The 72089-nt window shown below is 38.0% G+C and overlaps 2 protein-coding genes across 2 annotated transcripts in view; both read left to right on the top strand.

Moving 5' to 3' along the window:
• LOC139717680 (ectonucleotide pyrophosphatase/phosphodiesterase family member 7-like) overlaps positions 1-3643 on the top strand; it is a 5134-nt gene extending 1491 nt beyond the window's left edge. Inside the window, exons 3-6 of the mRNA XM_071629185.1 lie at positions 1-89; positions 600-740; positions 1587-1718; positions 3260-3643. The exon at positions 1-89 is cut by the window's left edge and continues 284 nt beyond it. Coding sequence (XP_071485286.1) covers positions 1-89; positions 600-740; positions 1587-1718; positions 3260-3436 — 539 coding nt within the window. The 3' untranslated portion in view covers positions 3437-3643. The remainder of the gene's footprint in view (positions 90-599; positions 741-1586; positions 1719-3259) is intronic.
• A 22253-nt stretch (positions 3644-25896) lies between these two features.
• LOC139718354 (uncharacterized) lies at positions 25897-56399 on the top strand. The gene is made up of 7 exons (XM_071629830.1): positions 25897-26014; positions 45086-45316; positions 46942-47028; positions 47623-47907; positions 50417-50647; positions 53364-53448; positions 54821-56399. The coding sequence occupies exons 1-7, from the start codon at positions 25897-25899 to the stop codon at positions 56397-56399; spliced, it is 2616 nt and encodes an 871-aa protein (XP_071485931.1).
• Positions 56400-72089: the final 15690 nt, after the last annotated feature.

Consider the following 72089-nt stretch of genomic DNA (forward strand, 5'->3'; position numbering starts at 1 on the left):
ACTACATTGACCCGGTCGATGTCGCGTTCAGTGTCGCAGACTATGGGCCGTGCTTTCAGCTGAACTCAGTCGATGGCAAATTAGAAGAGGTGGATGAGATTTGTGATTTTTGTGCCTGTGTATCTGTGACGTTATGCTTATGTTTTATCTTTTTTATTTCCGATATGTGTAGAATTAACTTTGGCAAACTGGAGATATGACTAGTTTGTCAGAAACTCGAAATAAAGATACAGTACTATACTTGTCATGAAGAAGCATCATGACATTCAATAATAATAATTTTTACATAATCGTTATAGGTTGGTAAAACAGCACACCTTCTTGATCTTTGCACTCTGTTTTGTGGAGGTTCCATCATACTGTCTTTAGTATTATACTAAAATCCAGTATTTCTTAGATTGACCACATTGATGTCCTTTATGTTTGCCATTTTATATTGTGCGTCCTAGCTGGATTTATGCATCATTTTTCTTTATTATTTGGGATACATTCTCATTGAGGAATATGGAAAAATTCAAATCCTTTTTTTTTAATGTATAACTATATGAGTTTTTTTTTTCATCTATCTTTATCGATTCCCTTCTGTCCTTCGATCTCAGGTGTACAGTTCCTTGAAGAACGCCCATCCGGCCCTGACTGTCTTCAAGAAGGAGGAGATGCCGGAGCGATATCACTATGGCAACAACGAACGCGTTCTCGACATATTTGGGTGTGTCGATCCAGGGTGGCATTTGCATACAGTGAGTATATACCTTGATTGGAAAACCGAGAGGCAAGGTGACTGTGGAAGGTAGGCACTTCCTGTAGTCACACTTTGATTCATTTGTCTGTTCTGCCTGTCTGTCTGTTTGTCTGTTTGTCTGTTTGTCTGTCTGTGTGTCTGTGTGTGTCTGTCTATCTCTCCCTCTGTCTGCCTGTCTCCCTCTAACTCTCACAGCCACGGAATGATTTTTACGCAGTTTTCCCTCGAAAATATTGTGATGGTCAGAGAGAGTGATCGTGTGTACCAAGAATGATGACAAATGGGCATTGATGTTCTGAACCCATGTCATAAAAGATGTTAGGATAGGATCTCTTGCTGGAATGACAACTTTCCATAGCAACAGCCAGTCATGAAGCTGGATTCTTATCATTACTATGACAATTTCTATTCCACCGATACAATGCAAGATTTGCTATCATATCGACTTTTTCTATGAAATGGGACCCTGGAGATGACCATTCCTATGCCGACTCGTATCTTTGACATAGTGTAATCTAAATATGTTTTGTTTTCTTATTATCATATTGCATATCATTTTGTATCAGGAGGAAAAGTACAAACAACCAAGCAAAAACAAACAACCCACACAACAACAAACAAATAAAACCATACATGCGAAATAAGGCTTAATGAATAAAACCAATGAGATTAAGATATTCATATGGCACCGGAATAATGTGATACCAGCGTGTGGTCATTGTTTATTTTGCCCTCTAATATTATTTTTTACCAATTATTACCCGGATGACTATGATATGCTGCATTTGGGTTCATACCCGTAGATTACAATTTTAATATTTCCACAATGTCGTTGCTCTCGAAGACGATCGGCGTCAACGACTCGTTCCTAATCTCCGACCACGGCTACGACAACCAGTGGATGGTGATGAAGTCGTCCTTCTACGCTCAGGGTCCCAGCTTCAAGACGAACTACCGTGGGCGTCCGATAGAGTCGGTAAGTTGTCTGGTTATCATTGTGACATTGTCTGCAAAATGAAGAAACGTGGTTTACGCTGAGCAATTCATAGTTATGGCCCTTATTTTATTGACCAGAGGCTACGTTAAAGGAAAAATTGCAAGATCTCTCTTCAGTCTCTATGACAGGAGAGATAAAAATAAAGAAATACAATGCTAAACAAAGGCAAGATTTGTCTCTGTGGAATTTCTCCAATAAGATAATGACATGGTATTAATCATACAGAGTAGCCTCTTCACTGTTTATGCTGCTCTTCCAGAGAGCTCTGCCATTATTATCGCACTAGTGTTGCCGTGAGGTACTCATTTTTACATTAGTGTAGGGAAGGACCTTATGGGTAAAAACATGTCCACTGTTGCTGCAGTAGAATCAGAACCTTCGTTTCGAAAGCAAGAGTTGTATTTATTATACGTGTACCAGGGTACCCTCATTGAGACCCTTGAAAGACCTTTGAGAGGCCGAAGAGTCAAGTCTCTGTAAAATCTAAAGAGACCTATTATGAGCCGCTTAGGCAATAGCAGAGCGTTAAAGAGAAAAGTGAGAAAAGCCAACATGACTACTGTCCAATTTAGGTTCGTCTGTTACTCTTTCGGCGATTATCCTCATTAATAAAAAACAAAACAAATAATAATAATGATAATAATAATAATAACAATAATAATAATAATAATAACAATAATAATAATAATAATAATAATAATAATAATAATAATACTTTGTGTATGCAGTTGTGCTTCTGTTCTTTCCTTGTCTTTTTTGTTCTCCTTTTTTGAAGGAATGTGCATCAGTTTTTTATAATTCAGTATGTTATACTGTAATTAGCTATTATTAATAAGGGGACTGCAAATTACAAGCCTACATTTACAGCAGTCCCCTCCATTTCCAGCAAAGCTTGTTCATATATGTACTACAAATTCCACAGTATAATAATGTTCCCTTTATTGAGTGAACAGTATTTTTTTTTTGTCCCTCACTGGTTTTTCAAATATTTTCAGTAGTCTGTGAAATATTAGTGAGTATAATGGTAGAATCTGATCATGAGCATTATGGTATCTTACTAACTTTATCTCTACCGTAGATGGCGTAAATCAGGTATGACCAAATTCACGTTGAGAAGGGAAACGCGTATCTAATAGATATTTCGCATTCTAAAATTTTGACTGAGGCTGAATCCAGCAACAACTTTTAATCGTAAGCATGGAGAATGGGGGCATATTCCTTCACGTATTTTTGTCTTGTCTTGTTTTGTTTGTTTGTTTGTTTGTTTGTTTGTTTGTTTGTTTGTTTGTGTGTGTGTGTGTGTTTTTTTTTTTTGGGGGGGGGGGAGGGTTCATACTGAGAAGTTGATGCCTCTAAAAAAAGAATAGAAAAGAGACCCATCACCCACAACAACGACGATACCTCTCGCCCCATTGAAAATGAAAGGCTTTTATTCTGTAAATGTCTTCATGATGTTCAGTGATTTTAATGATAACGTACGAAACACTCTTTTTTTTGTACATCAAAAACACAAAATGAAGGTCGATCTCTACGCCATGATGTGTGAGATCCTTTCGCTGGATCCAGCTCCTAACAACGGATCACGCGCACGCTATGGTCAGATGCTCGCCACAGGCTCAGCGAATCCAGCCGTACATGGGTCTCTCTCCGCTGGACTATTGATGTTCTTAGCCTTTTTCTCTCAACATTTTATGTAGAACCAAAGTCATAACCATTGTCTTTCATTCAGAAGTGTCTACCTTCGTTTATAAGACTTTCGATTTTCACAATGCAACGGTAGCAGAGATGTAAGAATAGGACCACTTATGTTCGAGTACTTTGTAAGTACTATACTGTATTTGATTTAGGTGGCTGAATCATACAAGTCTTCAGGCAGCACCTCCATTTATCACAACCTTCTAAGAACAAGGCGTATTTGTATGTTATTATATTACGTAAAATGTACATATAGTTCATTGTTCGTAATATACATGCGCATTGTTTACGTTATGAATGAATGAATAAATGAATGAATTCATTACTTAATTCATTCATTCATTCAAAAAGTGGGTAACAACCACATACATAGTATATTTCTCTGATTGTAAGTCAACCTCTCACCTGGATGAACAATGACAGCGTTGAACGGAAAGAAGAGTAGTGCTTGTTTGGTGAGAATTCGCTGTCGTAGTTGAGATGTTGTTCCATTATTTTGGGATCAGGAACATGCATATCCCATTGAGAAAGCATCGTACTGCCAAATTAACCTAAAAAGACTGGGCTATTTTGGTAGCTCGAAAGACTGGGGGGGGGGGGGGGGGGGGGAAGGGGCCTCAAGGCCCCCCCCCCCCCCAAGATCTCGGCCGTGGATCGCGCGATCGCCGCGGAACTTTGCACGATGGTAGTGTGCGATGTAATCTACAAGATCGTGTTTTTAAATTTTAGAAAATAGTCTTCTTTTATCTTATTTTGATTAATTATGATAATTTATGCGAGAAATCATAATCTTTCATCTAAATCAGTAAATAAAGCTCCAAAAGTGCTCATTTTTGGTATAATTATTCTTTGTGGCATTCTTAGCAAATGTACTTCAAAAAAAATTCGGTATCAAAATTAATTTCTTATTTATTTTATTGTTTCATGGAATTTCTTATGTATTTCCTTGTTTTTTCGACCTTTTGTTTTTGTTGTTTTTTGTAACAAAATTTGTCACAGACACTTTTTGAAGCATAATTCTCCTAAAACAAACTAATTTTAGCCATTGAGAGTAAAAATAAGCATATTTATATGAACCATGTGAAAAAACTCAATTTGCATTGACTTTGTACACAAAATCACATTTTTTAGCCATTTTTGGCCTTACGTGCATGTACAAAAAGTCATGTAACTTCAGAACCGTACCCCCAGGCGTCACAAATTTGGTGTCAAAATGTGCGGGAAACTCAAAAGAAAAAAGTCATGGAGCATCGCGGCGAGAGCATTGCGTGTTGCAGAGTAATCGTGCGAAATGTCGAGGGGGGGGGGGGCTCCGAGGGCCCCCCCCCCCCCCCCCGTGCAGTTAGGGTTAAATGGTGCATGATCACGTTGACAATGTAAGTGCTGAAATAGATCCGAACTGTGTGAAAATGCATAAAAAGATTGTTATTGTTCTTAGAGCATCTTAGTAACCCCTCTCCTCTCCCCTTATTAGCTGCTCGAAACGTTTTTGAGAAGTTGGCCGTTTCGTATCACCCTCTTCGCCAATATTAGCTTCAAAACGAATCAACTCCTACGCTTTTGCATGTCTCCCGATTATTGTTCATATTTTCCTTTTGTTTTAGAGATAGTTGAATTGAAATGAACATACCCCTATGTAGAATCGAAAGCTCAAGACTCATTTGACTCATTTTTACTCCATTGGCTCGCTTATATTAGATAAGCAGTTCTCAGCAGTTTTATTTATGTGTTTAATTGAAATATTACATAATGTCGGTTTTTAAATGTATTTATACTTGTTGCTTTTCGATTCTTGTCAAAAGAAATAAAATGAGCATCGTTTGATCCACTGTTCGGACCTGTCAAAGGAGTCATCTCACTACATCGTCTGAATCCACACAGCTCTTGATTAATAATGCAAAAAAGACTAAAAAAGGGAAAATTAAGAAAGAAATTGCATACTTTCATCGCAAAAACTAAGACCACCATCAGATAGAATAAAACAAAACCTAAAAGTGATACCTTGCTTGTAACATGACAAGGAATATTCTTGCAGTTATGATGAAGAATATCCACCATTATCTTTTCTTTGATTTTAAACGTTTAATGCCACGTATTTCAACTTAACAAGAATAGACTTAAAATGTTTTGCACAGAAACTAGAGAATCTGTTAGTCTGCAGTGACTCAGTGCAAAGGATACAGGCCAAGGTATCTTGAGTGTGCTAAGCAGATACTGGTTCGAATTTACTTGAAGCTGCAGTTGTGTTGATGGACAAGGCACTTTATACTCGTTTTCTGGGCCTCAGAGTGAACTTAAATGTCCTATATGGTAGTTTGCTCATGCACAGGAAAGCCTCTTTTTTTTTGGCCACGTAGATTAAATCGTAACACGATGAACACACATCGAAAAGCAACGTGACGATCTTAAACATCTTCGATAATTTTCCGTCTGGCGTAAAACACTTATTTTTATACCAATTTAATGACGAATGTGAAACACACTATCAATAATTATAAATCACCCCCCATAAAAAGAAAAAGAAAAAGGAAGAAGTCACAAAATAATGTGTTAGTAAAAAAAAAATTAAAGAAAGGATCGAGGACACTGTTGGGGAAAGGTCGGAGGTAGGCTGCAAACATATAGGTCATTAACACTCTGAGCCAGGAGCCAGGAGGCGTATAAAAAGTTTGACATTAACATCAATGGTCAGGTTCTTCTTTCCAGAAAATGGCGGGCTCAAGAATAGAATCTACCCACACGTCTGTGTATAGTTCCTCTGACATATAGAAGATGCATGGGCGCACATCTATGAACTGAGTTCAGCGAAAAGAGCAATGATTTTAGTAGTAGGCGTATTATAGTGGCTATATCCTTCTAATTTCCTACCATCGTCATTTGATGATTCTGGTCCTGACAGATAAGGGTGCAAACCGGAGCCAAGAAAGAAAGAAAATAAGAACAAGGCGGGAACAGAATAGAAAGATAGATTATCAAACAGAGAAATAGAGAGGAGACGATAGATAGAGATAGAGATAGATAGATAGATAGATAGATAGATATAGATAGATAGATAGATAGACAGATAGATAGATGGATAGATAGACAGATAGATATATAGATAGATAGCTAGATAGATATAGATAGATGGATAGATAGATAGATAGATGGATAGATAGATAGATAGATCGATAGAAAGAGATGGTAGACAGAGAGAGAAAATTGAGGCATTAATTGACACACTATACATGCAGATTGGTAGTAGTCGATATTAGTCAAATAGTAACACTAATTAAGGAATTCCATTCAAAAGAAAAAAAAGAGCCCGACTCAACTCGTTCGATCTTAATCCATCACAAGATAAAGCCGCCTCTACCTCCCTAATAACTATCTTCGATGAGAAAGAGAGAGAGAAAAAAAAATGAGGACCAGGAGAAGTTAGGGAGATGATCTCAAAGAGTTACAATTTTCTTCTGAAATGGCTCTGAAGCTTGTTCTATCCATCAAATTGCCGGAAAAAAGAATTGAGGGCAGGGTGTGATCATTCTTTACCGTCCTAAAGAACCTTACTTGAGAGAGATCCTTCAAAATTCGTAAAGGCGGGGAAGAGATATCTATCAAAAATCATTTAGTCGGGAAAGGCATCTCAGTGGTACATTTCCCACATGATTGCAAACGGAAGGTGAAGGGGTTCAGGTCTTTAGGCGCGAAGATTCGGCTGTCGAACAGGACTCAAGAGTTAAACGAACGGAAGTTTACCCCTCGTACCCTGCATGCCACTGCAGTGTCGTCTTAATTGTTTCTGACGAAGAGTTTATGAGAGGAGCCATAGGCATATTTCGATGGGTTTCCTTTCTCTACTTTGGTCTCCTCCCCCTCCGTTCTCAATGACATAAGAAGATTTTGTAGGAGTTACGTTATTACCCGTCCCTGGGAAACTGAATTGAAACTAGGGCTTAAGCTCAAACTATCTGTTTGGTCGGGCAATGTATTCGTGAAATCACGTTCTTGTAGTAACTTTCACACACACATCACATGAAATGCCATCTCTGTATGAAAATTACGTATATATGTATATATATATATATATATATATATATATATATATATATATATATATATGTATATATATTGATGTATCTGGCTCAAGCATTTTGCCAGAAAATGTGTGTTTTGCGTGTTTTCTCGATTTTGTTACTGTATCGACCACGAAACGTATAAGCCAAAGAGACACTGTGATTCCTGTGGACATACAGTTTTCGAAAAAAAGGGACCATTGCTCTCGAAGCTAAAGCAAACAGAAATACTGAAGTACTCTCGGCTCTGTTTGCAATTTTACAGACCAGAGTCATGTTCATATGTGAAGTATGCAAATGCATGAACCTGTATTTCTTTATCATTTTTTTTTGTAAGTTGTTGTTGAATAAACCACATTCTTCACCAAACATTAATTCATAATCCGACGCACGTCATTTACGTATAAAGCATGAAAAGATTGTTAAAATTTACAAGTATATGATGAATAAAGAAGTATGAAGAATAGTAACAATGATAACAATAAAAAAGATAACGACAGTGATATATATACAATATATATCATTGACTATCTTTTATTCATTTATCTATCTATCTATCCATCTATCTATCTATTTGATTATCTATTATTAGATATATAAATAGATTATTCTTTTGACAAACTTAGTGAATTCAGCCCAATTCCAGAAGTTTCAAGTAATGTCGTCGTTTAAAAATACAAAATGGTCTTGAACCACGCACATAGTGTGTCGTTCTTCCATATCCCACAATTATAGCAGTGTTATAGTACGAATGCTGTGCTTGCTTTGAAAAAGTGATTATTATACAGTCGACGTGTAGTCAGTTGTCAGGATGAAGAGAGAAGGAGAGAGGGAGAAAGTGGGATTTAAAAAAAAAAGATGAAAGGAAGTGGGAGAGGGGAGAGAGGGAGAGAGGAGGGGGAAGGGAGAGAAATAGACACTCAAGCCTTGCATGGCCTCCAAAGTGCCGTATGTCGGTTATCTCCACGCTCTTGAAGACATGCCGTTTGCGCTTGTTGGACGAACTTCAAACTTGTTATACCCTCGACGAAGAGAACGATCAAAGAGCTTTCCGTGAGGACATCGGCCCTTTGACGGACAGATCTCTCCTCACATACAGCTCTCATAATTATCAGGCCTTGACCAACCTCTTTCTCAAAAATAGACGGCGCTAATTCATTCCACAAGCTCGGCATCGGGAATGACAGGTTGTTGTCGAGCAATGTCGAGTAGTACAGTGTCCAGAAGTTGCGAAATGGAATTACCAATTACCAATACACAAACGGAAAAATTACACTTTCATACCCAAGGGCATGCGCGCGCGCACACACACACACACACACACACACACTTTTGTTTTGTGATATTCTTTTTTTGAATTTCATTCAATATCAGGTCCATGTTAACAACGGAATTAATGTGAACAACAACAGAAAAAACATAACATTAAGCAGATGTACTCTTCTCTCTTGTGCTGCTACATCATTGTTTTTTCCAACATACAGTACAATATAGTTTGGAGTTTTTGTTCAAATCATACCATGTTTATATGAGAGAAATGACAAGAGATTCTGCATAATTCTCAGAAAAAGCTATCTTGATTAACCTAATCAAGCCCATCCATATCTGCCTCATTACACACACACACACACACACACACACAAAAGACTTGTGCTGCTAAATCATACGCACACACACACACACACCCACACCCCCACACACATACTTACATACTTGAAGCTCTACTTAGAAAATGCAAGAAATTTAGATGAAATGAAATGAGAGAAGTAAAGCGTGAATCTCAGATAATCTTTTCTTCTTGGGAAGCACCTTATCAAGTTCTTTTCATGTTTAAAGTTGATTATGATTACCCCTTACTAAATTTTATAATCTTGATATATATCATGGCAATAATTATTCTACCATTTCAGGGCACTGTAAGAAATTATATACGCGCCGAAAATCTATTGAAATAAAGATGGAAAGTTCAGGGGCCATTCAAACAGCCCTCAGACGTTCGAAATCTAGCAACTGCTCACTGTGCTGGTTATACATATTCACATAGTCTTTTGCTATACTATATTGTTCGTTGTCGCCAACCGCAGTACAGCTGGTGGCTGTGAAATATCTCCTGGATGTAGCAAAGCTCTATCCATCGTCTGTCATCATCCCTGTTACGGAAACATGTCGAAGCGCTGACCGGAAAGTATCAAATTTGAAACGGACGAGCCTGAGCTGAGCGAGACCATGGCGAGCTGTACAAACTATTACTGAAGGGGAAAGTCTTTCAAAAATGAACATTTATCAGGAGGAAATCAGTAAACCCATGAGACTGATATTTGTTCTAAAATTTCCAATATACCCAAGATATGAAAAGGAGAGAAATGATGCAATTAAAGTAGAAAGTTCCGTATGTGGTAGAAAGAAAAAAAATTGCTATAAAAAGCGGTTGCTCCTATAGTCACTGCTCGGTGAAAATATGGGCAAGTTGAAATTGTCCTTTTTTTTTCGTTGTCCTCCTTCGAGGGACTTTATTTTATTTCAGATATCTAAAAAAAGTACTCATATCATCACTTGAATTTCGATTCCTCTGGTGAAAGTAAACTTCAAATATATTCAAGATACTTTATGAATGTGACATTACCTCAACATATTAATTTCTGCATCCACAGTTAATCAAATATGATTTTTATGATTCAACTTCTGCGCTAATTCATAAATTTGCCTTTTCGTGAAATCAAATAGTTTTTTTTTTAACCAAAAATTTCAAATTCATAATGAGGTCTGTTCTAAAATCTGTCAATAATGCATATACATTCGTTGCTTTTGTTGTATAATTGCTAAGTATAATACAAACGAAAAATCGTATATTGGGCAAAAACTAATATTAAATTCAACAATATCAAAGATTTATCTCTTACATTAAATCCTGTTAATATCATTCGCTCATTCCTAATGATATCAATATGAAAATAAGCGAATACAAAAATTTTTCCCAATATTTTCACTAAATTTTCTTTAAATGGTGAGATTCTATGTAATAACTTAAAACTATATTGCTTTATTTTATTATAAAACAATTTTCCAAACTTGAAATCAAACAACACCTTCCAATCAAATTCTGGAGGTATGTGTAATATTTTTGTTTAAAAGTATATCACACTTATCTCAGATTTCTTTTCATCCAGCAGAAACGAATAAAACTGGTTTGTTTATAAAGCTATCAATTAAATCATATCCCCAGTATTTATCTGAAACAATTCTTTATTGAACAAAACATCTCGGGTACATTGCCTTTTACACAAATAATCAAACCACACCTGTGGCAATGTTTTTTTTTTTAATTCTTTCATATTGAAAGAACATTAATAAAGAATTCAAATTCATTATTTCATACATTTGTTCATGATTTTTCCATGATTCATTTTCTATCAACTGTTTAACAAAAATGATACCTTTTTCAACCCAATCTTTATTAGATGAAATTTCATTGATATACTTGATGTTCGTATTATTCCAAATGATTTCATTTGATATATCATTTACCTGCAATATATTTGTATAACGTGTTTTTGCCCATGTAGAAAGAAGATCAAAATAAAGTAAAGGTAATTTATGTCTTTTATTTTGACTTGATTTATTTCTACTTAATTCCGTTACATCCGATATGACTGCGTACAAGTCATTTATGACATATGTATATCGACACATAGATTTTAGTACAAAACAAAACAAATACAAACAGCTTAGGGAACTTAAACAGAAGGGTCTCCAAAATAAGCCGAGACTTGACGGTATGGAGACCCTATACTTAGCTACTCTGGATAGAATAAGGGATAGAGAGAGAGAGAGAGAGAGAGAGAGGGAAGGGTAGGGGGAAAAGGGACAATTACAGAGTGTATGTGTACCACTCCAACTACTTTACAATAATAGATAATGATAATAAATGAGTCTGCTATTAGAGTTAACACGTTCAGTTACCTTTGCCGTAATGACCGAATATGCACCATGAAAATAGTAATGAATGAATACAAAGCATTCTACATGAAATAACAAATCATATCGTGGTTGAATGTGCACAGTAATGGTAAGGTTGTTGTTGTTGTTGTTGTTCATTTTTCCATCTGTGAAGATGGCTGGATAGCCCATATTCAGCTACACTAAGCTGGTCTTCCATGGGGTCCAGTTGGATGTGGGGTGGGGACCACTTCACCGGGTTAAACACCCTGCTCTTTGCGATGAATGAATGAAGCGGGATCTTTTACGTGCATGAGCTGTGACTCTCTCATACACGGGACCTCCATTTTATGTCCTATCCGAGGGACAGAGTGTTTTGCCTCTTGGTAGAGGGGACGGTATGTTTACACACAACATTGCTCAGTCCAGACTCGGGTTCGAACCCGGGCCGCGTGATCGTGAGGCAGACGCGCTACCGACTGAGCCCAACTCACCGCAAGGCACGTGGTATACATTCATACATATACATGCTCATATACATGATATTAGTATACATATATACCTATTTTACACAATAACTTATTTTACACAATAACATCATATCTGCAGCTAAACAATTGTAATGTAAACATAAATAAACCCCTCCAATTTTATTTAACCAAAATTTACATACATATTTCCAAGATTTATCACTAGCATCTAATAATTTAGGCAACCAAGAAAACCTATGTGACTTCATTTTTGCATCTAAATCAATCATTCCTAAACCACCTTGTAAAACACCATTCATTACATTACAATTTTATAACAAGTTGAAAGATAAATCAATTGAGATACAAGTAAAGATTTAATGATAACTACTTTCCCATAATACCTTGAATTTCTCATCCTCCACATTCTTATTATTCGCTTAATTTTCTCAATTTTTACCAACCAATTTAAACGATTAAATTCATTTTCTGTCTGACACAAAACAACACCAAGATATGTAACCGGCTCTTCTGTCTATTCTAAATTTTCTTAAAAATTTACTTCAGTAATATAAATATTCAATGGTAATATTTTTGTTTCTTGACAATTCAACTGTAACTGAGCATATTCACCAAAAATTAACACCTCTTGCAATGCAATATTACCTGACTCTACCGAGTCAACAATTAATGTAGCATCGTCAGCTAACTGAAATACGTATATCATAAATATTGTGGGGCGGGTCGTCATAAACTGGTATACTAATGCCGTGGATATTCATGTTAGACCGTATACGTGTTGCCATTACCTCAACTACTAAAACAAATAATATCGTTGATAGGGGGCAACCCTGTCTAATACCCCTTTTAATCTTGAATACATTTGTAACCCATCCATTATTAATAATCTTTGCCATTACATCCGTAAATAAACATCTATCCATTTAGTAAATGATTCCTTAAAATTAAATCTTCTTAAAACCTGCAAAAGAAACTTAAGACTCACACAATCAAACGCTTTTTGAAAATCCGGAAAGATAAGTATACCTTCCTTTTTGAATACATGACAATAATCAATAATATCTTGAATCAATCTCAAATTATCTACAGCTGAACGCCCTTTTATATAATCAGTCTGACCACAAGAATCTTATGAATCACTCTTTGTAATTGCTGAGACATGATTATCATATAATCTGTGTTTGATAATGATATCGGTCTCCAATTATCTAATATTCGTTTATCTCCCTTTTTGTATATAAGTGTGAGAACCCCTTGCTTTTTACTTTCAGATAACTCACTTTTAACATAAGCTTCGTTTAAACTCTCAACCAATAAATCGTTTATATCCATCCTAACCCATCACACCCGGATGCCTTGTTATTTGTCATAGACATAACGGCTTTTATAACATTCCTTTTCTGTAATCATTCCTTCACAACTATTTGCATCCAATCCATCTAACTCACGTAACCTTATTCCTTTCAAATAATTATCTTATTCATCATCTTCAGCAATATTTTTTTTACCATCTTCAATAACAAAATCAATTTCTTTTTTAACTCTATTCATTTTTTCTCGCTTTAAAAAAAAAAAATTTGATTGACTTCTCCCCAAACTCCATCCACTTTTCTCTTGCTCTTACATATACACCTCTACATTACATTGTGCGTATATATCTCATCTAATTCTTTCTGAACATTTTTCATTTCTTGAATATCTTCAATGTTTCCATTTTTATCTACCATTTCACTTAAATCTGAAAATTTCTTTTGTAACTGTTTAATTCTCTCATTCTGCAAATTTTGTTTACATTTTGAATATCTAGGCCTAATTGTCAATTCTCTAACTTTGATTTTGAATATTTCCCATCTCAACTGTGAATTTGCATTACAATACTCCGTATTAACTTTTGTAATCAAATTCTTAATATGATATTTAAACTTTTCATCCAATTACAAAGCATCATTTATTTTCCAATAACCTTTACCCCGAGGGGTACTTCAGACTCTCAACTTGAGAGATACTGCGTTGTGATCGCATTTCAGTGCTGGACGAATATCCGTACTAAGCACAAAATCACATCATATGGAAGAAGACACCAGCCAATAATCAAGGCGAGAATAAATACCTAAAGAAACTTGACGCCAGGTAAATTGTTTGTTTATTTTTTGTGAGGATACATCTTTCTCCAAACATCTGTAAATTTGTTTGTTTGAATAGATTTTTGAAAGGGTTGTAGAAGCTTGCGTTTTTGAGAAACGCCCCTAGTATCTATTTGAGGGTTTCGCGGTGTATTCCAATCTCCTCCACAAATGATCAAATCATTAACTTTCTTAATCTTATCGACCCATACCAATACATTTCTATAGTATATTTGTTTATCTCGTGGTTTTGAAAGAGCATATATATTTACGAGTAAAAAGAAACATTTTTGATAACCTAGCCGGAGAGCAATAAATCTTCCGTCACCTTTATAATAAGTATCTATAACTTCTACAGATAAGTTCTTACGTAATAAAATCGAAACACCTCTGGCATGATTTGAACCATTACAGAAAAATATTCGTACACTCCACTCTTTAACCATTTGTTTTTCTATGTCTTTAGTCCAATATGTCTCCTGGAGACATGCAATATCAGTTTTCTGTGCTAAATTTTAAAAATTGTCCGTATCTTTCTTATTTCAGGTCTATTTTTGATGGATGTCGTCAACACTCGTATTCAGAAATCCACATCAGATATCAGGTATATATTACACCTAAGTCGCGTTTCCATTCAGTATTATGGATATCTGTCTGCGCAAAGCAGATAAAGTAAATACATGTAGTTGTTGTTCTGCTATGTGCATAATACCCTCTAATAAATATACATTATTTATTATGTATATAGCATGCACAATTACATGTATAAATTATCCTCATATACATATGCATATTATTCAAATTTATGTGTATAGACATAATAAGTGCTATAGTTTATTTTGATATTTACCTATAAACATTTATCTATGTGCAGTACGTGATATCATAAATACGTGATAAAAAGAGAGAGAGATACGGGGAGAGAGGGGGAGAGAGAGGGAGGGAGAGAGAGAGAGAGAAAGGGAGGGAGGGAGAAAGATAAAGAAAGAGAGGGAGAGAGGGGGAGGGAGGGAGGGAGAGAGAGAGTGACTTTTGTCCCGGAAACTGTTGCAATATACAACATATATACGACATCATATTATCCTAATATTGCACGAGCCGATCCAGTGATTTCTGAAATTTGATGATAAGATTCTATATGCCATATAGCAGGGCATCATAATGCTTCGATAATAAGTTAGCCAGGGTAGTTTCGCATGACTCATCCTATATCATGCCGTCGGATCGAGTGCAATTTTTTCGACTTTCTTGCCTTTCCGTTCTTACCGAGATTTTCTGAAGAGAAAGTCAAAGGGTTAAAGTGGGCGCTGTTATGTGTGGGCAGAATATTCGATCTGTTCTCTTTGATTAGCGTTATAGCATGAGGCAGCGTAGAGACTTGACGGAATCACCGTTAAAGCTTAATCTGCAGGTTCATCCGTGCAGGCACGGTCAAATTTTCCGGTGTTGATGTTGAGGTCAACGTTCCCAGGTATATACGCAAAACACTGAATGGGGTGCCAGCCCTCCCTCTTATCATAGCATAATGAAACAAAAATTGCTGCGTACTAGCCGCTGCAAAGTATATTTTAAATGTATTTCATGTTAGAACAAACGAAAATTAGGGTGCTAGGTAAATTACAGGACAAATACAGCTCTACTGCTTTGCTGTGTAGAGCTTTCAGATTCAGCATGACCGAATTTTATTCAAAAATCATCGTGAATAATCTTGCTTCCAGAAATTAAAACGTCATGATGAGAGAGTTATACATTTTGAGGGTAATATTCTGAATTAGGGAAAGTACCTCTCACATTAAAATGTGCATGCGAAGAAAAAAAATGTAATTGCCCTCCGTCTGGTTTCATATACGACACTTATTCTGAAGGTATATGTAGGTACACATATCTGGGACTGTGTACACGGTGAAACTATACGCTAACTTATATACCAACTCCCCTGGATTCTTGATATACTTTGAGCAGTCAGATATTATTATCAGATAATCTGCATATTATTCGTAACTGATATGTAGCTTCTAACATCTCGTAATATTTTTGTTATTAGAACGGTTGCGTCTGTTAACGATCCAAACGACACATTTAATCAGGCATCACATTGGTCCGATTTGTTGGGCTAAAGTGCGATTATCGCTTGGATTTTAGGGGGCTTCCCTCGAATTAGTTACGAATGGGGTGTTGAGTGGGTGATCGTCGCTAGTTACTGGCTTACGAAAAGCAGTGTCACATGATCTCGATATCAACTCCTCCACACACATATATACACGCACACACACACCCACCCACACACACACACCCTTACACGCACACATATACACACAAACACACGCACACATATACACACAAACACACGCACGTCAACAGTCTTTCCGTTCCCTAGACATCGTGCTCTTTCAGGAGCAGATAGCGAGAAGTATATCACATCCTATCACCGTGACCCCTAGAGTTGCACCTGCATCCAGTTTATATAGACTTGTTAATCTCTGCCGGCAGCTTGTTTTTGCTATGACGCTCTTTTAGATCTTGCACATTATCATGTTTTCTGACAAATATTTAAAAAAAAATGCCACTCTTTTGTGCAAAATTTCCAAGAACTCTGTCGATTAACTTACGAATCACAATTTCAGATAAGAAATGCTTAATGACGATGTTTATTTGCATCGTCAGTTTGTATGTCATTTCAAAGTAGTTTATACAATGCATTCATGCTTTTCGAAAAAAAAAAGATATATACACAATACACACACGCAGTTTTAATTAATTTATCATCAGTTATTTTAGTTTTATCCTATTTAGCAATAGCATACAGCTCATTATGCTAACCTTACACAGCACTCGATTTCTGATACCGAGGTATAATTCTATAAAGCTGACATCTTTCATGTGATTGTTAAGGACAAAATGAAATAGATAAACAATATTTTTCCAGGAAAGCACTGGGAGCGCAGCAAACTAGTGAATATATCCGAGATATCGACAAGACCGTGATTTCTTTTTTTGTAAAGTTAAGTTTCGAAAGTAAGTCGTCTACTTCAATATTCTTAAAACGTCTGAAAATCTGACATCGAAAGGCAGCTTTTTTTCACTCTATGATTATGATTAATTTAGTCTGTGAGGCTGAGAATACCTAGAGTCTAAGCACCGCCCCTATTTTGAATCGATATTACATTTTATAGTCTATTACAAAGCAATGCATCGTTTTAAAAGAGGACAAAATCTTCCGGAAGTTCCCATTATTATTTACGCACGAAGGAACTGTCGAGGAGCGTATCTCAGGAACGATGCCGTGAAAACCTGAATCGTTATAAAGGCCACAGGAGTAGCGTGCATGAGCACACTATGTAAGAGTCATGTTCGGTCCCTTAAGAAAGCGGTTCAACTGATACAAGGGCTTGTTAAAGACTTTCTAATAATAGCAACTTCAAAAATCATAAAAGCCTCCGCAGCAACAAGCAGAGCTCCGGAAAATTGCTTGGTTGTTGCTATGGTACTAGATGTCATTGTCAGTAGCCTTCACGGTATTCAAGGTAGGACTGAACGGAACACTTACCTTATAGCATTGCCGTTATACGTTGCTTCAATCACATGCAAAAGTAACCAGACCTTGTAATTTCATTGGCCAAAAGCCAGATCCTTGCTAAGTGTGTTTTCTGAGACAATCAAAAATATCCCAAGACTCAAAAATCTCAAAACTCAAACATGTTCTACCCATTCCTCGTTGCCCCCTCTCTTTCTCTCACCCCTCTTCACTCCATCTTCTATAGTCGCCCCCCTCCCTTCGCTTCCCGCCTCGATCTCCATTCTCCTCTCCTCTTTTTTTAAATTCTTTTTACATCACTATCTGTCTTTCTCTACACGTCGCCTGTATCTCGGACACTTCCTAAATAGGTATTTTATTCGAGCAGTTGATATTTTGACAATTCAAAAAGTTCCTTCCTCTTGGCACAAAAACAGTTCGTTAGCTGTAAATACTGACGGTCCTACGGCAAGTCCTCTTCAAATTGAGCAGTGGATGTCCGACAAATAAATTAAAAAAGAACCGCTAACGACTGTTTCCTACCGTAATAGTTTGAAAAAGTCCCTCAAGCACCATGACACGTTAAAAAGGGACTGAATTGAGTGTATAGGCAAACTTCTCCATCAATGCTATTTATGCTGTATTATGATCAACCACACAAATGAAAACCGTACAAAATTATTGTCATGTAAATGAACACAAATTGACCATTATTCCATATTCCACTGCGTACATACTCTTTACTACGTCGTTCCAATAATACTCTCCCATCGTGCTATGTGTGGGTACATCACCTGACGCGAAAGCCACTTTTTTGACAGTTTGAAAGTTCTTTGCAGCTACCAATTCTACCAAGTGTGTCTTAAATAGGCGACATTATCGTGAAATTTCATTTGTAGATCGACATTGACTCATGATGGGTGTAACTGTTGTCGACTTTTCACATTTTATCGAACTTCTCTTCTCGTCGTACTTCCTCGTATCTTTTTTAAACCTGGAGGGGATAACATGATTGGCAATGAATCTCTTTCCGAAGACATTCAAAGCCGCAGACGATTTCCAGAAATAGGTGTGGTGGGCATGATCTAGCGACCGAAGGGCCGACTCCATTCGCTCATTTCAGTTACTTCTTCAGTTAGTGAAAGTTGAATGTAGTCAGTGGGGGATCCAGAGGGGGACGCAACCGGCGCCCCCCCCCCTTTATTTTTTGTTAAAAACAAGAGAACAAAAAATGAAATGAAACCCGGAAGTGGCACCAGAATATTAGTTGCGCCCCCCCCCCCCTCCCCTTTACAGAATTCCTGGATCCGCCCCTGGTAGTGACTATAATCATGATTTGTGTAAAACCTTCATTTCAATTTTGATCAAAATGATGAGTTGAAGGAGATGAGTATACGGCTTGCCAAATTCAAGACGCAAAATGAAAAAAAAATAAAGACATAATTATTGAGTTATACACCGAGACAGACAGACAGACAGACAGACAGACAGACAAGACAGACAGACAGACACATACGTGTACACACACATACACAATTTTTAATGATATTCTTTATTTGAATTTCATTCAGTATCAGCCTCTTTTTCACAATAATATCAATTCACAGACACACACATGCACAACACACACACACACACACACACACACACACACCGAACAATATAAGGTGTGCGCACAAATGTCTAATCCCTACAGCAAGGAAAAAAGAAAACAGCAACACCATAATGGACACATGTCAAACACAGTAACAATGGAAAAAATGAATTGACCAAATAATAATATAAGAAAAGATAAACCAATGAAAGAGCACTCTGAACCCCCTTTTGCTCCTCCAATTCTCAATTCCGGCTTTCACCCACAGGTTTCTTGCAGTTGATGCATTTTCTTGTTGAGTCTTTATCCTTCTCTCTCTCTCTCTCTCTCTCCCTTTCTCTCTGTGTCTCTCTGTCTCTCCTTCTCACTCCCACCCCATCCCCCCTCTCTCTCCTTCTTGCGACATCTTCCGGACCTTTCGAGTCCTTGTCTTAAACTGTAACGGTGTCCTCCACGACTCCGTACCCGGGACTGTGGGGGAGCTAAAAATGGCAGCGGCCCCAGGCCTGATCCCTAAGGAGCACATCAAGAGCAACAGACTGAGAGCGAGAAAGTTTGTGCACAAGGTCAACATCCGGGCCAGAGAAGACAAGCGCACTATACCAAGGGTTTAAACTCTGTCAAAGGCTTCTGTTCATACACTATTATGATGCTGTTGTTAATGATATGATATTCCAATGCTAAGGTCCTGGAGGGGTTAATACCTATAAGAGGAGGAACTTCAACGACCAACGACCAAAGATGACTGAGAGGTTTTTTAAAAGCGGTTATCAATTTGAAGAACAGTCTATGTGTTATATTTGGTCTGAAACCTCCTCGTAATGAGGCGTGAAACAGGAAGACACCAATAAGAAGTAGCTCTAAAGTAATTGTTGATACGCGGTCATTCATTAAAGTTTCTCTCGCTATACTCTAGATTGGATCAAAAAGAAGGCGTGTTTTTTTTCCCCCCTTGAGACACCATTGTGTTCAAACGAGAGTCGCTGATGATTTTTGTGTGTATGTGCAAATTGGGAAGTTTCTGCTGAATCTGCGATGTAAATGATGCCATACATATAAAAACTTTCATTTTTTTGTGTGATTATCTACTCTAGAAATTACTCGGCGGAAATCTGTAAACTTAAGATGAGTTATTTTCACTGCCTTCGTCATTTAATGGAAAAATCAACGTTTTGTTTTCTATGAGATCGAGCACATCGTTGCCATAAATGGCCATTTGCAGATGAAACAAAAACCCAGCATTAGTGCTTTGAAATAGTTCTAAAATGTGAGTTAGGGATAAAAACAACCACTGTCAAAATTTGAATCCATGTAATGGATGTTAAGTATTTTTAAATACACAAAATGTGAACAATAGTTATAATAAATATGTTTCCAGACTACACCGTCTACAGTTATGGTTTAATTAGAAAAATACTGATATCTCCTTACATTTTAGGCTTTATTGTGAAAGTTGTATATGGTAGGGTGATTTGTGATACAACAAACCTACACATATGCATCAAATGTGATATCTTGAACATTTTTGTTATAATTACTGCTCCCAAAGTTTAACAGGGCCTTTAATCTTCAAGATATATTTGGTAGTAGATTTGAAAAAAAAAATTACAAGAATGAATCAAAATAAAAGGAAAGCTTGGATCATTGTTCACGTGACATTTATTAAAAGCAGTTACAAATACATTTTTGATTATGATTTACATTATATAAGCAGGGAGATGGGAGTTCCCGCTTCGCTGATATAAGCATGAAGTAGTTGAACATTATTCATTGAAGCGATGTTGGCCTGATTCTTTTATAACTAGTAAGTTCTCTAGATTTCTCTATTAATTTTTATTATTGAACTACCCAATGCAAATCCCAATCCCACCCTTCCTAAAAGTAATTTTATTGATGGTATAAACATTGCTGAGAAACATTCAACCTAGTTTCTAGGAGTGACCCTAGATAGCAATTTAACTTGGAATACTCATGTGCAGAATATTACTACAGCAATATCTAAAACAATTGGTGTTTTAAGGAGAATAAAGTATTTGATTAATGATCAAACTTTAATAATGTTATATAACACTTTATTTTTACCATATGTAATGTATTGCAATATTGTATGGGGCAACTGTAGCAAAACTAAATTAAATACAATTTTTATTCTTCAGAAAAAGGCTCTTCGTATATGCACACACTCAAATTTCTTGGCTCACACCGATCCTATATTTCATCGCCTAAAACCTTTAAAAGTCCATGACATACATATATATCTAACTGCTATATTTATGTATAAACACACTCGAAGTTTATTACCATTTTTTCATAACGCCTTAGTAACCAATGACCATATTCATTCATACCCAACCCGTCGTTCCCATGATTTTCATTTAAGTAATCCAAAGCTTTTACTTGCTCAAAAATCGATTAGACATCACGGTCCGGATACATGGAACACTCTTCCTGAGGAGTTGAAACAGTGTGCCCCCTTGTTTTCATTTAAAGCAAACTTAAAGAAGCATATTTTATTACAGTATACTTCAAATACAGATTAAAAACAAATAATTCATATGATTAATGTTGGTTCCCCAAATAGCAGCATCGCATACTGTTCCCTCTTCCAGCAAACCAATTCGATTTATACATTCCAGCATATCTGCCCTTCTGCACTTTCTAGCACTTGCACGGACATCCACCACCAGCACGTTTATTTTCCCCTGCTATCTTCGCAGCAGAATTTGTATTGTATTTTATTATTACGAAACTAGTATACGTCCCTACTTTTTCCTCTGGCCGGCCATCTTTTCAAGCTATGCTTACAATTGCGGCCCTCTGCATAATCGCTCCATAATTATAATTGTTGTAATCCCCGCTGCATAGACATGCATACTGTATATTGTATCATTAATTACCTTTTATATCTTTGTTCACGCAAGTCAAACGACTCTGTTTTGAATTTATTTTGTATATTTCCCACATGTTTTCCTTTCCTTCTCTATTCTTCCCTGCTCCTTTTTCCTCGTTCTTCGTTGTCCAGTATCTGTCTGAGTGCATTTCCTCAAATTCTGTTGTTTCTGTGTATTGTGTTATTGTTGTTGTTGTTGTCGTCGTTATGGTTTTTTTTTTTTGTGGCCGAGTGCATATCTTCCTTTCCGTTCAATTTTCCTGGCACACCTGGCCCCATAGTGTCTGTGCCACAAATGTGATATGTTATATAGTTTATACGTTTGCATCCTAAAATCCTAGTAAGTATTGTTCATAGTATCAACATCATTATATCAATGAGTAAAATGTACAATAGTATATAGAAGAATTTAAAATGAATATGTCTTATTGGTATAACAAATTGGTGCTGTTGTTGTTGCTTTTTTAGTGGAACACTGTTTTCCATCATTGTGATTATTTACTATTTTTGTTGCCATGACAAAGTGCATTGTTTCTTTTTTTACGACATCATTCGTGCATAATTTATATTGTATTGAAAAAAAAAATCCTTTATCGGACGAGTGTAAGAGAAATGAAAAAAAAAATTTGTATCACTTTGGATTATGTCAACTTTTTCTTTTCTTTTCTTTGTGATGATGGAAATAAATAAAGTATTGAACTAAATAAAATAAAGTATTGAACATGTTCATGATTATGTGCCTTATGTACATTGATATGCTGATTGATTTATTGATTTGCAGAAAATAAAGTATCTATTAAACAAACAAACAAAACAATGCATGTTGACTTTTGTTGATTCATGATACCCTCAGTATCACTTATGAGGCCAAAGGAATATTTAAATTCATGTATGTGCCATATATTTCATAGCGTGTTTTTTTTTTCACTATATCTCTTAAGATTACTTGGATACTCCGGAAAAAAACCAGTCTAAACTAAGACTTATATCAATTACATCATCTGTCAATCATAATTATTAGTAACTTGGCATCTTTTTATCGCAACACAGGCATACATTCCAATGTGTGACTCACCGGGTTTGTTTCATGGTGCGCCGTGATCTGTATTGAGCAACAGTTGTCTAGAAAAAGAGATAATATCTTTTATGATATTTTAAGCAAAGTGATTTCGGAACTACCTTGTCCTCGAGCACGGCGCTTACACTTTTATAAAAGTCAGCGAAAGTATAGCATGTATACCTTCCTTGCCAGTTTCCCAACAACTGATCAAGGACGCCACGCGCGAGGGGACGCCTCGCACCTTGAATGACAGATTTGCGAAAAAACTAGGGAAATAACTCATTCGCGTATTTGTGGCTATGGAATGAGGGGCCATGCGAGTGAGAGGTGGGGTGGGGGGGGGGGGTGGGTGAACGTTGTTGTATCTTGAGGAAGTGGTTACGGGGAGCATGCCTTAAAGGAGACCTCCGGATGATTTTTAGATTTTTACTTTTGAACAACTATAAATTAGTTATACCGAGGACACAGTTTCAGAATTTGTGATAATTGGGATGAAGAATAAGAATATTTTAAAAATTTAGAACAAATTGCTATGAACAAGGATGATGACATGGCAGAGTCACCATAAGAATGCATGAGTTGGGGCTCAAGGAAGCAGAACAAAAGAAGAAGGCATGCATAGATTATACACAGGTGAACTCATTTCTGAAATATGTGAATCTCCTATGTCATCATCCTTGTTCAGTGTAATTTGTTTAAGGTTTTTCAAAGTATTGTTTCTCTGCTCAAGAACCACAATAAATTCCACAAATCTATACATGGAATTGTTGATCTATGTACTATATTATGATATGAAATTATGAAAATCGTGTGGAATGTCCCTTTAACGTTGCTCAGCAGCAGCTGTTAGTAAAGTGTCTGGTATCAAACATGACACTAACCAATAGCATAGGATACCACAGCAAATGTAGCATATACAGAACTATGGGTATATAGCATCGCTTAGCAGATCAATTGCAGACTGATATTGCTGCGGGGCCGCGGATGGAGAGGGTGGGGGCTTTTAGATGGAGAACGATCGAAATTAAATAATTAAAAGATCACGACGAAATAATTTCATGCCCCTCGGAGGGTTTCTTCTCATTCTTTTCATTTGAAGTAGGGGGAGGGTGAAGGGGTGGTTAACCATAGTTCCTTGACCCCCCTCCCCCATCGGTCCGCAGCCCCCCTTCCCCCCCCCCCCCCCACATGCATTAATAGTAAACGTTCCGCGACCCTTCTGCCATACCATAGTCAGCAACTAGACCTAGACCTTCAGGGAAATGCGTGTAAAATAACGGATGAACAATTTGGTAAGCTGGCTTGTAACTACGAAAACTATGAAAAGAGAGTATAATATCTAGATAATTAATCTTACAGATAATATCATGATATACCCCAAAATTAAACATGACACTGAAGATGTCATCAAAAGGGAACAGTTGGTCAGACCCTCTGGTTGTTAAACCCCTTTGACCACTCTATTGTCAGATCTTCACTTGTGATTTTGAATGAGGAGAGGCAAGTATAAGAAGGGAGAAAGTGAGAGAGATGAGAAAGATAGAGGGCGCGGGAGGAGATGAAGAGGGGTGAGGGGAAAGGGGGTAAGATGTGAGGGGAGGGAATGAGATGAGCGCGGCCCAATTAGGGTTACTTCCTTGTGAATCAACAGTCTGTAACGAGATGCCCAAAATGAGCACCATGTAGCCTTTATGCAAGCATGGATAATTGACTTTTAAAAAGCATCGATGCTACATGTACGCTCCACACACAATCAGTTTTGCCCTTCTTAGTAAGTCTGTAATCTTTTGCTAGCTCATAAGTCCATATAACGAATTTGTGAAGACAGCCTCCCTGCCATTCTCCTTGATTTATTTACTCCTAGGCAATGCCGATGAGTTTATTGGTGGCGGGAAATTATTTGATAGTTCGTTACAGTTTGTTGACGCTCTGTATAACATTAACGAGGAGCAAACCGTTGCAGTCTTGCATGCTTTGCGTTTGGTTTGCTCGGTTCTTCCTTATCTGAGCGGAAAAATTCGCCCAGAAACTTAGTACTTCCTGCAAATAAAGTTCGCTGGATCCAACAAGGGAACTAGTTAAACATGCCGCATTATCCGCTCCCTGACTCGGTCATCCAGAAACCCAGTTGAGAACACGTTTTACGGCGCACGCAATTGGATTTGAGATCGATCACGCATGCGATCAGTAATATCGCTCCCTCTGGGATTCAGTACTCTATCGGTTGTCTGCTTCTCCGCGATACGATAAGCGGTGACTCAACGACCAAATGCGCTGTGGTCTCCCCTTGATTATAGAAACGGTAGCTCACTCTCAAACTTTTCCTCACCCGTGGTGGACGCACACCACAATATTCTATGCCAACATTTTGCGAAAGTCGGAATAATAGTCGTAACCTATACTCGGACGATACTCCGGATCGTGTGATGCTATTTTTCATTTCTTGTCTCGCAGGTCTTTGGACGAAGCCAGCTTTTCTTTGATCGTTGGTGCTACATCGATTTCATCAAATAGTGAACACTACATTATTTCCGACAAAAGCTGATGACGTACAGACAGTAACGTACACCACAATCTTATTTCAGACAGAGGGTTCAAGTTCTTGTCATCCATGTTATTGAAAACAATAATAATTGTTGCAATTTTAATCAACACCATTGTATATTGAACTGAAATTACTCTTGACATCGGAGCTGGGGCCAAAACCATAATCGAAGCAGGTAAATAAAAGTGAATACCAAATTACTCGTCGTCTGCCCCGCGATGCACTGGTAGGATCTGGTGTTCGTTGGCGCCAAAATGACAATTCGACCAGACGACAGATCACCCTTGAAGATGTCCACTTCCAGGCTTGCCTGCATGCTGTTGCAAGTCCTGCTCTTTCTCGGCACCACTGGCTACGCTCAACATCTTTCAGGTACGTTCTCCATCCTTTCAATACTGTCACTAATTTAATAATAATTACTAACAACCCCAGTCATGTCATCGATGTCTTTGCAATCTTTGATCTCTTCTGTCATCAATCTTGATGCACGTGTGCAACAAGAATTGTAATCTAATAGCTATGGTGATTTTGGGGAATGATCACCTTGTTTCTCTTTCGGCCGATTCCTGAAATGAATAATGAATGAATAAAAAATTGGAATGGATTTAGTTACAATTTGCAAGTGAAAATTCGTCTCTGATTTGATTAAAATACCACTACGCTTATACAAAGTTAGGATAAGAATCTTGTCACAATATTTATTAGTACTCATCAGGTTGAGTAACAGCTAGTGACCCATTATCGTGGCTTGTAGCATGTTGATAAGATTTCAGTAGTTTGAACATTGTTCGCGTAAATGGCAGTCCGACGATGGTTCCTGTATAACGGGAAGTACGCGATGGACCGGAGTGTTTACATTCTTAACTCACAGGGAAATAACATTGCCAAACAACGAAACTGTTGTAAAGTCATTCTGTTTTTTCACGCTTCTCCCTACCCCACACGACGGTGAGAACAGTGCGAAAAGTTGTGTTTGACCTGTACGCTGTCTGGCCCTTTCCCATTTCCTACTGGGCGTCACTCGTCAGGATGAAAACGTTGCTAGAAGAGCATGTTAAGTATTATTCTTAAACACATGTATTAGCATGCTCTTCTAACAACGTTTTCATTTATCCTGACTGCAATGATATTCCTTGGGAAATGGGAAAGGGATGAAGTGCAGCGATATAGTCAGCTTGGTGTGAAGATGGTGTCTAATCGACGACATAAGCATAACACTGGTTTTTGACTCTTTATACTAAACAAAAAATTATTAATCAACAATGTGCTGGGAGATACTGAATGCAAATAGTTCAATTCAATTAAATTCAATTAAAATCTAATTTCATTTTTTCATTTTTTTTTTCGACAAGAACATACAGTTCACTTTCTTTGGTAGCAGGGAATAAGGTTTCAGCGCAAAAGATGTAAGATAAAAAAAAGAGTATGTAATATGTTGTGGAACCTGAAAGTAATCATACGTTGTCATAAAAGCAGAAGTGATCGAAATGAAGTAAACAATACGCAAAGTGCGCAAAATGGAGGGACCTACTAAAAAGACAAAGCTTGTAGAAATATCTAGAATGCGGACCCCTCTGATTAAGGACATCAATCGAAAAATAAAAATTGAAGCACAGAAAAAAGTAAGTTAAATAAGCGTGATTCACTACTTTATTGTACAGGGTCTGAGAGAGAGGTATTCCTGCTTCCCATACCCCTATTCTGTCTTTGATCATCTACAGCAATATCGATATACATTTATTCATCATTATTCTGATATTATTATTATTATTGGTATTATTATTATTATGATTATTATTATTATTATTATTATTATTGTTATCATTATTATTATTATTATCATCATCACTATTGTCATTTTGTTATTATTATTGCCATCATTATCATCATTATGATGATGATGATGATGATGATGATGATTGCTATTACTATTATTGTATTCATTAGCATAATTATGATTACTTTTACTATTGTTACTAAATAGTAGAAGTAGTAGAAGGATCATTATTGTCATAATCGTTAATATCGTCATTGGTAACATTACATTTCTCTTTGATGAAATACCATGAAAAAAGTTGTACTTAAGATGTGGACAAAACACACTCCTGCTATCTTCTAAATAACCATAAGTTAACGAAGTCCGTGAAGGTACCAATCGACGACAGGTACGATAGTTTATGATATTGTATATAGGGCTATTAGAAAAGGGAAAAACATCACTGGGAGTCATCAACAACACTCATCGCTGACGTGGCCAGAGTGAACAGGTATTATCTATTAATGTGGTTGACTGAGGGGCAAGGGTGACTCCGGTGGCTCATCTTTCGTGTCACCGCATTAACCCCCGCGGTCACCACAGCCACCCCTCCGCTCCCTATCTCCAGGGTTAATACCCAATTATCTTTCATCAAGTTCATGGTTGCGCAGGTTAGACTTCCCGTGTGTGTGTGTGTTACCATTCATCATAATCGTCCTCGATGTGCCGTGTGTAACGGTACTTTGAGTCAAGTCCTGCGGCTTTGTGTACCTGTACCGTGAAACAAAATAACGCAACCAGGCCTTGACTGCCTTGCGGTGACGAACAAACAGTAACTCGCCTGGACAAGATTTTAAAGAATGAGAACTAATTAAATCATATGATATGATGGCTAGTAACTGATCAGTGGGAATCAGTGGGAATGCTGGGGGATGATTGTTCCAATCCTTGTGGGATTCATTTAAGAGTACATTATATACCTATTGTTGTGTGAAAATTGTTTGCTTCAGAACGGTCTCATATTCAAGTAATATGCAGTTTAATGTTTTCAGGTTAGCATGCCTGTACAGTGACGGGGCATTAAACTGCACATTACTTGAATATGAGACCGTTCTGAAGCAAATAATTTTCACACAATAATAGATATATAAGATGTATGATGTACTCTTAAATGAATCTCACAAGAATTGGAACAATCATAACCCAGCATTCCCACTGATTCCCACTTACTAGCCATCCCCTTTAACTATGCTTTCAGTTCAGTGTGTATTTCGTAATAGCTGAGATAAGAAATTGTCCTCATTATGCCCCATCTATATCTATCACGAACTTCTTGATGTATAATCAAGAGACGAGTTAAGGTATTACACTGTATTATCTTTTTTTTTTAAACAAATACGAGTCATGGTAATCAGTATCATATGATAATGCCTCCTTCACTTTTAAGATATCTGCATTGCTTTCATTTTTTGAAATCACAGGTAATTAGACAATATGGTCCTCATCCCTATGGTATGATATAAACCAGCTGCACTTTCACTTTAAGATAAGGTACATGTGTATATGCACCAAAACAAAGAGAAATTCAGATTCAAAGTCAAACATAATTCTCTTCATGTTTTCGCATACATACGATGCCAACAGATTAATCATTGGGTTATTGGGATCCGTGATGAGCAGAAATCAGATAGTCCTTTCGATGGCGACATCCTGTGGAGTCTCCATGTGCTCATGGAGTAACTTATCAACTTGCCAGGAAATACGCATGAACTGGCATTGCCTATGTCAATGATAACACGTCTTCTTGTACTCTTCCGCGTGTTACGTCCCTCGAGGGCTGCAAGGCGCATTTCCATACCACTTACAAGAGGCCTTCATTAAACAGAACAAAACAAACAACAAAAAGCACAGAAAGAAAAATAAAACAGAACAAACAAAACAGAACAAACAAAATAGAATGGTGGAAGTTAGAGTCTGGACATGAAAGTGAAACACTTTTGCAAGATGTTATCGTGTGAAACTACTCGAGGGAATCCTTGAAAGTGATTTCGATACTTTTAGCTTCATTGTTACCAACGGTTAGACAAATGAATCATTTCGTCTTTCATTGTGATCTAGCAGTGCTGCTTTGCAGGTGACCATTTATCAAACTATCAAATCGATTACTAAAAGAAAAAAAAAATGAAGTTCCTCTTACAGATTCAATTTCAGTTTTATATCATTGGCTGTTTAATTGTGTGTGTGCCTTTTTCTTTTTGGTAATACAGATCTTCCTTTGAATGTTGTCGGCAATCGTCATTCTGTTCTGAAAAAAAAAACGGCACGAAGACAAGACAAGACAATATTTCTCTCTTACTTGGATAGTGCATAAAACGGAGGTCCCATGTGTGACAGAGTCACGACTCATGCGCGTAAAAGATCCCGCTTCATTCATTCATTGTAAAGAGCAGGGTGCATATCCCGATGAAGTGGTCCCGTCTCACATTCAACTGGACCCCACGGAAGACCAGCTAGTGCATCTTCTCAGATGGAAAATGAAAACAAACCAACATACAAACAAACAAAGAATAACTTAAGTTCCTCTTACAGATTCAATTTCAGTTTTATATCATTGGCTGTTTAATTGTGTGTGTGCCTTTTTTTTTTTTTTTTTTTTGGTAATACAGATCTTCCTTTGAATGTTGTCGGCAATCATTCTGTTCTGAAAAAAAAAAACGGCACGAAGACAAGACTGAAATGGGCAAACTACAATTGTTGCTGTGTTTTCTTCTTTTTTTTTTGGGGGGGGGGGTAAATTTGTTTTGACAACACGGATTTTGTAGGATCTTCCTCCCCTCCCCCATCTCACGCATCATAATGCTCACGTTTTACCACAAGTTTCTTGCAGGTGTTTTTAGGAAGACTTGGCAATGTTATTTGAAATTCCTATGTACACACTTTAGGTGGGAAGGGAGCATTGCTCATATGTATGACTATGGAGTAGTTCAAAGTGTTTCTGTTTCGTCATCAATAATGTCATTTAGCTTTGTAAACGACCTATTCTGACCTCACCCCACGGTATATATGTCCATCATGTCCGATGTTCGTCCCGGAAACACCCGGAAACGGTCCCGGACGTTCGTGAGCTCATCCGTGTCAAGGTCAAGGGTTGTCGGGACAGCTGGCTAGTCACTTCCTCTGCCCGTCATAATAATCTGTTATCTGAGTCACAAGCTGCAGAGAACGGCCAGGCGATGATATCACACACACAACGACACGCACGCGCGCGCGCACACACACAGACACACTGTGAGCGTATGTACGGGGTCAATGGTAAGAAGAAGTTCAAGTTCAAATTTGTTTTCCATTCACCATGAATACAACAAACCATTCATACAATGAAAACAGCATAAATGCGTTTAAATTAATCATATCATATAGTGGTTTTGATTAAAACGAAAAGAGGAATACACACACATAAACAAAACAAGAATAACAACATCAACAGCAATAAAACAACAACAACAACAACAACAACAACAAAGTAGAACAACGTAGGTCTAACTGGGTCATCTTCAGTTGTAACTCTCCAATGAATACTTGGGAACATTTCGACTAGATCGACGACAAGATATAGTTATCAAACTTTCATGTCGACGAGTCGCATCCAGATGTTCTTCACTTTCTATCTGATCCTGCCAGATTTTAACGTTATAGTATTGGATAAGGATATAGAACCCTGAAACTGGAGATTGTGGATTCAAATACTGTCCGGTGCGTGCATCCGTGGACAAGATACCTTATCTATGTTCATATGTTACTTATTTCAACCTCTTCAATTAGGTGTACAAGTGAACACCTTGAAAAAATTACATCGTAACAGAGCTTTGTAGGAGAACAGTGCTTACACACAGGTGATGCGGTGATTTGGCTCAGTCGTTAGCGCGTCTGCAGTGTTGTGTGAAATCACGTAAAGAGGCAAAACAATAGTTGTTTCTTGCTTGGATAGTGCATAAAACGGAGGTTCCATGTGTGACAGAGTCACGACTCATGCACGTAAAAGATCCCGCTTCATTCATTCATTGTAAAGAGCAGGGTGCATATCCCGATGAAGTGGTTCCGTCTCACATTCAACTGGACCCCACGGAAGACCAGCTAGTGCATCTTCTCAGATGGAAAATGAAAACAAACAAATATACAAACAAACAAAGAATAACTTTGGACGATTTCGTGCGTAAATAGACCATGCCATCATTATTACTAGAACGAAAAGCTAAGGAAAGTATCAATATCCGTAAAATAGTTTGTTGGTGTCAGGCCTTTTCAATGTACAACCGGTGGGTAAAAATAAAAGAAGAAGAATGGCGAGATTAAAGTCGTTCTGTTTCTCCTTTCTCAGTGTAAGTGATGATTCATAGCATATTTATGTGAACATATCCATCACTAGAATATACAAGATAGTCGTCAAATCTATCAAACTACTTTTCAGGTGTCAGTTCTTTCACTGAGGTAGTGCATCGAGTACCATCGTCCTGTATGATTACTGCACTGGTTTGCACTGGAGTGCCTTTAGTGTATACGAAGATAGAGAATGGTACGTTCGCAAGGTGGGATATCATGAGATCAACACCAAAGAAAACTTACGGGGGGGGGGGGTTGAGTGAAAGTTATTTAGCTCATGACAGGGCTAGAGTCTTATGTTGTTTCCTTGTAACAACTCAGTGATTAACTCCGAATAATGAGTCATTAAAATCGCGCTAATGGTACGAACCACAATAGAGATTTATCAGGCACGCACATGAAGTGCGGATAAAAGAAAATGGGGGTGGGGGAGGCTGCATAGGAAAGTTATCGATCATTGATGTGACGCATTCATTTTGTCAGGGATAGCGCAATGACAAACAAGAGAATGAGAGAAAACATATATTTATCTCTCGTTCGTCTGTCTGATCCGTGATTCACCCAACGAACATATGCGCTTCCTGTTGTTAGAAACATAGGGGTTGGTAGAATTCCCTTTGTCACCCTGACATCTGAACAAGATTTAAACAACCACGGCAAGGCAAGGATCACTCGATGTTGACGCTTATATCAATGTCTGCACAGTGCTAGTTGCTGATAAATTATTGTCATTATACAAAATGCTATTTTGTGTAGAGCGCTCTTACGTAAATTACTTCTGCTGCGCACTGTACGATGAGTCTTTTTTACACGCCGATGCCTGTTTTCTGTGGAAAATTTTTGGCTTGCAACACTAAAATGTGAAGAGAGCGCGTGTCATATCTTTAGCCTCTTTGTCTCTCAATCACTCCCCTCACTCTATTATTATTATTATTATTATTATTATTATTATTATTATCATTATTATTATTATTATTATTATTATCATTATTATCATCATTATTATCATCATCATCATCATAATCATCTTTCTTTGTAGTTTCCTTTGGTTTATAACGGAGAGCTTTTATGCATCGGACATCCAAGAAAGCAGACAAAGAAAAGCTGAATAAATAAATAAATAAACAAATAATGATGCCGATGGTCATAATGAAGTGGCTCTATATCACTTAGTGTGGGGTTTGATAATTCTCCATAACATAATATCTTAATATTCTTTCAGAACGTGATGGTTTTGTCTCACCCCACTCTTATTGTATGATTTTCATCGTCATTTTTGTCATCATCATCATCATCCTCTCTTTTCCTGTTTTCCTGTTCTTATCTCCAAACGTTTGACACAGGATTTTTTCAGTACCAAATACACGATAATTATCTTTCTCTACTCAGTTAAATTGTATCACATGATCATGTATTTTGTCATTTTATTTGAAGTAATTTACCAGTTGCACCAGTGAGTAATACTCTGCCTTTGGACAAAAGTGATCTAAATCCGAAGTACAGACGCTTTTGTTCTGAAGTGAAATGCAACCACGAGTGACGAGGGATGCATGTGTTTTTTGCTTATTTGTTTTTGTCTTTTTATTGAAAGTCCTTTTTTGCGATGACTTTTAGATTTTGTAGTTAAATTTGCTTCCTTTGTTCCATGATAACCCCAAACCAATATTTCGCCATAATTCGCCACTAATCCGAGATTAAAGGTATCGAATGTCCATCTCGTAATTATTTCGATGGAACATTTTGCCAGAAACCAAACCCCGTTCGAGATCGTATCGGGCTAACTGCTCACCTTCCTATCAGACGATCACGTTGATCGATCGATTAGAAAACAAACGAGACAGTTCACCCGGCGTTCATGCATTCGCACCCCGTTTTATTGTCCCAGCGAGGGAAAATACGTATTCCATTCGTCTTTAATATCCTGCCCACGGTAATCAGATGGGGAGACACAAAACTTTGAATCGCTCCTCGGGTATATTCTTCCTTTTGTCGGGGTTTCAATAAGTCATGCCGCATAGCTAGTGGTCCCTGCGGATGAACATTCGTGACTCTCGACAAGATCGCACCATTGATTTGTAAGTTTTCAAACCAAGAAGAAGAAGGAGGAGGAAAAGAAGACGTAGAAGACGAAGAAAAAGCAGTATAGATCTCGATATGTTTATGCCACTGTTAATATATATACGAAACAGAGTGGGATGCACAACAATAGGAAGCATAGGAAGACAAAGGGGGAGGGAACTACAAAAAAGAATAAACAAAACAAAAGCAAGAACAACATTGAGAAAAACAATTATGACAATAAGATGGAGTACATGAAGAAGGAGAAAAATTAGAAGAACAAAGAAGAAAATTATTGGAACATATTAATCGCCTGATGATGATTATAATGAAGACGACGATGATGACGACGACGACGATGATGATGTTGCTATTGACGAAAAGAAGACTAGCGTAAGTGAAAAAAATAAAATACAAAAGCGCAATTAATATAAACAGTCTACCAGTCTACTCACTGGTCTGTCAGAGTTGAGATCAGAAGGCTCGTCGGTAATTTTTGTTTCTCTGATATTTTCAGCCAGTAGCTTCTTCTTAGTGTGTTTGTGTGAGTATCTTTGTTTCTTGTATTTCTTTTTTTTTACACTGCAGCACCATTAATCCCCTGGTTGTTCAAGACAAAACAAAGTAAAGCAAACATAAACAACAACGACAGAGGGAATAAAATAAGATGTGGCAGCAGGCCAGGGTATGGGAATACCCAGGATATTTCTGGAAACACAGTTTGGGTAACGCTAACGGCCAGGAAAATTTCCAGTGAATAGCAAACATTTGCTAATCAAAAAGAACTTATCCAAACAGAGTCACTCAGCGGCTAGCAAATATGTAGGTCAATATACGGGGGTCACTTAATTACCTCAAAGTTCCTGACAAAGTATCTAGGAAGCACCGGTTCAGGACGAGTTCTGTGCTATTCACCTTGCATATAGCAGGCCGACAGTACTGAATGATATTGGTAAATCATATGTGATATTATATAAACCTTGCCGAGAGACTAATATTCATATAATGTATAATTTATGTTCTTAGGACGTCGACGCCATGCTGAAGTTGACCTTGATGTAGAGTTAAGTACAACGGTCAATTCGTTGGAAAGGTGCATAATTCGAGCAGATAAGGGAAGAAAGTAATAAAATGTTAAAGGACACGTTCACCTCAATATGCATAAGGATGAAGAGAAGGCAGCAGTATTAGTACAACAAATCAGTGAAAATTTGAGGAAAATTGGACAATCCATTTCAAAGTTATGACTTTTTGAAGTTTCAATGCCGCCATCGCTGGATAAGAAGACAACGGCAGCTTGTGATGCCACATGTATAGAACTACAGGTATATAAAGGAAATATAAAGAAAATTAAACATAGCTTTTACTACACTGTCTTTTCTTACATAATAAAAGAACACTTTACTTGCCTCTTTCTGATGGCAGGAGGAACATTGTTGCCCTTAACATGATTATATCAGTAACAAGTCAAGGAAATGTGTACATTGAATAAAATGAAAATTTGAAGAATTGTCTTTAGATACGCATGTGACATCATACACTACAGCACTCTTCTCATCTAACAGTGATTACGTAGAAACTTTAAAAAGTCATAACTCTTGAACAGATTGTTCGATTTTTCTCAAGCTTTTACTGATCTGTTCTGCTTATATTGCTGCATTCACTCAATCCACATGTGTATATATAATAAGGTGAATTTGTTCCTTAAAGTTTCGAATATTTGTTTTTCTATATTGGAATGCATGGTTACAGTTGAATACGAGAGAGTTATCTCTTCCGTATCTCACATTGACCTTCACACAATAGTCATGTGCACCAAATTTCACCAAACTCTATTTCTTTGTGGAATTTAGGACAATGATAAAACATATTATCATTTAATCAGAATATTGTAGATTTCCTAGCAATGATGACTAGCAATGATGACGATGATAAAACATATCATCATTTGATCAGAACTGTAGATTTCCTAGCCATAATGACTTTTGAGGGAGCGGTTGCAGTTGATAAATCGTCGACCTAAATCATACGATATATTTGATTGATGTACAATAAGATATCTGGACGACATTTTGCATCCCATGTTCGATAACCTATCACCGGCTTTGAAATGATCATATCAAACCCAATTTGTGTCTATTTGTTGCTCCTGTTGTAACTACATTGTACTATAAAACATTTGTTTTTGTGGGGGGGGGGTAAATTTTCTTTTCAATTTTTCTAAATCTAGCGATCATCTCCAATAATCAAATAGCTTACACAGCTTTAATAACTTTAGGTATGATGCAAGGATAACAAAACAAATGTTTTGCCACAATACCGTAAAATGGATTATCCTTTTTGCAGAACAGTCGATTCGGAAATCCAGATAGTATTGTGCAGTTGATACATTTTAGTAATTTGCTTTAATTCATTAATCTGGATTTCTTTTGCGGCAAACTGAGAATCATTTAGATGTAGTCCCGATATCACTCTTAATCCATACGTAATGAATCATGCCAATTACAGCAACAGCTGCAAAAACACAACAGATGTACGACAACTTGCCTCCATCAACAGCAGCAACAACAACGACAATGTCAGATACCTCGATTTGCATTGTCGAGAGCGCGGGAAAGAGGGAAGAAAATCCCCCTTTTCGGGATTTTAGCAGCATCATACTCGTAAGTCTTAATTATCTCTCAACGACGTGGTATGTCCTCTAACATTCTGGATCTAATGAAAAACATCCTCCTTGCGCCAAAAGGGAGTCAGATACCTCCAGCCCCGCTCCGCGCGGAACTCATTTGTAACTGCGGTAACTCAAGACGACCGGATTAACAATGACAAGGATTAACACTCGAGGAATCCGACACCAGCGTAATCCCCCCAAGGAAGAAGACGGATGTTAGACCTGTATCCGGGTTTACTTCCGGTGTGCCTGAAGGGAAAAGTCAAGTGGATCGCATCTTCATGCGCACGTGTTAACGCGGGTCCGAGCGGGAGAAGTTAAACAGACTAACGGCAATTATCAACATAAATATTCCTTCCATATAATCTGTCGCACATTCACCTGTTCACGTGACTCTTTTTTTTTTCTTCTGTGTGTGTGCTCGCTGTTTCTATTTTTGTCCCAGCTAATTGCAAAGTGGATATTACATTGCATCTTCTTTGTACGCCCTTTGCGTGAACTAGATTCTGGGGAAGTGTTAAAGTTAGATTTATACTTTAAAGGAGAGGTGTCAATGTTTCTTGAAAGATGTTTACCACAGTTATCAGCCTCCATCATTGTATTGTCCTCTTCAACATCGGTGTACAATACCAAGTTAATGTGCTGTAAATGTCTACATGTGTATCTCATGTTGGACTTCGAAAGCGTAGTTTTCCCCAGCAATTTATGATGAGTTTTGATCGAATAGCGTATATTTAATTGAATGTGGAAAATGCGCTGCATAAAGATTATCTGTTGTTATTATCATCTGTTTAATTCTTTCAGGAAAAATTGGATTAATTTGAATTGCTGCCAGGCGACAGCTCTAAAAATAAATAAATAGATAAATAAATAAATAGATAGATAGATAAATAAATAAATGAATAGATAAATAAATGAATAAATCCATAAATGACGCTTTTTTGTGATAAGCACGTGAATTTTACGGAAATAATCTATAGAAATCGAGTAAACATATCTTTGCAATTTGAAAGATGCTGACAAGATTTTTGACGACAAAATTAGTAACCCTGAACGCTCCCATGTTGAACTGATTGTTATTTATCTGAAATGGAATCAACGATTTTCATCTTTTGTTCAGTAAGTTTGTCCTCCTTTCCGATTAATTTTGTGTCTGTCTTTTTTTTTTTCTTTGTCTTTCTCTGTATCTCACTTTTAACTTCGGAAAGTATTGCAGTGTAGTCATTCTGATATCATCATCAACCATGCTGATACATTATTGACGGAAATATATAAAAGTGTTTTAATTTTCTTGCTGATTTGGAAAGTACGCTAAAAAGTTCACTTTCGATTCATAATGGTGTTATTACATAGTCAACATTGCTGGAAGGAAAAAACAACAAACAAAATTGAAAGTGGTTGGATGTATTTGGAAAACAGAAGGCGATTTACTGTCCTAAAAAAAAGTTCAATTGAAGAGCAAAAAACAACAACAAAACAACAACAACAGCAACAGCAACAACATAATGTAGCATGCAAAAGTTCAGGGAATTTTTTTCTATTGTACTTTTTTTTAACGATTCCGGAGTGATTAACCTTGAATTGTAGGAAGCTTTTCGCATGTTTGTGTATTGGCCTAAGGTTTGTAAACAAAAGGAGGATGCACGTTACTCTTTATGGCGTAGAAACATAAATGAAAAAAGTTACAAAACATAAAACAAAAAAGAAACATAAAACAGAAGATAACGTGCCAAACTATCACCACTCTTAAGGGGTAATGTTAAACACTCACCCATACGTATTCAGATCTTCTTTACGAATGTGATCGGGGTAATCCCTCCTCGTTTTCTGGCAAATTTTCAACGAGGAAACATTATTCTTTTCATCCAATTAAAAAAAAATGTAAATGGCATCTTGAAATGGTTGTTCTGAGTTGGTTAAAATGTTTTTTCTTATTGTACGAGTGCCAGCAGGTGATGCAATAACCGGGGTAACTTAAGTAGACCGTACATAGCTTAACTATAGCTTGCAGGAACGGCACCTTAAGATATTACCATACGTTTTTGTGCAAACAAGATGGTGATTTTGATGACAGAGTTAATGATCAGATACGTGGAGGTCAGCTGGACGTCAGCTGATAGTGGTGTGCATGACTTTGGTTAGTCGTCTTTAATGTGACTCTGCACCTAACCCTCTCTCAGTTGTTCCAGTGGGTAAACATCCGAAGTAGATTTTTTGATAAATTGTTCTTGAACCGTTGAACTTTTTAGGAAACTTTCACATGGTAGCCAATATGCTAACAGCACAACGGTCCAAAGTCTAAAGTTTCTGAGTAGAAAAAAGCACGGCAAGAAAATGAAAGAAACCCACAACAGTCTGAATAAATAGTTCCTTTAGAGTTAACTAAAACACAGCTAAGTAATTATATTGAGTGATCTAAGCTTGCAAATAGAATTCAGGCAGCCACAGTCATTGCCTTTTGACTGGGGAAAAACGTTACTGAACTATCTTCAATTTTGGGAAAAAATGCACTTTCAATTTCTATATTGTCGATATGATTAATTGTCTGAGGCCAACACGCCGCTAAAGTACTCCCCGATCTCCTTCGTATGACTTTTTTTTTCTTGCATATTAATCTCCAAAGTTCAAGGTGAACCCGTCTAGACTAGCGGTACTTTCATGTGATAACAGCAATCCACGGTTGTGAACGCTCGCGCCCAATTCTGAAGACAAAAAAAAAATCTTTTTATTTGGAAGACCTGAAACTCCTATTTTCAAAGGAGTTCGCTGTCAAACCCTTGGGAGTGAAGTTTCGTTGACAATTCGTTCAATTCTATTTTAGCAACCGGAGGCGACTTTTCCCAACACATAGTTATTCCTGCAGAGCGACGAATCGAAATCTTCTCATTGTGTTCAATCAAAGTTCGGAATGCCATTGCATTCATATGTGCATAATTATACGCATATATTTTCTAGAAAACCTTGTATTCTTGTCTTATTTTACCTTTTTTTAGGCCTTATTACGCTCTGGTTCATCTACCTCAAATGCAAAGTATAATTTCCATCTATGCCAATTGATTATGGAATACAAGAAATAAAAACTGTATTAATTATGACGATATCGTTAATACACGGGAAGAATATCTATGGACTGCTTTTATCTCAATCCCCCCCCCCCCCGCCCATTTTGATTTTATCAAAAACATTCCCTTTTGAGAAACGATATAACACTCATAGAGTTTTTTTTTTAAGTAATTTAACGCGGGATATTAACCTTAGCTATCATGTATTTGTGTTATTTAATTTTTTTTTTTTGCCAAAGTGTCTTTCTTTATGATAACAAATCGAAAGTTTCGAAAAAAATATGTGTTGTACTCGGGGATTTATCTTTTTTTTTCCTTCTATCGGTAACAAGTAACAAATTGTTAATGCGATGTCAAATATCATCTTCAAAAGACTGTACACGAAGACTACCCAGGAGTGGACTGTCGACGCTTCTGTCTAAGGGTGGGATTTCACGGAGCACGCGAACGATTTGCGAAGGACGCGAATGGCAAAATCCAGCATTCGCATTTTGGTCTGCAAAAGATCGCCAAACGAACGTGAGGGTTCGGAAGCGTCATCAATTGTTCGCGAATGTCGTTTTTACTTCGGCGAGAGTTTCAAAAAAGTTTGAAATTTTCTGCGAACCTTTTCCGCACACTTGGTCGTGATTTGCTCGTGAATTGTTCTCGAAAGTGTCTTTAAAGTTTCGTCATATGCGCAAGACCTTCGCAAGACACGCGCGATGTTCGCAAAATGTTCGTGAAACCCCAAACAGTCTCCGAAACTTTGGAGAATGTCTCGCGTATGTTACGCGAAATCTGCAAAGTTTTTCCGATCATTTTACGACGTAATCGCAAACTGTTCGCGTACCTTTTGAGACATTCTCGCGAACGTTTAGCGCACGTTTGGGGGATGTATGACCTATACGTTTTCTACAAATAAAAATCGTAACATACATCTAAACATCAAACAATTATTAACAACTATAGTAACAAAAGAAATTAAAGACTAGCAAAGAGAAATAAATGTTTGATATAAAAGAAAATCGCAGAATACACTTAAAATTAATAAAGATTATGTGTTGGAGGAACTGCGGAAAAAGATCAAATGCTTTACTATATAGTGGAGATATATGTCCTAGGAAAAAAAATGTAGGCTAGCACACGATAGAGAAATGAGAGAAAAAGAAAGGAGAAATAGAGGAAAGAAAAAAATTCAACTCAAGACAGCTTCCACCTCTCCTTGGGTACATTTTCTCCCATGATTATTGAAAATTTTTCGTTGTTCGCATTTCCGTCGCGTGTTCTTCGTGTACGTAACATGCTGTACTTTAGCAATGATACACACGACATTCGCACATACGTCGTGGAAACTTCGCACAAATTTCGCAAGAATAGTTTTCGGCTTCATTATCGGAAAACATTCGGAGAAAAACTTATCCGAATTTTGAATTTTGTCATTCGCGTCCTTCGCAAATCGTTCGCGTGCTCCGTGAAATCCCACCCTAAGGAGGGATGGCAGGCGTGTCTCTTCAATCTTAAGTTGCGAAAAAAAAAAATATCAATGAAACTAGTCGAGTCACTAAAGCCCGAATTCACGAAGGTGGTGCAAATGAAACCATGGTTTAAACCATGGACAAAAAACGTGGAGCGCCAAGTGTCGCATGGAATATTTCGTTGCGAAATCAGTCATTTCGTCGATGAAATGATGATTTTATAGCGAAATGACAACATTTTGTAACTAAATGAACATTTCGTCCACGAAATGATAATTTCGTTAACGAAACGGTCAATTTGTTGACGAAATGACCAATGTCGTAACGAAATATTCCGTGCCACACTTGGCGCTCTATAGTATTTGTCCATGGTTTAAACCATGGTTTCATTTGTACCACCTTTGTGAATCCGGGCCTAAGAGTTTACCATCGTCTGAAACACTACTAACTATAGGGGCTTTGATCTAGATTTGCGCTTTGATAAGAATGCTGTTGATTAAGGCCTTAATATCAAAATAAATTCATGTCAATACACCAATCCTCTTTCCCCCTACCCCTTTTACTCACTCAAGTGTGTGCGTGTGGCAAATGCATAACTTCTTGTCTGCGACGAATTGCACTTTTCCAGCTCATAATATTGAAAGCCGGAACAACGTGAATAACTAACCGTGGCAAATCAGGAAGATGATGATGATGATAATGATGATGATGATGATGATGATGATGATGATGATGATGATGATGATGATGATGTTGATGATGATAATGATGATGATAATGATACTAAGGCTGACGACCATCGATAAGAATCTATTGAATTACAACGAATGAAGAAAAACTTATCATTGCCGAAAACACATCTCAAATTACAAAAATTGCGAAAAACTATGATCTATACGTTATAAAGTGAACAGCGACTCATTTCACACTCAACCTTCATGTTCCGAGCATACAAATCTGGGGATTATCAAACTATGTCAACCGCTGCAAGTTCATTTATGTTATGTGTGTGCTTCTTAAATTAAAACAACCAAAGGTTAAAAGGGAAAAAAGTGTGCATTATACCTTTATCCCTGCAGCCATTTTTTTTTCCATTGACTTCCTGCAGGAACGTTAGGATATTGAGACATTTTCCTGTTCTCGTGTTAAAATAAACCCGCGCACTTCCTCTAAGGGTTAAACCGATTCATGTGCCCCTACAGAATGCAACAAGGTTGATACTTCAGGGAGTGGATGTAGGGTTATGTTTCTAACCCAGCGCAATGATTATGTGACCTTTTTATCAGGCGGTTACCCAGTCAAAACGTTCTTCCTACTTTGCATAATTATGGTAGGTCCTACACAATAAATGATGCGTGGCTTACACTGGCATGCATGTACGCGACGTACTTCGCAAGAAAAAAAAAAATAGCTCTTAACTTGTTGGTCGCTTTTTGGTCTTCTTTGACATTACACCTTAACGAGCCCTCGAAGCCAACATTACTCCTCCATGCACCTGCGCCAAAGATAGAAGGAGAGGGAAAAGAATATAGTATCTTCCTCTGCGACTAAAAGCCAGACAGGTCTAATCAAATCAGGGAATAGAAAGCCACAAAGATCCTGGTTACCTGGTACCTGGATCATTGTTTTCTTTTCCATTCTAACTCGTTTCTTCTGTTAGCGCTTCCTTTCTTTAAATTCACTTGTGTCATCTGACCAAACGCTGACCCATTGGGCAACGCTTTTGGTTTCGATTCCGTAAGAGAATGAAAGGCGATGTTAAAATAGAAATAATATTGAAAGCGAAAGGAAAAAAAAAACAAACAAACCTCACTGTAATATAATATTTTATTAACAAAGGTATACGGATGAATGAGGTGTGAACTGGACAAAATATTTTATGAGAAACGGAGTTTTTGTGTGTGGGCGAGTGTTTCCTCCCAGCCCGAATCCGTTATAGCGTATATATCTAATTATCCATGCATTTACGTACTTTTGAGAGAGGAAGAGGGAAGGGGGGGGGGGAATCCGAAAGTTATCAAAGGGAAAGGTCCCATCAAACTGATTCACCCCAGCTTTCCTCTCACACATGGATATGAGATGTCCCCCCCCCCGCCATTATTTGTTCCTGAATGCAGATTTCAAATAATCATGTAATCATATCTCACAATCTGATACTCGAAATAAATTCTTGTCAACGCGATTTAAGAGAAACTAAAGCAGCTGAATGGACATGTCTCATCGCTATATATAGTGACCACAATTACGCATTTAGCTGATGTTTAGAAATAATCATACCTGACACCTATACAGTCAAATTAATTTCCACGATGTTTGTGCTCCCACTCTACTCTTCAGTCACGGCTAAGGTAAAGACGACCGCGGCCGGTGACACGACATTTTGTTTCTGAGACAATCATTGCTCCAGTCTTCGTGATTTTGTTTTCTCCAAGGACTTACGGTTAGGTTTAGTTTCATGTGAGGATTAGGATTAGGGATAGGGTTATGTTTGTGGGTAGAATTCATGTTTGGCTTAGCGCGCAGATATTTCATGGGAGTGATATTGTCGCAGGAGCAAATGTCGTGGAACCCACCGGGCCAACTTCCAGATAGGGCATCCGCCATTTGTTCGTACGTACATGTTATCATAATTTTTCTAAACAAATTAGCGGCAAAGACAATTACAGAAAGAAGAACTTATGTAATTCAAGACCTGTTTATGTATTTTTTCCTCTAAATTACATTGTTTGAAGTAGCTATGTTCTTTGCAACGAAAAAGTGCGTGACCTCATGAATTAAAATAATATCTTTTATGCCAAATTTGAATGTCAAGTTATGTTTTTTTTTTGTACACTTGCGTTGCTCTTTTAAAACCCCGTAGGATGGCGATTCCATGGAGTGGGAAGGCTTGCCCGGCTCGGATATGATTATTCGTGGATCCCCGTAACGGATTGTGCACAGCTTTATCACTGATCTCTAATGTCCGTACACACACAACCGAATAATCTCGACCTGGAGTCGACCGTTACCAATGAGCGTACGCCTCGATGCACATGATAGCGAGCTTTTGAATAGATCGGCGTTGCGGCGGTGCTGAGACGACGCAGCCCATCCGGTTTGACAATGGAAATAGCTGCTTCGCGCATGTGCAGAACACCATTTTTGGGCCTAACTAACTTCGTCTTAGCGTTAAGGTCACAGATCTAAAGCCCCGGTCACACAGCACTCCGCTTCTATAAATCACGTACAAAAAGTTATGAAAATCTGGTGGACGTGGTCGTAAGTGGTAATTTTTTGGTCAATTTTGGTTTGGTCGTGCTTTGTACGGGGTATGGCCGTTGGCGGCTGTTCCACTGCTGAAGCACTACCTAAGCACGGCTAACCACGTCCAGAAATGTGTATGTAAGCGGAGAAATCCATTTGTCAGTGATAAGCCGCTAGACACACGCTATTTCCCGTGATACCAAGGCGTAACACGCGTCAGATGACCGTACTCTGCCCGTGACAGACCGCTAAACTTTCGCGTCTTGCCCAAGTCTTACTACCGCGTCTCCCCAAGTTTTAATCACTGCCGGAACACGGATTATCACGTGTGTTTCACGTGTTTTGCACGTCTTTACCACTTGTGCCGCCCGCGGTTGTCCGCGGAATAAAGTTCTGAGCAGTTCAAAACTTTTTACCGCGTCCGACGCCGTTCCGATTTTTCCCCGCGTCCTGCCACGTCTATAAATCGACCGTAGCTCGTCTTAAACTCGACATCAACGCGAACAACATCGTCTGCTTCACGGGAGACCACTTTCTGACGTGTTTTGGCCGTGATTAAGCCGCAAAGTGCTGTGTGACCGGGCCTTAAAGCTCGCTAATATTCGCTGACGGGTGCTATTTATGGTTTTAGTGTACCACAATGAGCAGCCAATGAAGATCGATTAAATCAGGCCACCCATGTTTGCCCACGCTATTGGATCTTTAAGAAATAAACAAGGCTGATTGATTAGCAAAAGGAAAAGATATAGAAGGCAGTTCAGAAAATTATCGAATTTTCAAGTTCGTTCTCATCTCGTCTTGCACTTCTTTTTCCAGAGGTGCGACTCGTGAACGGATCCAGCAGCCTGACCGGAACCGTGCAGATCTTCGATGGGGCGCGGTCGGCCTGGTTCACCATGTGTCACACCCCGTCGTGGGGAATTGCCGATGTGCTCGTCATTTGCCGACAGCTCGGCCACGCCGGGGGCAGCCGGGCTTTCTCCGTTGAGGAGGCCGTACCTGAGAGACCACTGGCGTACTACGACCAGCAGCTGCTCTGCACAGGAAGTATGCATCTGGAGGTCTTTTTCTCATTTCTTCTATTTCCTCTCTTCTTTTTCTTCTTCCTCTTCTTCCTCTTCTTCTTCTCCTTCTTCTCCGTCGTCGTCGTCGTCGTCGTCATCATCCTGTTCTTCTTCTTCTTCCATTCCTTATTCGTTCTTTACTCTCTTTCTCTCTCTAAATCTTCCTCTGTGTCGCCTCAGTGTTGTTAACTTTTCTTCATCCTCGCTTCATTTCTATTGTAGCTATTTTTTATATATCTGTCGGCCCTGTGAGATCGTGGATAAGACTTTTAACTTTTATTCAGATTTCCCGTTTATGAATCCTGTCCTGCGACAAGATGATTTTACCTATTATGTTCCTCTCATCCCAGGTGTAAATGGGTTCCTGTATGGCAACGCTATAGAATAATAATGATAATGGCAGGGCCCTCTGATAGAACGGTGGCAACACTGAAGAGGCTACCCTGGATAAAATGACAACAACAACCCCAACATAATCATCACTATTTCATACAAAATTGTCAGAATCATGTATAATCATATACTAGTATTACATGTATAATGTCAAAATCGCATAGGCTTACCATTTTGGGAGTTTTTTGTCAAGAAAAGAGAACACTATTTGTATTTCTCTTTCATCGCATTATTGCTAGCATTGTTATTGATAATCTCCAATTTGTTTGTTTTAATTTCTACTCATTTTATGCAAGGATAATCAATTTCCTACCATAAATGCAGATCCCAGATGTCATCAAGTCATTATGTTAATCCCATGAAGCATAACAAGAATCTCGCATGCAATGTCACTCTGAATTCCTTAAAACGTAAACTCACTTCTCGGCCCATTTCACGTCTTTCAAATATTCAGTGTATCTGACAAGGTTCCATGACATTTGCTCCTGCGACAATGACATTGCAATGCTCCCATGAAATATCTGCACGCTTAAGAAAACCAAACATAAATTCTATACCCACAAGCATAATCATATTCGTAATCCTAATCCTTACATCAAACTAAACCTAAAACCCTATCACAACGATAACCCTAAGTCCTTGAAGAAAATAAGGCCAGATCAACTGTCGCAGGAACAAATGACATGTCACCGCCTGACAAACGCTGTAATAGATGTAGGCCCTACAACATAAACAGGCACAATTGCACGTGGCGTTACAGGTGTAAATGCGCATGTGTCTGCACGCTAGTGAATAAGTGTACATTCTGTGAACATTAGAATGCGACTGAACCTTTTCACTGCTAAAGACTGTCCTTTAAAGCTTGTTGGTTGCAGAGTTAATCACTATTCTCGTCACCTCGTGCGGTCGACGAACGTAACATTCCACCCACTCGCGAATTAAATCACTCTTCGCTCAAAACCGAAAAAGAGACGAGTCATGGTTAAGTCAATATCAAATTCCATGTTCGGGCTTTTGTTTTTGTTCTCTTTATTTTGTTACATGGCAGAACTCTAACATGAATGATAGAAAGAGTAAGGGGAGTTTGCGGCGAGACTATTACAAGCTATAAAGAACACCAAGCAAGTACAGTGTAGTTCAATGTGTGGAAAAGATTGTCTACACCCCCATCTTTCTCTCCCTAAATCCATTCCACCTTTGTGTCCGCGTTGACAGGTGAAGCTGAAGTCAACGGGTGCCCGCGACTTTTCATCGACCAGAGCACTCTGGAATCATGCATACCAGCTTGGGCGAGTTGCTATGGTAACGTCATGTTTTGTTTCACCGTACACCTGTTTGTTGGTTAAACTCACTTTTCTTGAAACCACCTGCACATAATTTCAATACACAGTATGGCACCTTGTAACATGAACAATTTTTTATGTGCACGATAACAAAAACAAACAAACCGATTTGTATTTATTTATAATAATCATTTACTCTGACATTCAACATTCAATATAAAATGATATCAGCTTGGATTGTGGCTCTGTGTATAGAAAATCCCAGATTTGTCTGTCCAGAGGATTACATCACATCAATTCAATCATGCATGAACTTTCAGACTTCAATTCCTATTGAACAAACTCTGAGGTAATGCAAAGCAAGTAATAAAAAGAATGTTAACGGGTGCGACGAGTCATATCATATCCTGCTGCAACAGTAAGAATTATGTCACAGGGATTCCACTACTGACAAAATCACACTTTCGTAGAAAACGTGATTTTTAAGTCACATAGTTTCATCGGGGGGGGGGGGGGTGGTAATTTGGTTTGCACGATTTGAAAAGAAATGAATGTATCACCTCGGGATCGGTAATGTTTAACATCCTTTTTCTTTTCCCTTTTTGTTTTGCAGACCAGAATTTCCTGGGTTGCTACCGCGACTCGCGGTACGACCGCGTCCTAGCCGCGGCGATCTATCCGATGACCAACATGATGTCGCCGCAGCGGTGCATAGATTTTTGCCTCGAGGGCGGTCACGCCCTCGCCGCGGTCGAGTATGGCAGCGAATGTTACTGCGGAGCGGCCGGTGCGAATTATGAGCGACTCGGCCGGGCGTCAGACAGGGAGTGCCAGATGCCGTGCCAGGGTCTCGTTGACGAAGTTTGTGGGGGTGTGAACACGATGGCCGTCTTCAAGAGTAAGTTAACTGCAGAGTGAAATAGCCGGAGAAAGAGAAATGGGAAGAAGGGAGAGAAAAGGGAGAGAGAAAACTCTATGACAAATTTGAAGAAAAAGTTAAACGCACTTGCGTGTAATATAGTTAAAGAGCGCACTTGTGTGTAATATACATTGTGTCTCTTTCCATCTTTCTATCAATCGTTCTAGGTAAGGTCATTACTGGCATAGGTAATCACTCAACCGTTGCGTCAAAAGCAAAGTTGTATCTGAAGAATGTAACAAAGGAACGGGAACTGGATAGGAATGTTGATGACAAGGACAAAGAAGTGATCCGAAGATTAAAATGACAAGAACGACACCTAATGCCAAAAAAAAGAAAGAAAGTAAAGAAGAGATGAATACCAAACATTCCACAAAGAATAACGATATGACGAAAAAAAGTTAAGAGAACGAAAAGAAGAATGGAACGAAAACGAAGAAGAAACAGTAAAATATGAGTCCTCCTACTAATCGTCACCGCTGTGGCAGACCAGATGCATCCGAAACAACGTGCATCATGGTTACAAAGAGTGACGCAGGACTGACAAATTTAATTCCAAAACTTCCTCTTTTTCCAGGTTCCCTGAACAGAGAGAAAGCCCCTCTCCACGTGTTGCCAATTTTAGTCGACAAGTTTCGCTCCTCTTCCATCATTTAACTCATTTTCATCTCCGACGTTTTGGCAGTTGTAATCCATCCGCGCGTTTTTATCGCGTTTCCCGATCTCGCGTTTTCGCTCTTCCACGAAAGTTCCTTGAATGATTTCATTTTTTTTGTCTTGCTGTTGTTCTGCGCAGTGGCCCCTGAAAGCACAAAATGACATCTCATACGTTTGTTGACATCCTTTCATTCTGCTCACGGCAATGACGTGTTGCATTCGTGATGAAAACGTGATGAATTCCAACCATACTTGTTCCTTAGGGGGGGGGGGGGCAGGGGATACTTGCTACTTTGTGCTCGCTAGGGGCTACAACATCACTCGCAAGGAAGGGATGTCAGCATGACTGTCTTTCCTCATTCTCTCTCTGATCTCATCCAAGAGGAACAATGGAGGAATGCTGGCCCTTTGCTAACCAAGAATAACAATTAAAGATCTTGAATTCACTGGGATTCCTTTACCCACTGATTGTGGCTGCAATGTTATACTGTACCTTCATTTCTACAGCTACACCTATCAAATTTGAAAAAAAAAAGAATAGAAAAGCGAAGCATTTACACTCTCCTTGACAAAGATAACATGCATCAATCTAAAACATTAACCAACAAAAGAGCAAACGATTTTTTTTTTGTGGGAAAGAAAACGAATAAGAACATAATACGTTCTTATTTACTATATCATATTGAAATGAAAAAGCACACCTCTGACTATCCTGACATGATACATACTCATTTTTTTCTGCTAACATTTAACATAAAAAAGCCGCGTGACGTAGACATTCCAAAACAGACATGATGGAAGAATCTCTCTTTTACGTCAACCATTAAATTCCGGTATGGTGAAAATGAAATAGGCACGAAAACGTTATCACGGTTCTGCTGTGGTCTGGATAGGAGCAGCTCCCGAAGCAAATATTGTACCCAAAACAAAAAGGAAATGACGTTAATTTCATACGCGGTAATCCTTTCGACTGCTGAGGTCACGACATAGAGATTTTCGCCAGTGGTGGGGAGGAGAGAAATCTCTTTGGGTCACGACAAGCTCAACCGGTCTGTCAGTCCCTGCACTATACGCTGAGCTGCCGATTGAGGATCCCCAAATCTGCAGAGGACTTCCTGAAAATAATAAGGATCCAACTGATAGGGAAATATATCATTTTCGCGCATTGAGATGCATATAAATTCAGGTATCTCCTAATTACTTTTCGAATCCCCCTCCCAAGAATTTCATGATTGGTGAATGTTGGCAGCCCTACAATATGGAATTGTTTACTGAAAATCATCAGACGCGCATGTCCGTTTGTCTAACCTCTGTTGTAGGGCTTTGGGCTTTATACGCAGAGTAAATAAAGAAAAAGAAAAGAAAGAATAATCAAAGCTCCACAACATTTCATCTAGTCAGAGGTATTCTTGCTATGATGACGCAACCTTCTTACGTGACAAGTATAATATACAAGAAATGCATGTTCTTGGAGGAGGAGTTACACCTGGTTCCAATGCCTTGGTGAAAGGGGAAACTTCACCCTTATTGTTACGTTTGAGTTCAGAGATGTAAGTTTGTCGTTTGAACCTTGTTTTGGAATAGTATTGGAATGTACTGAAAAAAATCAGTCATAGCATAAGTTAGATGCAATCCTGAATACATGCTGGCATATGCATTGTCTGTTTTTGTTTCCACTTTCTATATCTTTCATTGAAAGAATTGAAAAAGAAAATAATGTTCCGTTTCACTGAATGAATGAGTTTGGAATAAATGTTGCCGCTTTTAAGTGCAGGTTGCTTCATTTTGAGCTAACATGCCTTCCAATTTTGACCACGATGTGGCTTTACAGCTTCGACCGCGACTACGACGGTTCCAACGACAACTGTACCAACAACAACGCCGTCGCCGACAACGACTGAGAAGTCCACCGAGCTGACCACATCGGCCCCGCCGACGCCACGGGTGACTGCGGTCAGACCAACGCAGATCGTCCAGCGAGCGAGAACACGATTCCCTCCGATCACAGCGTCTACTCTGTCTGTCTCCATGGAAACAGCTCAGGGAAACAGGGCGCCCCCTTGTGAGTACAGTAGGCCTACTTGTTCGCACTTCGACTGCATATTACATTAGTCTTGAATAGCGATTATGACTTTCGTCATGAGACCCATAAAGAATGGACACGCCTATGTTTACTTGTAGATGCAAATGTCGATTACGCAAAACATTTTTTAAAAAATGGGAAGCATAATATAGCATGTCCTATAGACCAGGCAATTTGATAGGCAGTGTGGTATATTGTTATAGTGGATAATGTTTAGGATTTGTCAGCGGAAGGTTGTGTGTTCGAATCCCGCCTGGTGCGTTCATCCTTAGGGGAGATATTCATTTATTGGTAGTTTGCAATGCTGGAGTATTCAAATAATGATGGCAATTGAAGGCCTCTGGGGTTAGCGGCTCACCAATGCTGGAAAGGCTATCCTTTTGAATAAGATCGTATTGCTATGTTATTCATCATTATTATGCCAGTTGTCTACCATTTGACACTATTTCTTAACTTCTATAACATTTCGACAAAGTTGAATTCTAATTAAATCAATTAATGGCAAATATGATTATGGTATGTAAAAAGAGAAACATATATGGCATTGACTGATTCACGGACTTATTGATGGACTGCAACACATATCATACACATATTATTATTGTATACACTACTATAATGAAACCCAGCCCCAGTCTAAAATGTGCTAGACATTGATGTCTCGCGTCTGCCCAGTATGGACAAAGAGCGACGACAAGTAGGTTTATCGGCCTGGATTGAGTGATTACTTTACACACAGATCTGCAGCAATGCATTTGAAACTACCGCAGCTGCGACAAGCGACTCAATCAAATTATCATATCCTTAGCATAGGCAGCAGCTGCATATCCGCTCTAACTACCTCAAACATCCCAAAAATTCATAAAAATGACTTTTCGCAAAATTGAAGAGGCACCGGTTTTCTCGATGAAGCATTAATAGAGGATACGCAGTCGAGTGTTATCTCGGCATGTCTATTTTTGGACATTCCCGACCTCCCCCGCCCCCCCCCCCCCCATTTTCTAATATTCCCTTGTTGTCGAGTAACAGGTGGCCGTAAATCCGACCGCATATTTTAGTACTTAAGTTTATGATCGAATTGTCGACAGTGTTTAAATCACGGTCAAGTTCAGTCGAGTTCCTACTGATGTCCCAACTTGAATAACTATTGCTTGTACTGAAAGAACAAAACTGTGTAGCCATGACTTTGAATTGCAACTCGGTCCACGAAAAGGTCAGTTTACCTTGAGATGTCGGGGTGTATACCTGCCATTAAAACTTGTATTTCATTGGGAAGGTACAGGGATGGAACATAAAATGATATCTTTGAAATAAGTGTAATCATGTTGTACGGAGATATCACACGACATTTACTGTTTCGAAAATCTGTAGTCACTTATCTACCCCTGTTAAAAAGACAAATAATATACTGATAAAGAAGTCAAGATTTTTGTTTTTCAAAAGATGGGAGTTTGCTACCATACTTTCATACCATCGGATTGATTGAAAACAAAACAACACAAAACAATCAAGGTGATTCTGAAAATCATAATGAAATCGAAAGCCTACTCAAAGTATCTAGACATTTTAAATCATCCAGGCACTTACATATCAGCCAATAATCGGCATGATGTTTACACTTAAATGTAATCTGACATCGAGTGCATCTTCAGAGTTTTAAGAGGAGGGGGCGTCAAAGAGTAAGTTGGTAAATCATTTCCATACTCCTAATACAACATGTACTTCAGAAGTACATGTTGTGTCAGGAGTTTGGAAATGATTTACCAACTTACTCTTTGGACATCACTTGCTGTCACTTTTCTATTCACACTTGCAATAAGTCAGCAACACCATCAATTACCGATTGACATTTTCTATTCATTTGAATTCAATTTGAGTCAAATTCTATTTTCCTTTCGACAAAACATAATTATGATAATCACTTTCTTTGGTAAGAGACAATAAGATTAGCAAGATGAAATGAAAGGAGTATACACTAACAGTGGAATCTTACATATATCATGGTCATGAATAGTAGTAATGTCTAGCAATTATTGTAAAGCAGCTAAGCCTCTGTAAACTCACAGCATGACCTTTTGCAATGGGTTACACATTAACAGATCGGGGACCTTCAATTTTCCAAGAGCCACGATCAAGAAACGCAGTTGGTTTGGGTGTTGTTGTTTTTTTTCACTTTGTATCATACATACGGGCATTCCTCACTGGGACGAGTCCACGCAGAATGTAGCTTGGAGGAAATAGATTCATTACTCACCAATAAAATGGCTTCTTTCGATCACTTAACACGCGACCCCCATCGGGTCAGGAACTCTCCAATACACCGGACCCTCCCGGGGCATGATTCGCTTCTGCTGTAGCTGTCCTGACAGGATACTTAGTGCTGCAGGGCGGGGGAATTCCCAAGGTAGATGGCTAAAAATGTTCTTCTTATTACTCAACTTAATGTTCCCCTGGATTCTTCTGAGTCATGAGACAACTTTTGCCCGGTTCTTTGGTAGAGTGTACCCCTCCCAACTAAGCCACGAAATTAAAGGAGAAGTGTATATTAATAAGAATAATTATTTATCATGCTTGTGTACCACACGTATGTGTCAGTGTCATACTCGGAACTCATTCGTTGCTCAAGTGACAGCGACCGACATTTCATGAAATGTTTTTTTTTTCTCTCTCTCTGTTTTAAATGTTCCATCGACAGCTACCATTATTGGACTTGCCAGCACCGGGGGCGCCCTCTTCGTTGCCTGCTCTGCAGTGCTCCTCTTCCTGACCGTGCATCGCAGGTAACTATGTGACCCGTCAACACCACTGATCTCCGTAGGACTAGGTTATTATGGATATCTCATTGGGCAATTCACCCTGTACAAACAAGTGCAACCACTGCGCCGTTATCTTGCCAGGCACACTCTATGGAAACTTGTAAGCATTTTCGAGCAAAGATTGTCACCAAGGTCACATGATGTCACGAGCTCCGTACACAAACAGATCGAATACAAACGGTCGCCTTATGGGTGACGTGCACAGCAAGATGGTGGCGAGATGGCTTCAAAGCAATTGGTCATCGAGATATCCAGATCGGTCCTATAGAGATCAGTGGTCATGGATCATAAACATCACCAATGAAATTTTGGCTATTAATCAGTAAGAGGACGAAACCCAGTTAAACGAAAAAGACGCCAGCTGGAGCTGCTTTCCGATTTCAGAATTGCAAGGCCATTGTATACGAAGCGGTCGCCAATGTTTTAATGGGTTAAGACGTTTCCATTCAGCAGTAAAACAATTGGACATTGTTACAAGGTATTTCCTTATAACAATACACATTCCTCAGCTAAATATTCCACTTGACGTCAAAATTGACTTCAGCAAAAAAATAAAAATAAATAAAATAGATAAATACGATTGTACAAGTTTCATCGGGATTTCTCGAATTTTCAAGAAACTATGAAATTACATATTGAAATATGAAATTCCACTTTGAAATATAAAATTGCATACTGAAATCGAAATGCAAGTTACAATGTGAACAATATGACATTGAAAAACAAAGTAAAATCCAACGAATAGAATGGTAAAGATTCCATCTATAGCTAATTTCACATGTTTACAACGAAAAGGATTTGTAGCAACCACGTGCGTGTCACAGGCGACAATTATTTCTCACAAAACATCATTCATAGCAGTTGCTGAGTACAATGATAAATCATGATGAGTGTAAATTTTATCACTGATGATTTTATGTCAAAAAAGGAGGTTTAATGAAGATTTATGCACAGGTTGATGGGACGTTGATGAGGTGATGCATCTCCAACTTATTTACGTGGTTCTCACATATAGCACCAGTTTATCAAGAACACGAGAAAGATTTTTTTTTTTAGTTTTAGTTTTGGTCCAATTCTGATTATTTCCCCTGATTTCTGCATGCGGTTGCGGCTGAAAAAAAAAATGTGATGATAAAACATAAGCAATAGAATATATAGATTTCTTACTTTATGTCAGATTTCATGAATCTCTTTCTTCCCAGAAATAACAAATCTTGTCAAATGCATTACAAACAAAACAACGATCGTTTCAAAACGAATGACTTCGAGATTATAATAAAGCCTACTAGTATTTTTGATGATGATCATGAACCTTATCATTCTCTGTTGATTGCAGCCGAAGGAAGAAGAAAACTTCCATAGTCGACGATCCGTCTCCCTATGCCTTGTCGGCCTCTATCGAGGTTGTGATGGACACCACGTACCTGGACCCGATGAACTCCATCAGCGACTCTGCCGTCTACAGCGGCGTCTCCCAGGTCTCCGAGAGTGACTTCGACAGCACGTTTGGCGGGATCGGCGGCGACGGCGGCGGCGACGGCGGTAGGGGAGAAATGTCAATGTACCTCGGACTGTCCTTCAAGGAGATGGAGCGAAGACAGGACGAAGATTACGCCTCCCTCAACGCCGGTCTCAGGAAGGAGGGCAGTTTCGCCACGAACGATAGCCACGACGCCGTAGATGCGCGACGGGCGACGTACGGCGACGGTACGGACATCGACGGTGAGAGTTTTGAGACAATTCCCTTAGAGTCTCGCGGCCAGATAGAAGGCGAATACTGCGGATTGTATGATACTCCACATTCGTCTACCGTGTCTGCAATATACGTGTCCGGGAACGGCATATCACCCTACGCCTACGGCGTTGGTATCCCTGGGGAGGGCGAGTACACCTCGGTACATTTAGGCTCATACTGCGAGATCGGTGACGGTGCTGCGACGGTACAGGTTTGCGCCAAACGTGACCCAAAGCGTCCAATACCGCCGAAAAGGCGCGACAGAAGTGGTGCCGCAGGATCTCGCGAATACGCCAGCGTATTCCCGGTACATTCGCGTCAAGCGCGTAGAGAATGTGACGAAAGAATGGAGTCCGTCACTTATCAAAATGGCAGCCAGCTTGAAGGACGAGAATATGCTTTAGTAGCCGATCTGAAGAAAAGCGATTCTTCTGCCACAGTTACCAAATCAGGCCAGACAAAAACCTTACCAGCCACAGGTCGGACAGGCCTGAATGAGGGCATATCCGCTATAAAGCCTAGAAATGGAGACTACGACAGCGTCTATTTCGAAGGCAATAAAACTCTTTCAGACTCTCGGTCAAGGTCAGAAACCCTTCCTCTAGCGTCCTCAGCTGATTATTCCGAATACGCGTTAATCAATGATGACGATGAGAAGTTATCAAAATGCACAGTGGACGACGATACATTTGAACCTGCGGATGATGCAGCTGCTACCAACTACGACTCTTATTCCTACGTCGATCAAGACAAACTACTAGTCGGAAAGTCAAAACGTCGGGCGGAGAACCTCGCGCTTTCCGAAGACTCTTTTTACGATCCAAGCTACGAGAACGTTACAGAGAAATCTCAGAAGTCCACACCAAAGCTGTCAGTATCTAGCGTCCTGTCCCAAATATCCTCGTTGGGCCAGACGCGGAAATATTCCTCACTGGACGAGGAATTTAATCAGGAACATTCGAAGAAGTCAATATGCGATGGACGAGCTGTCGCAAGTGCGCCCCCTACGAGGATATCGCAAGACACGAGGGAGTCGGGAGCGGAGTACGCCGTTGTTGACAAAGGGCTTCGCAACTCGCAACCTGCTGTCACGCATACGAGCATACATACGGACATCGTCGCCGATGACGATGACGACGATGATTACGACATTTTGCAGCATACGGTTACAGAAAAATGATCCTCTTTAGAGTTTATTCTGCCATCTCGTCACTTCAGAACACTTGTAGCCTTAACCTGTCATCATTTGGCTCAAATACTAAAATGACAGTGATGTTGACTTTTTCTGTGATAGTGTGATATCATAAATCAAAGATATTCTCATGCCAAATTGTGTAACTAAGAGCACTAAGAAAACTACTTGCCTTTGTTGATAAATATAGATAAAGACTTAATTATCTTTAGAATATGATTTCACATCTTTTTGAATAAGTATGCTACATCTTTTGTTGTTGTTGTTGTTGTGTTATAAAGGCTGTTATTGCTGTCAAATCATGCGCTTGATAGCTGGCACCAATTTACGGTTGTTTCTTGTATTTGTATTTTGTATCATATAGTGTACAAATCATTTATCTGCTATTTATATGAATGATAAGAATGAACACGATATTACTCTAGCGCTGCACTTTTTCCAGGTTATTTGTACACCATCCTGTGGCTATGTACCATCCATCGTATTGTCATCATATTGTCATTGTACCTCGGGTATAAAAGACGCAGAACACAAACCTATCTTATCAAATTAATGGAAGCTAAATAAACAAGAAATATATTTATATTGCAATGTGAACAATGAGGGTTGATTGATATTGAAAGAACTTTCGAGGAGAGGGCAATTACCTGACTTCACGAAATCCAGAGAACAAAATGTTTGATTTAGACATAAAACGTACTCATCACAGATCTCAACTCGAGATTTACTGCACATTGTATTAATCTTAAATGATAGTAATGATGTAAATAAAAATTGTACTCCTTTGATAATATTGTAAATTGCTTTTGAGTACGCAGAAGTGTGCATTAGCTAATAACTAAATCAGGAAAGATTTCATATTCAAGTGCTAAACATGGTTAACACAATTATGCACAAATACGCGCAAGATGGTTTTATGACAACTTTTTATGAGTTATGATATAACGTTATTTTGTTTTTTCAGTCCCGGAACATTAATAAGCAGAAGATTCTGGAGGAAACAAAAACTTCATCATTTTCCCTGAAATACAGCTTAAAATATTATTGTTAGAACTAATTACTACTTATTCATGACCTATGGAAGAGCAGCTTAGAGCAGGAAACATCAGAGCCAGTAGAACGCAAGCTTTTAATACAGTAACAGTTGTCACGCTATAAAACCTACGCATAGGTTTGCAGACATTGCGAAGATATTCCATTCCTTCCAGATTACACTTCCCAGTCCTGAACCAGGTGAATCCTACACACTATTCATTACTGAGGTTAAGTATAATATTCTACAAGCCTGGGCGAACAATGGTTGTAGGCACTAGACTTAGTTAGTGTCGTTTATGGGTTGGGGGAGGGAGGGGAGAGGGGTGTCCTGTTTTTAAGGTAGCAAACATAACTTTAAAACGGGTGACACATCACCTCAGCTTGTCTCATGTATGAAACATTGTTGTGTGTTTTTTTTTTTCATGACAAAACATGGGAGGGGGTAGACATCATTCAGATTAAACCTGATCATGATAATGGTCTGACTTGAACGTCTGTTGTTGATGTGTCTTTGATCAATCTCACTGATCACACTGACAAGATACACGCATTTTAAACTGAACAGGCGATAAACACTTTTAAATGTGTGTTTCTATATTTTTGTAACCACATCCCTGATTCTTGTACATATTTGTAATTTTTTCATATTTATACTTGTAAAGTGTAAATTGTTCTGATAATACTTGGAGAGTAATTCTTGAACTAGTAGCCTTCTAGATATCTTCAACGACTACATTCTGTCATACAGTTCGACCTCGATTATCCGGCCTCCTTTTATCCGGAAATCACGCAGTGAAGCACTTTTTTTTCATCCAAAAACAGAAAAAACAGTGACTTTAACATTTTTTTCATGGATCTATTTCACTAATTTCATAGGATGTGCATGATAGGTTTGTCAATATCTAATGAGGTAAAACATGTTCAATTTCACATTAAGATATACTTTATTTTTGTGAAGAAGGGACTACAATTTTGCGCAGGCTAGCGTAGATTACAACATCGTTCGAGGTACGCTACCTGCCAATCTGCCAGTGCACTGGGACGGCAGCTTGTACGGCAGCTATAGATATTAACATTGTGTCTCCCATATCCGGCCAATTCGCTTATCCGGATGAGCGCCGGTCCCGACATGGCCGGATACTCGAGGTGGAATTGTATTTTGATAAATAACGTGTAATACACCTTAACTTGCCAAAAGCTGCATTAAGCAAACCAAAGAACGTCATAATGTTGTAATGAAATGTGCTTGAAAGTCACTTTTGATTGACGTTTTCCTTTCTTTCTGTTTTAGTTACAACGCGTATTTGCAATTCAAACCCGAGGTTTACTATTGTCAATCTAATCTTCTTTGAACAACTGTATATTCGTGAGAATATTTCAGCTTTTTTTTTTTTTGCTGAAACTTCTTGTGTCACGTATTAAACAAGCATATATTGTGAGTCATGTTGCGTGTGCTGTAATGAAATAGTGTCAGTTTTTACTGTCAACGAGAAATTCGTAATTAACTTGTGATTCGAAAGAGCATGATATATATTTGTTTTATATTTCTCCAACGAATTTATACAAAAAAATAATAAAATTGTTAGAATTAAAACTGTTCATGTAGGCCTATTGTATCGCAATGTGTATCGCAGTGTACCCAAGTAAACGTGATTAATTTTACACATCATTGGTCTATATTGGAGCCGATACCGACAGCATTTATGAACATCCTGTCAAAAATCCTTGATAGATTTTCTAGCATGATATAGTCCTCTATATACCATGCATGATGTCAACATTATAATACATTTTTTTTTTCATAGGCATTTTGTTTTCAACATCATCAACATTGCAGCAATGCTATGTTTGGTCACATGACGCAATGTGGACCAATCACTGAACAAGAATTCATGAATGATTCATGAAAAAATACATAGGCCGTATATGTATTACGATATATATATATATATATATATATATACATATATATATATGAACATGAATAAATTGATAAAATGATATGATAAAATATTATGTTTGTGTATAATATACGAATGTAAGAAAATATGAAAGATATAATCCATAATTATATATGTGTTTATATATATTATATATGTATATGGATATATATGTATATATATATATATATACATATATATATATGTATATATATATATATATATATATGGATATACATGTGCGTATATATATACATATACATAATAATTATGTATAATAATTATACATACACTCAGCAAAAAAAAAAAGAAAATTAGCATTTTTTCAAGTTTTTTTTTCATAAAATCTTTGGCTAAAGGTAAATGTGTTATACATCATAAGAAAGGTGATTTCATTGGCTATCAACTTGGCAAGTCAACATAAAGGCAAACTTTACGCATGAGCAAATACCTTTGTTTTTCGCTTCCAGGGCACAAAAATAAAAAATTGCAAAAAATGAACAAGTTGCCATTCCTTCGTAAATACTCTTCCATGTAACAATAGCACAAAAGACAAAATTACCACAATAAGAGACATGAATTCAGATGCAAAAATATACCTATGATCTCTAAAATATCTTTGAAGCCCGAAAGATCAATAAAAACTAAAAATAATGGAGGAAAATGAAGAAGTTTCTGTCAAATCCAAATTTAAATGAAATGAGAAAAGACGCAATATTAACAAAAATGGTAGGATCTTTAACTGATTTCTCAAATGAAGAAAATTGTAAATCATAATTGGTCATTGAATTTGTCTCTTGAATTCTTAAATTGTTTAATCAAATGAAGGAAATAAAGATATTCTGTTCGTTTAATCGTCTTTGTTACTTTACTCCCTATGTCATTTGAAGTTTGAGTTGACAAAAAATCCGTAATTTTTCCCTTAAGTTTCCCACTGTGATTTTGGTTCAGGTTATATAGAGATAAAGGGAACGAAAACTTATTTTTGCTAATTCATTAATTTATGTCTCTCTCATTGTGTTAAGCTGGTCTTTTGCTACAGCGTTACCTTAAAGAGCATTTGCAAATGAAAGACACTATGTCAATTTTAGCGATTTTTACTTTTGTACCTTGGACAACAAAAATGAATGTGTGCACTCATGCGTAAAGTTTCCTTTTACTAGTATATCAACCTACTAGGTTGATAGCCAATTCAATTGCCTTTCGTTAATATGTTAAATAATACATTGATTTTCATCAAAATCTTCTACGAAAATTATGAACTCAAAACGTGTTTTATTTTCTTTCTTTCTTTCTTTTTTGCTGAATGTATATTCCTTCAAAATAAATCATAGCGAATTGTCACTTTCCAGAAATAGCAATCTAATTCTAGCGTCCCTGCCCTACATAAAAGATGGAAATAGGATTCAATACTATTAAATTTCATGAGGCAGTTATCTGTCTCTGGAAATACAATTTAATGTTCATGCCCTGGATGCGTGATGTAAGGCGGAAACTGCAGCTTTGTGACAAGAGGATAATTTTTGTTCGAGAAACAACATTCAACATGAGAGATAAGGACAAAGAAAGAGTAAGTCAGCGTAAAGGAGGGGAGAGTCAGGATGTTGTTGCGAGGAAGACATTATCTATAGATGTATACACAAGACTTCCAAGGGTAATGAGGAGTGCGGTCAACCTGTCACGTGATCATCTAGGGGTGGAACCAAGGCACTGACTGTGTGAAGACAACCACCATGAGATCGATCACCCTCCGGACCCTAAACTAGTCCACAGTTCTGAGGAAAATCATTGCGCGCTCGCTTGACGGTTTATAGGGAACTGCGCCCCGCACCTCGGGAGTCTGTGGAGGACATTGTAATCTCGGATATTACACTCGCGCTTGGAGATTAAGCCAATGAACTTCATGGTCAGACTCTAAAACTTCTTATCAGGCTTCGACGAGGCATGAAACAAACCCCCCAAAACATAGATACATTTTTTTTTTGAATTTCAATAACCATGGTGATGTCTATGAAATCCTGGTTTTCTCTGCTCGCTACCGCGAGTTTCGCAGTTCTGCTGATCGTTGTTTTTCACTTGGACCTTTACACTGCTCTGGACCTCAGTAAGTATGTCTTGCCTTGCTCTGAGTACACTTTTGATTGACATTATGTTGCTTTAAGGTACTGCCATCTCCTCCAACCAACTCCCATCAGCAACGACTTTCATTATTCCTTTCTCCCTGGTAACCATTTGTGATAACTTTGTGATCAAAGTGGATATTCACAACATGTACATTGAATTTTGTAGTTGTATGAATGTCAAGAGCGTGAATGGTGCAAGAAACTACATGTAATAGACGATGAATTCATTATTTACCAAATATTTCATTGGTGGAAATATTTTCATTTCTTTTCATAACCGCATTATTTGCCAGATTTGCAGATGAAACAAAAACCCAGCTTTAGTGCTTCGAAATTGTTCTAAAATGTGAGTTAGGGATAGATAGATACAACCAATGTAAAAATGTTAATAAGTTTATCAATGTTAAGTATGGTTGTATATGCAAAATGTGAACAATAATTATAATAAAAATTTTCTAGAATAAACCGTCTACAGTTATAGTTTTTTTGAGAAATATAGTGATATCTCCGTATATTATTGCAAAATTTTTTATATGGTAGGATGTTTTGTGACACAACTGACCACCACACAGGCATAAAATGTGATAACTCGAACATTTTTTTAGATCACTGCTCCTATTGGTAAACAATATTTTTAAATTTAGCTACTCACTCCACGGATTAAATGCAAATTTCCGAATATGCCTCCAACACATCAACAGGCATCCAATAAGGAATTCATTCTGACACACACACGTGGGCCTAAGTGTAATTAAAGGTACGACTACTTCGTGCTTGTTCAGTTCATGAGCTAAATAATTTTAAGAAAAAAAAAACATATTATGAACTCATCTTACCTTTTTGAATTAGGGCCACTTCAACCTCGGACTGCAGTCATACATTTCATATTTTATGTTTGACACGTGTGAAAGAAACCAGCTTAAAAAGAGTACATCAGTTTCTTATTCCATAGCAGTTCAAGATTATCATAAACTTTCGAATTGTCTTTCTCATAATATATATTGACATCAGTTTTGACCTCTCCCCTTTTCGAATGGATAAATTCAATCCTTGGTATAAACTAGGCAGGTGTACAGTTCAATAACTTAACCAATAAGTGTCGTAAAGTTGATAGGTTATTCAATGAATGCCAGTGTCTCCACCGTGTTTAACGTATATTGTCACATTTTTATGAATAGAGGACATCGTAACTTTCATAGTGACAAGATCAAAATCTTGTTAAGAAACGAAGAATTTGCAGTGGATCCTTATACACATGGTAGGCAACTTAACAATATGATTGTATATCACTTGGACCAAGAATATGGGCCTTTCGAATACAATCTATAGATGTGTAGGCCTACATGTATCTGTACAATTACCTCCTCAGAGACATATGCTTTTGTGTTTCTGTAGAAGCTGAGTTCATTTAAGTATCCAGACAGGCATTCAGTTTGCCTAGGTATAATGTTTAACCAAATGTTTATTCACTGCAATTCACTACATTATTATTAATGATCATGAAATGTCAGTGCTTCATAATAAAATTTCATTGAATCATATACTTTTGACCGGAAATAATTACGTTTTGCGAATTGTCATTATAACAGGCGCTCGAGTATTGTCGCAGCAGCTGTTTCTTTTTTTTTTCTGCAAGGGATTTCCTTTCATTTTTGTGAATGTGTGTGTTTTTATTTGCTTGCTTATTTGTTTTTCATATTTCGTGCGCTCCCTGAGTGCGCGACCGCGATTCGACTAATACAATAATGGGGACACGGACATTCCAACCAGGTTAACCAGTGGGCTTTTCGAAAGCAGGGGAGTTCGTGAAAGCCGGGTTATGCCCTTCTTTGGGAATCCGAGAAGATGAAGTTTGCACGCATATTTTTCTGTCGTCTCCTTTACTCAAAAAATTGGGTCACTACAAATAAACATGACTTTCATCGGAGTCTTAAATCCTGCGAAATCCATCAGCGTGGGGTTAACGACGCAGCGTGCATCAAAAAATGAGCTTGTTGTTTATTTGTCTTGCAACTGGTTGTGCTTATTTGATGTGGGCTATACATTATGTTCACTGTATCTGTTTTGTATGGGTGGTATTTTTGCGCTGAACATACTGCTTTTGGCGAAACAAAAATATAATAAAAGCTCACATATTTCATGTGTGCGTTGAAAGTGATATCACAATCTCAAAAGCTTCACTGCGTGCAGCCATTTAAGACAGTCTGATCTCTTACAGGATGATGTAACTTTGTTATCAAGGTTAACATCCCAAATAAACGGTTCATTTTTCATTTCATTTCACACATGCATGTTCACATGCATGTTTTTTATTTTCATTTCCAATCAAACACAGGTAATACACTTTGACATGATTACATATATTGGAACATAATAATACATATTGGTTCTTAAAAGAACTTCATGGAAATGGAAATTGAGGGGCCGCTAAAAAGCGAACTTGTAGATTGCAGTCCCCTCACTTACGTTACATTACTACAATACATTAATTATATATGACTTTATAACACAATACAACGATACATGTACCGTACCGGTTACAGCTCGTTATTCCGAAGGTTCGTTATTCCGAAGGCTCTTCAGTCGGAAGATTCGTTATTCCGAAAGTTCGTTATTCCGAATTTCATTTTCGGATTAACAAATCTTCGAAATAACGAACCTTAGGAATAACGCCACAAATGTTCGGATTAACGAACCCTTTTTCATTTTCGGATTAACGAACCTCTAGGTATATAATTTGTGTGTTTTGGATTAACGAACCTTCAGAACAACGAACAGCACCCCATTCAAACATTAGTGAATAATGAGTATGCCGTAAATAAAAAATGCTGAACTCCTGTAATAGGATCCCTACATAATGTTGCCGACTCTTGAAGAGAGTTCCATGTTTGAGGCAGATGTTATTGCCTGCCGGTACGGTGAGATTACAGTGTGCAACGTATGCGGGTGAAAAAAAAGAGAAAATATTGGAATATAATGGAAGACATTTCATCAAAATCGATCTTATCTTCTTTTAAGTGAGATCTCCAATTTTCATATATTTTGTTCAAATCTGTAATGATAGTCGCAACGTCCAAATTGGCAGAGTTAATTATGTCATCCTCTAGACAAATCTCTACCACGTGTAGCCTTGCAATAACCTAAATCTGTTTTACGATGAAGTTTAGGAGGAATGAGGTTGCCTTATTGCTCAGTTATTAAAAAAAAAAAAGTAAACATGATTTTGACAATTCCTGTAAACACCAATCAATCGGAGAGTTTTTACATGATGACGTCTTATTGGATCATAGATCTGGTCCAGGAGGTGATTCCTGGAGATCATGCTATATTTTGTCAGATCTGTCCGTCAACTAGGATGGGCCCGTGGTCACCTATGGTTGACATTTTCCTTTTACTTCGAGGTTCTTATTCTTTACAGAGTTTCTATAGTTAACTAATCACTGTTGCTGATTCTTTTCATCTTCTTTTTTTCATCTCTTAATTCTTTGCTTTTTGTACGATTATCACCACCCTCTGCTTGACTTATACCCACACTATCATGTAAGTTCGAGAAAGTCCCTTCCAATAACCCCCCCCCCCTTATAGGAGGTATGTCTATTATAGTAGAGCAGATTGAAGCGTGGAATACGTGATCCATGTTGTAAGCGAATGGGCAAACGATATGTTACCTCCAGACCAGTGCATGATAGATACTGTACCTCCTTATAAGGGCAAAAACTGGGCAGAAAAGACTTGCTCAGCAGATTCAAAAATTGGAGTCCACCCTGTTCTGTCAAAGGAGAGGAAAGCACATGGCCACGATCTCATCGCGAAACATTGCATGCCCTTTACCTCTGTAGCTCTTTCGATTTTTTTTTCTGCGTTGAACGCATTGCCTTGCCTTGTAAGTAATAGAATTAACCTATTAAACACGGTTTTATGAGAAAGCCGTCTGTTTTGGAAAATTCCGTTTAACATTTTTCTCCAAGCCCTTGCCCGTTTCCTGGGCTTGTTCTTCCGTCATGACCATGAAACTGAAGTGGGAACGAGAGAAAGAGACAGGGAAAGAGGGGCTTATAAAATATCCTTTAGGGGAAGAATGCCCTTTCTTCTATGGATCATTGTGGTATACTTGATGATGAGAATGATTTGCATTCATATGGCGCAAAATAATCTAGAAGACTTGTTTGTTTGTTTGTTTTTACAAACCCTTCAACCATCAGAAAGAGATTATTATATACAGTAAGTTAACACTTATCCGGTAGAGCGGAAGGTTCTGGTAGGAATGTAAGGAGTCATGATGTTTTGTTATTTTTTTTTCGTATGACAAAGAAGATTTATAGATTCAGCATATTTAACTGTTTTATACATATTTTACTTATTACCCTGTTACCAGAACAGACGATTCAACGCAGGCGTATTGGTCTCTTTCTTTCCACCTCACCATTTATTTATATATATATATTTTTAATTCATCATTACTTTTTTAACCGCCAGTAAAGCAGCACTGTTTAGGAATTTCGTTATCTCTCTTTCAGGAATGCCAAAAAGAAAAGAACATGTTATGAATCTCTCACAAATATAACAAATGCGTGCGTCTCTCTGTAGTTTTTGTTTGTTTGAGAAATCGCGACTTTTTGAAGATTAGAACAACACACTTTGATTTACATGCATCTTTAAGTTTTCGGTGCTGTCATAACGTGAACGCCCAGATTCAATGCCATGTATGTGTCATTTCAGTACAGTAAGACCTTCAACGACAACAGCGCTTGGCGAAGTGAATGGAGTGAACTTCGGCGAAAAACATTCAAAAGCTCCGTCTTTTGGCCATTGATTTTAGACATGTTTTTCTTGGCCCATGCAGTGTTTGTAAATGATAGTAATATCGATACTATATGAGAGATCGATTTGATCAACATTCGCTGAAACTGAATAAAAGACATAAATCTGAAATCTCGTAGACATCATTTTTCATGCTAATGGCGTATTCAGATTTACTCGAGTTAATATTAGTAGCAGCGACAATGACAGATGTAATACAGTAATGAGGATACATCAATAGCATACAATCAGTGGTAGTGCAGTAAAAAAGCAACAATATTATGACTAGTAATAACCATGAACTTTACACGACCACATGCATCATAATCATAATCATCTGCATGATAATTTCTTGTCATTAACGCAATGCAGTGTTATTATATAGTTTCCATATACAACTCAAAACTACTTTGTTAACTTCCACTATTTAACCCTGGGGTATTCGTTCTGACTTTAAAATGTTTACTGCAACAACACATATCATATCCTATACGCGCCAACAAGGAGGGGGCAAAATTCACCGTCTGAAATTCCTCAACCCTGCTCGAGTGATCTGTGAGGGCTTCCTCTGCCCAGCTCATACATCATTTTGGTCTTGATCATTAAAGGACAAGTTCACCTTCATAAACATAAGGATTGAGAGAATGCAGCAATATTAGTAGAACACATCAGTGAAAGTTTGAGGAAAATTGGACAATCGATGCAAAAGTTATGAATTTTTAAAATTTTTGTGTTGGAACCGCTGGATGAGGAGACTACTACAGCTTGTGAGTCATATGCGTACAACAGTATAAAGAAAATGTAAAGAAAATTCAACATATTTTCACTTTTTTCGCACAATAAAAGAGCACTTGACTTGCCTCTTTCTAAAGGCAGGGGGAATAATATTACCCATAACATTTGTCGATAACGAGTCGGGGGAATGTGTACTTTTTTCAAAAGATGAAATTTTGTGAAATTCTCTTTATATTTTCCTTACATTGTTGTACGCATGTGACATCTAAGTTATTCACACACTGCAGTAGTCTTCTCGTCCAGCGGTTACTGCACAAAAACTTCAAAAATTCATAACTTTTAAACGGATTGTCCGATTTTCGTCAAACTTTCAACGATGTGTTCTACTAATATTGCTACATTCTCTCAATCCTTATGTTAATGAAGGTGAACTTGTCCTTTAACCTTTTGAGGAAATATGTTTCCCTAATGTCAATCACTCTGAAGCGCTTTAAAGAGAACGACGTCCGTCTCTTGTAAGATCATATTTCTTCTTTTCCTGTTTGCGTCGTTCATTTTCATTCTTTTGATGCTTGTTCGTGTGTGTGTGTGTGTGTGTGTGTGTGTGTGTGTGTGTGTGTTTGTATGTGTGTTTATGGGTATTATTTCAGAGCCAAGAATACTGCGTAAATAATTATGTTGAACATGTATTGTTGATGTCTTTTCGCAGTGATAACTGTCAAAGATTTAGGCAATGGAGTTTATATGGACCGACAAACAACTTTCACAAAGACAGCACTTTCACTTTAGCTAATAAAGACGTATTATTCACATTTGTGTGTGTATAGGCCTACTTTAATAGAAACCTTAACACTCCGATCAGCGATTGCTTACACATACATTGTACTTATGCATGAACACTATTGGATAAAGTTCAATCTAACAACGACACGGGATATGAAAACACTATTAACAACTACATGGCCCTCTCCTTTGATTCATTTCCTAAAATGATACTAATCGTTACAGTTTTGTTTAACTTGCTCATACAATTTATACAATCAAATGTAAAATAACAGGTCATAATTACCTTGAGATAGCTTAAAATCATAAAATCATGATTCGTCTTTGGTGATTTCTTTGTAACACTTAGTTGTTGCTGTTTTTGTCTTCTTCTTTTTTTTTTTTGGTCTTCTTTTTCTTGCTTCTCGGCGGAAACAATGAAATGGATTAATGTCAAAGTTGAATTGAGGGGCAATTAGTTGAACCTGCAGGGATAACTTCAGATATACGGGAAGCTATGCAGACTGTTTTCACATTTCTGATGGTGTAGGAGATACACCTCGGTACACCAAAGTGCTGAGGATCAGGTTCAGTGTACAACCACGCGTCTTGTGCGTTTCCATAGTTGTCTGTTTCCATAGCTGTTGCCATGGTGATCAGAGGAAAGGTAGATTCAGATGCACGACGGCATGCAAGAATGGTCTGCGTCTCAAGCGATTTCAATGGAATACCCGTCAGTCTTGTGGGGAACGTCTACGTTGTCATTAGTACCTCGAAAGGAATTAAGGTGAATGTTGCACAAACAAGTCGTCTGCTCGCGGCCCACACATTCGGCCTCGGAAGGAAGGTATCACAATGCGAGTTTCTTGCCGGGATTTCCTCGCTGACATATACGCCCACATGAGGTGACGACCCTTCGTCACACCTCTTCTGTCGCCCCCACACTTAATGACACAATTGAGTGCCCGGAAAACTACTCCTGGAAAATCATTGCATTCCCAAACAGTACTCCTAAAGATCATCATCACTGTCATTATCATCGTTATCTTCACCATCATCATTACCATCGCCGTCGTTATTCGATACAAGTAAAGTGTCATCATCATTTGTACTACAATTATCATTAAAGATTTTCATCTCGACTTTCAATTATTATGACTATTGTCGTCCTTTTATTCATTGCTCCACATTTGCTAGAGCATGACAATGGTGGTCGGAACTGTCAGCATCCACTTCTGTTTGATGGACTATGGTTGAAGATCTGATATGCGGCAGTAAAGATATTTTTACGTTTTATTTTACATTTTCACATCTTATGAATATTTTCCACTTCGCATGTTACATTGCGAGCATATGCAAGATTGAAACTTCACTTTGTACCTGAGTTTCAACTTGACAAATCATGTAATGAATGAAACATGGAATGCAGGTTCAAAAAGTTTGGAAATAGGAAGTACCAGTCCATCTAAGTAAGCGTGTGTGAAACATAATGTGAAAGGCAGAGGATGTAGTCTGGAAAGTACATTGCGTTTAAAGGGGCTGGATACACCATAATCACACGAGAATGTGAATTCAGTGAAGACGTTAATGTTAACGAGGATAGTAAAACACATCCGTGCAATTTGGGATATTAGGAGTAGCCGCTCAAAAACCTCGAATCCATACACTGCCATATGAGTTTCTGTTAAATCCCTATGTCGTTATCACGGGATGGGAAGGCTACAAATATTTTATGCAAGGATTGTAGGATATCAACCAGGTTTAGGAGAATGCAGTCACAACCGTCTTATTTCCTTTGCTAGATGTTCAATGCCGCCACTCGAAAGTATTTGAAGCATGTACCATGCATGTACCAAACTGGAATACAATTGACTCAACAGTACGTGATGTCACAACAGTAAGACGATATTATAAAGAAAACATGAAGAATTTCATAAAAAAAAGAAAACCACATTTTTTTATTCGAATTATATATCAATGAGGTAAGTCAAGTGATCATTATGCGAGAAAAATAAAAGTATGTGGAACTCTCTCAATATCATGTTCTTTGAAACGTACAAAAACTGTGTCGATATTGTTGGAGCAACTTTATCTGTCTGTATCTCATATGAATATAGTCATTTATGTATACATATTATATATATATATATATATATATATATATATATATATATATGGGCCTATAGATTATAAATATATACGTGTTTGGTATAAACCACAAATAGATTGTTAGGAAGCACACGAAAACATGCAAAAAATAATACAATTTCTTATCAAAAGATCATGTAGAAAAGTGATGAGATTTTGATCCAAGAACAAACTCCCCCAGAGTTTTTCTATTCTGTTTTTTAATCACCAAAGTCGGGATGTGGCTTATTCGGCGCTGCGGCCTTTAAAGGGGAAGGCTAGTAACTGATCAGTGGGAATCAGTGGAAATGCTGGGAGATGACAGTTCCAATCCTTATGGGATTCATTCAAGAGTTCATTGTATATCTATATTGTTGTGTGAAAATGATTTGCTTCAGAATGGTCTCATATTCAAGTAATGTGCAGTTTAATGCTCCCAGGTTAGCGTCCCTTGTCAGTGACGGAGCATTAATCTGCACATTACTTGAATATGAGACCGTTCTGAAGCAAATCATTTTCACACAACAATAGATATACAATGAACTCTTGAATGAATCCCATAAGGATTGGAACAATCATCTCCCAGCATTTCCACTGATTCCCACTGATCAGTTACTAGCCTTCCCCTTTAAACATCGTCGGCGAATACGGTATCCTATCTATTACATATATACATATCAAGTACGCAAAATATGAACAAAGATGTCCCTTTGAATGCTTACTGATACAGTGGAAGTCTTGTTTGGCAGAGACCCTCTGGTCATCGATAAGTGTGGAATACCAATCTTCATTTTGTGAAACCCTAACTTCGGCGTGTGACATTAAACGGTGCGGAGTCCATCGCAAAGTGCACCTGGTATTGACGGTTCATCGTTGTTCATGATGGTGCTGTTCTTTTCGTCGTCTCGACTGGCCCTGCCGAGATGCCATAGAAATATTGAAGGACGAGAGGGATTTATGGCTCACGGCTGGAATTAAATGCTATGATATACAGAAATACAGAATGTCTCTGACTTTGATCCTTAACCCCTTTTCTTTTCTCTTTGTTTTCAAAATACTTTTCCCGCCTAAGCACATTTTTATTGTATTATTTCTCCTAGCCCTAACTTAAATTGAAGATAATTTGCAAACCAGCAAACCAACTATAGAGTTGGACAAAGATTTACAGGATGGAAGTATACCTACATAGTCATGTAACATTTTTCTCTTTGTGAACAGAATACGAGTGACGAAGAAAAATTAATGCTTTGTTCTAAAAGTAACTGTGTGATACTGTTGTTACCAGGGTTCTTTTTTACCCCTTCCATATTGTTTGAATGCGTGCAAAGTGTCATTGAAAAGGGAGGAAGGTTTAAGATGCCTCTGGGTAATTTGTCAAGTGACAACGATATTGGTTACTTCCTTATACCGTGTTTTTGCATAAAATCAATTGACTTGCAATTATTCGTAAATGATTAAGTAAGCCCTCCCCTTATTAGTCATTATTGGGAAAGTCATTATGATTCTAAACTAACACAATACATGAACATAGAACACCCTGGTCAACAGATCAACTTCATCAACAGATGGGGACTCAGTGACGACAAAAGAGCGAAGAAAGACTGGCCGTGAGATGATATAATTATCGTCCCTTCACTGGAATAAATCGACTTATCTGAGTCACTAACTCGTCAAATTCTACAGAAACGTTTCATATAGGCCTATTCTAAGAAATTTAAGTATAATGAAGGTAGCACTGTGTTCTGCATGTTGACTCTCTCTATCACTCAAACTCTAACATTGAAAACCTTTTCCTTTTTAAACAACATTGCCTATACGTTTCCTCTTTTTGGAATCCACGGAGAAAAGGAAGACGAAGAAGAAGAAGGAGGAGAAGGAGGAGGAGAAGAAGAAGAAGCAGAAGAAGAAGAAGAAGAAGAAGAAGAAGAAGAAGAAGAAGAAGTTCAGAAGAAGAAGGAAAATATCACATATCAAATACGGATGGTGTTTGTGTTTCAGGGTGAAAAAAAGTCAATTTCACGGGCGACTCGCAGCTATTCAGCACTTCGTCGGTCAACCAGCATAGTCACCTCGACTTTTGCGACCCCTTTTAACGAAATAGAAGGTAAAGACAAGAAGAGGGAGAGAAAAAACCAACAAAACATGATCCTTCCATT

This window comes from Diadema antillarum, unplaced genomic scaffold, assembly GCF_040938485.1.
Source record: "Diadema antillarum isolate AM-2024a unplaced genomic scaffold, OU_Dant_1.0 scf00000008, whole genome shotgun sequence".
Taxonomy (NCBI): Eukaryota; Metazoa; Echinodermata; class Echinoidea; order Diadematoida; family Diadematidae; genus Diadema; species Diadema antillarum.

Coding starts and splice junctions, on each gene's coding strand:
- LOC139718354 (XM_071629830.1), top strand. CDS start 25,897: ATGACAATTCGACCAGACGACAGATCACCCTTGAAGATGTCCACTTCC. Junction 26,015..45,085: donor CTACGCTCAACATCTTTCAG/GTACGTTCTCCA, acceptor TTCTTTTTCCAG/AGGTGCGACTCGTGAACGGA. Junction 45,317..46,941: donor GCAGCTGCTCTGCACAGGAA/GTATGCATCTGG, acceptor CCGCGTTGACAG/GTGAAGCTGAAGTCAACGGG.